Source organism: Triticum aestivum, chromosome 2B (genome assembly GCF_018294505.1).
Source record: "Triticum aestivum cultivar Chinese Spring chromosome 2B, IWGSC CS RefSeq v2.1, whole genome shotgun sequence".
Lineage (NCBI taxonomy): Eukaryota > Viridiplantae > Streptophyta > Magnoliopsida > Poales > Poaceae > Triticum > Triticum aestivum.
The window spans coordinates 648,486,569-648,558,657 of NC_057798.1; the positions used below are offsets into that span (position 1 = coordinate 648,486,569).

The window sequence follows — 72,089 nt, forward strand, 5'->3', positions numbered from 1 at the left end:
AATAAGTAGATGATGGGTTGCTAGAGTGACAGAAGCTTAAACCCTAGTTTATGCGTTGCTTTGTTAGGGGCTGATTTGGATCCACCTGTTTCATGCTATGGTTAGGTTTACCTTAGTAATTTTGTTGTAGTTGTGGATGCTTGCAATAGGGGTTAATCATAAGTGGGATGCTTGTCCAAGTAAGGGCAGTACCCAAGCACCGGTCCACCCACATATCAAATTATCAAAGTACCGAACGCGAATCATATGAACGTGATGAAAACTAGCTTGACGATAATTCCCAATGTGTCCTCGGGAGCTCCTTTCTCATTAATAGAAATTTTCCAGGCTTATCCTTTGCTACATAAAGGATTGGTCCACCTTGCTGCACCTTATTTACTTTATTTACTTGTTACTCGTTACTATTTATCTTATCATAAAACTATCTATCACCTACAATTTCAGTGCTTGCAGAAAACCTTACTGAAAACCGCTTATCATTTTGGGTTCGACACTCTTACTTATCAAAAGGACTACCTAGATCCCCTACACTTGTGGGTCATCAACCGACGCCCAATCAGGTTCGATAGACGCGGATGCGCGCGGCCCGGAACCCATAGCCAGAGACAAGTCCGGGGTTTCGGTGATACAAGCCCAACTCGATGTTGGTTTTGTGTGCGGCTCAAGCGCCACTAAGTCTGTGGCCTCCGTGGCGGGGTTAGGCCTCCCGTCTTTGGAAGGTGTAGTCTGCTCCGGCTCTAGGGCGAGGGCAGTCACAGGTGTTATCTCCTACTTGTGGCCCGATGACAGATCTAGGTCATGTTCATCGTGGTGGCCGGGGATAGCCGTCATGGGTTCGAATCCGTCGGAGATCAAGTCTCCGCGGATATCGGCCACAAAATCCAAGCTTCCAAATTTGACTTGATGGCCAGGGGCGTAGCTATCGATCTGCTCTAGATGGCCAAGCGATTTGGCCCGCAGTGCAAAGCCGCTGAATAGGAAGATCTGTCCGGGAAGGAAGGTCTCCCCTGGACTGCATTGTTGTAGATGATTGAAGGAGCCATCAAGCCTATCTTCGACGGCACAATGAAACTCTCAATGAAAGCACCAATGTCGGTGTCAAAATCGGCGGATCTCAGGTAGGGGGTCCCGAACTGTGCGTCTAAGGCTAATGGTAACAGGAGGCGGGGGACACAATGTTTACCCAGGTTCGGGCCCTCTCTATGGAGGTAATACCCTACTTCCTGCTTGATTGATCTTGATGAATATGAGTATTACAAGAGTTGATCTACCACGAGATCGTAATGGCTAAACCCTAGAAGTATAGACTATGAGGTTACGATGATTGTGGCTTAACCCTACAAGTCTAAACCCTCTGGTTTATATAGACACCGGGGAGCTAGGGTTATACAAAGTCGGTTACAGAGAAAGGAATCTACATATCCGAATCGCCAAGCTTGCCTTCCACGCCAAAGAGAGTCCCATCCGGACATGGGATGAAGTCTTCTATCTTGTATCTGCATAGCCCAACAGTCTCGCCAAAGTATATAGTTCGGCTGTCCGAGGACCCCTTAGTCCAGGACTCCCTCATCAGGGTCCTAGGATTTTCTTCCCCTTCTCGCTCCCTCCATACATCTTTGTTCATCTGTGTTTGTGCTCCCTGTTGCTGCATGCTCACAGTTCTATGGCCATGGTGATCATTTTTTGGTCCTTGTTAGGTCTGTGTGTAAATTAAGATGAATTCTTATGCAGTCCATGGCAATTCCAAAACTTTGAAACCTTAAAGCTTGGTTTGACCATTTTGTGTAATTTAAGATGTGATGTCTTGTTGTCAAATTTTTACATGGCAATTTTTTGGAAATAATCATTGTGGTGGTCAAGTGGCAAAAATTATGCAAAAAAAAATTGTACTATGAGCCATACATGGCGGCCCGTCCCTACAGAAGAAGAAGCATTGTCTAAACAATGAGCTTCATCATTACTAGCTCTACCTTCATGCGCTAAAGAGACACTCTCTAGCTAGTTTTGCTTGATGATGAACTCCTTGACAATGGCACCGTAGGCACATGGATTCTCTTCTCTGACATTCCTCACCACCTCAAAACAATCTGTAGCCACATGGACCTTTGAAAGATTCAAATCAAATGCCAAGGATAAAGCCTCACTTCATGCCAGCACTTCCAGACTTGCTGGGCCCATTAATCCATTGACCTCAATAGTCGAGGCTCCAAAAAAAACTCATGTATCATCACGGCACACGACACTTGCCAATGCTTCCAAACTTGTTGGGCCCGTTAGTCCATTGATCAGTTTTCACCTTTGTTGGATGTCGAATAGTAGCATAAGGAAACATAGAGCTCCACTCATTCGATTCCAGGACCCGATCCAGCTGGAACTTTCAGAATTGTCCCACAACAATCTCCCTCTCAAATGTCCAATTGAGGCCAATAGCAATATCTGCAAGTCCACAAAGATCCACTGTCTCATTGAACTGTAAAATCTGAGCCCAAGGGCGGTCATTGAGGCCCATTTGTTCTTCTCTGCATAGGAACTTATTAAAGTTACCAGTACACATCCAAGGTAAATTATAGTCTCTTTTTAATAACTTCATCATGTCCCATGTCTTGTATTTAAGGCTTACATTAGCTTCACCATACCAACACGTCAATCTCCAATGATCGTGTCCGCTCTCCATCACCTTCATATCCATGTGCTACCGTGAATAATTCCTCAACTCTAGTTGGACTCGATTTTTCCAATAGATACAAAGCACCACTTCTCCCACTACCTCCCACACCAAAAGCACTAGTGTATCCAGAGTAGCAGCCAAACCCTTCCACACAGTTCTTTGCAATTTGTGTCTCCACCACACAAAGAATCGTGGGTGCACATTCCTGCGCAATGCTACACAATTCATGAACCATCGCAGGGTCGCCGGGCCCACGACGGTTCCAAAATAAAGTATACATTAGGCCCGACAGTCCTCCTCGCGGGAGGCTGCCAATTTTGCCAAATGATCAGCTAAAGCACTAGCCTTCCCTAAACTCCCCTAGTTACGCTTCGATGGTGATTTCCCTTTCTTCGACTTTTTCCTGCCACAAGGTTTAACATATGGGGTTGGAAGTGCTGGAGGTTCAACACTTTCCTGTTTGTTGCATTGTTTTTGTACTTCAACCTGCATCCGGGGTAGCTTGCATCCCCGCGGTGGTCACATCCCCATATTCCCCTCTCAAGAGGTCTAACTTCTTATTTGTTGTCGGGGTGCTTTCCTTCTCTCCCTCTTCTTCTTTCTCCTCTACATGGGGTTTCAAAGGGCTTTCTCTTGTGTCATCAAGATCTTCCTCTTCCATCCCTACATCAGCTGAATACCTTTTCCGAGGAACATAGCGCGCCCCCAACTTGCGCCCCTTCCTCTTCCACCCATGCCCCTAGCCGACGTCCTTCTAGATTGGAACTTTGAGCCATGTCCGAAACCCTGGTTGCCAGGCGGAGTCCTTCGCGTGACGATCATCCATGTCCCATACTCGATTTCCTCCGGTGCATGTACGCCATCCCCACTCTTCCTTAACATTGCCCTAGAATGCTACAAACCTCATAAAAGAACCCTATCTTCTCGTACTTGATGGGCAGGAAGATCCTCTCCTTCCCATTAATGTTCAACTGTGCAAATCTCACTAGGGGTTCGGTAACATCAATCTTAGACCAAACACGTACATAGTTTCCTCCATACACCCTACTACAGTTCATCTCAACGCTTTTAACAAGTCCAAATCCGGTGACCTAACCAATCCGCAGTGGGTTGGGAACAGTACAAATCTGGGAGGTCGTGGTTTTGCGCACATACATGTGTTGAAGGAAATATGCCCTAGAGGCAATAATAAAGTTGTTATTTTATATTTCCTTATATCATGATAAATGTTTATTATTCATGCTAGAATTTTATTAACCGGAAACTTGATACATGTGTGGATGCATAGACAAAACACCGTGTCCCTAGTAAGCCTCTATAGACTAGCTCGTTAATCAAAGATGGTTAAGTTTCCTAATCATAGACATGTGTTGTCATTTAATGAACGGGATCACATCATTAGGAGAATGATTTGATGGACAAGACCCATCCATTAGCACAGCATATTGATCGTTCAGTTTTATTGCTATTTGCTTTCTTCATGTCAAATACATATTCCTTCGACTATGAGATTATGCAACTCTCGGATACCGGGGGAATGCCTTGTGTGCTATCAAACGTCACAACGTAACTGGGTGATTATAAAGATGCTCTACAGGTATCTCCGAAGGTGTTTGTTGGGTTGGCATAGATCAAGATTAGGATTTGTCACTCTGAGTATCGGAGAGGTATCTCTAGGCCATCTCGGTAATGCACATCATAAGAAGCCTTGCAAGCAAAGTGACTAATGAGTTCGTTGAAGGATGATGCATTACAGAACGAGGAAAGAGACTTGTCGATAACAAGATTGAACTAGGCATGAAGATACCGACGATCGAATCTCAGGCAAGTAACATACTGATGACAAAGGGAATAACGTATGTTGACATAGCGGTTCGACCGATAAAGATCTTCATAGAATATGTGGTAACCAATATGAGCATCCAGGTTCTGCTATTGGTTATTAACCGGAGAGGTGTCTCGGTCATGTCTACATAGTTCTTGAACCTGTAGGGTCCGCACACTTAACGTCCGATGACGATATGTATTATATGAGTTATGTGTTTTGGTGGCCGAAGGTTGTTCAGAATCCCAGATGAGATCACGGACATGATGAGGAGTCTCTAAATGGTTGAGAGGTAAAGATTGATATATTGGAAGGTAGTGTTCAGACACTGGAAGGGTTCCGGAATGTATCAGGTACATGTCGAAGTACCAGAGGGGTTACGAGAACCCCCGGGGGAAAGATATGGGCCATATGGGCCATAGGAGGGAGGCACACCAGCCCACAAGGGGGTGGCGCCCCCCTCCCCCTCCAGGGAGGAGTCCGAATTGGACAAGGGGAGGGGGCGGCGCCCCCCTTTCCTTCTCCTTCTCCCTTTCCTTCCCCCTTTCCTCCTCTGATACAAGGAAGGGGGGCGAATCCTACTAGGACCCCAAGTAGGACTCCTCCTACTTGGCGGTGCGCCTAGGGCCAGCCTCCTCTCCCTCCCTTCTTCATATGCGGGGGGCGCCCCTAGAAGACACATCAATTGTTCCAAGCTATGTGCGGCGCCCCCTCCACAGTTTACGCCTCCGGTCATATTCTTGCGGTGCTTAGGCGAAGCCATGTGTGGATCACATCACCATCACCGTCACCACGCCATCGTGCTAACTGAAATCATCTACTTCCTCGACACTCTGCTGGATCAAGAGCTCGAGGGACGTCATCGCGCTCAACGTGTGCACAATTCGGAGGTGCCGTACATTTGGTACTTGATCGATCGGAACGAGAATACGTTCGACTAAATCAACCGCATTAAGTAAACGCCTCCGCTTTCGGTCTACGAGGGTACGTGGACACACTCTCCCCCTCTCTTTGCTATGCATCTCCTAGATAGATCTTGCATGAGCGTAGGATTTTTTTTTGAAATTGCATGCTACGTTTCCCAACAGTGGCATCCGAGCCAGGTCTATGCCTATATGATATGCACGAGTAGAACACAAAGAGTTGTGGGCGGTGATAGTCATACTACTTACCACCAACATCTTATTTTGATTCGGCGGTATTGTTGGATGAAGCGGCCTGGATCAACCTTACATGACCACGTTCATGAGACCGGTTCCACCGCTAGACATGCAACTAGTTTTGCATAAAGGTGGCTGGCGGGTGTCTGTTTCTCCAACTTTAGTTGAATCAAATTTGACTGCGGCTGGTCCTTGTTGAAGGTTAAAATAGCAAAATTGATGAAACACCGTAGTGGTTTTGATGCCTAGGTAAGAACGGTTCTTACTAGAAGCCTGTAGCAGCCACGTATAACTTGCAACAGCAAAGTAGAGGACGTCTAACTTGTTTTTGCAGGGCATGTTGTGATGTGATATGGTCAAGACATGATGTGATATACGTTATTGTATGAGATGATCATGTTTTGTAAAAGTTATCAGCAACTGGCAGTAGCCTTATGGTTGTTGCTTTATTGTATGAAATGCAAACGCCATGTAAAGCTTTACTCTGTCACTACGCGTTAGCAATAGTTGTAGAAGCAATAGTTGGTGAGACGACCACGACGCTACGATGGAGATCAAGGTGTCAAGCCGGTGACGATGGAGATCATGACGGTGCTTTGGAGATGGAGATCAAAGGCACAAGATGATGATGGCCATATCATGTCACATATTTTGATTGCATGTGATGTTTATCTTTTATGCATCTTATTTTGCTTAGTACGGCAGTAGCATTATAAGATGATCCCTCACTAAAATTTCAAGATATAAGTGTTCTCCCTGAGTATACACCGTTGCGAAAGTTCTTCGTGCTGAGACACCACGTGATGATTGGGTGTGATAGGCTCTACGTTCACATACAATGGGTGCAAGACAGTTTTGTACATGCGAATACTCGACTTAAACATGATGAGCCTAGCATGTACAGACATGGCCTCGGAACACTGGAGACCAAAAGGTCGAACATGAATCATATAGTACATATTATCAACATAGGGATGTTCACCATTGAAGACTACTCCATCTCACGTGATGATCGGACATGGTTTAGTTGATTTAGATCACGTATCATTTAGATGACTTGAGGGATGTCAATCTAAGTGGGAGTTCTTAAGTAATTTGATTAATTGAACTTTAATTTATCATGAACTTAGTCTTGGTAGTATTTGCTGATTATGTTGTAGATCAATAGCTCGCGTTATAGCTCCCTATGTTTTTTATATGTTCCTAGAGAAAAATAAGATGAAAGATGATAGTAGCAATGATCCGGACTGGGTCCGTGATCTGAGGATTATCCTCATTGCTGCACAGAAGAATTATGTCCTTGATGCATCGCTTGGTGACAGACCTATTGCAGGAGTAGATGCAGACGTTATGAACGTTTGGCAAGCTTGATATGATGACTACTTGATAGTTTAGTCCGCCATGCTTTACGGCTTAGAACCGGGATTTCAAAAACGTTTTCAAAACCACGGAGCATATGAGATGTTCCAAGAGTTGAAATTGGTATTTCAGACTCATGCCCCATGTCAAGAGGTATGAGACCTCTGACAAGTACTTTGCCTAATAGATGGAGGAGAATAGCTCAACCAGTGAGCATGTATTCAGGATATCTGAGTACTACAATCACTTGAATCAAGTGGGAGTTAATCTTCTAGATAAGATAGTGATTGATAGAGTTCTCTAGTCACTATCACCAACCTATTAGAACTACGTGATGAACTATAATATGCAAGGGATAATGAAAACAATTCCCGAGCTCTTCGCGATGCTGAAATCGGCGAAGGTAGAAAACAAGAAAGAGCATCAAGTGTTGATGGTTGACAAGACCACTAGTTTCTAGTAAAAGGGCAATGGAAAGAAAGGGAACTTCAAGAAAAATGGCAAGCAAGTTCCCACTCCCATGTAGAAGCCCAAAGCTAGACCTAAGCCTGAAACTGAGTGCTTCAACTGCAAAGGGAATGGTCACTGGAAGCGGAACTACCCCAAATACTTGGCGGATAAGAAGGTTGGCAAAGTGAACAAAGGTATATTTGATATCCAGATTATTGATGTGTACCTTACTAGTATTCGTAGTAGCCCCTGGGTATTTGATACCGGTTTAGTAGCTAAGATTAGTAACTCGAAACAGGAGTTGCAGAATAAACAGAGACTAGTTAAGGGTGAGGTGACGATGTGTATTGGAAGTAATTCCAAGGTTGATACGATCACCATCGCACACTCCCTCTACCTTCGGGGTTAGTGTTGAACCTAAAATAAATGTTATTTGGTGTTTGTGTTAAGCATGAATATTATTAGACCATGTTTATTGAAATACGGTTATTCATTTAAGTTAGAGAATAATTGTTGTTCTGTTTACATGAATAAAACCTTCTGTGGTCATACACCCAAGGTGAATGGTTTATTGAATCTCGATCATAGTGATACACATATTCATAATATTGATGCCAAAATATGCAAAGTTAATAATGATAGTGCAACATACTTGTGGCACTATTGTTTAGGTCATATTGGTGTAAAACGCATGAAGAAACTCCATGCAGATGGATTTTAGGAATCACTTGATTATGAATCATTTGATACTTGCGAACCATGCCTCATGGGCAATATGACTAAGACTCTATTCTCCGGAACAATGGAGCGAGCCACTAACTTATTAGAAATAATACATATTGATGTATGCGGTCCGATGAGTGTTGAGGCTCGCGGTGGTTATCGTTATTTTCTGACCTTCACAGATGATTTGAGCAGATATGGGTATATCTACTTGATGAAGCACAAGTCTGAAACATTTGAAAAGTTAGAAGAATTTCAGAGTGAAGTGGAGAATCATCGTAACAAGAAAATAAAGTTTCTACGATCTGATCGTGGAGGCGAATATTTGAGTTATGAGTTTGGCCTTCATTTAAAACAATGTGGAATAGTTTCACAACTCACGCCACCTGGAACACCACAGCGCAATGGTGTGTCCGAAAGTCGTAACCGCACTTTATTAGATATGGTGCAATCTATGATGTCTCTTACCGATTTACCACTATCATTTTGGGGTTATGCATTAGAGATAGCTGCATTCACATTAAATAGGGCACCGTCTAAATCTGTTGAGACAACACCGTATGAACTATGGTTTGGCAAGAAACCTAAGCTGTTTTTTCTAAAAGTTTGGGATTGCGACGCTTATGTAAAAAAGCTTCCACCTGATAAGCTTGAACCCAAATCAGAGAAGTGCATCTTCATAGGATACCCAAAAGAGGTTGTTGGGTACACCTTCTATCACAGATCCTAAGGCAAGATCTTTGTTTCTAAGAATGGATCCTTTCTAGAGAAGGAGTTTCTCTCGAAAGAAGTGAGTGGGAGGAAAGTAGAACTTGATGAGGTAATTGTACCTTCTCTCAATTTGGAAAGTAGCTCATCCGAGAAATCTGTTCACGTGATGCCTACACCAACTGGAGAGGAGGCTAATGATAATGATCATGAAACTTCAGATCAAGTTACTACAGAACCTCGTAGGTCAACCATAGTACGATCCGCACCTGAGTGGTGCGGTAATCCTATTCTGGAAGTCATGTTGCTTGAACATGACAAACCTACGAACTATGAAGAAACTATGTTGAGCCCACATTCCAATAAATGACTTGAGGCCATGAAATATGAGATATGATCCATGTATGAGACCAAAGTATGGACTTTAGTGGATTTGCCCAATGATCGGCGACCCATAGAGAATAAATGGATCTTCAAGAAGAAGACTGATGCAGATGGTAATGTTATTATCTACAAAGCTCGACTTGTCACAAAAGGTTTTCGACAAGTTCAAGGAGTTGACTACGAGACTTTCTAACCTGTATTGTAATGGAATTGTCACGTCAGATGTCCTAATGAAAGGACTTAATCGTGGAGCCATCGCAACTAGGAAGCTTGAATGGGTTAGTTTAGGACAAGAGACACGAGGGGTTTATACTAGTTTGGCCCCTTACGATGAAGGTAAGGCATACGTCTAGTTGGGTTGGTATTGCTTGATGTTTCGATGACCAGGGAGCGAGATACGCTATGCCTGGTTCTTGATGAGTTGTTTCTTACCCTTAGCCGCCAGCGGGTCGCCCCATTATATACACAGGTTGGCGCCCTACGGCTTACAGAGTCCCGGCCGGCTCATCAATAGTGTCCGGCTCGGTGACTAGTTAAATCTACCTTACAATACAAGTCGTGCCATTATGGCGGTTTACTACAACGGGCCTCAAGTCGCTGGTGGGCTTTAGACCCTTTATTGAACCGCCATCTTCTTGCTTGGTCTTGGGCTTCTTTTTGATGATTCCTCTTTGCGTAACCCGGCCCCTCCTGGGCGGCTTACACAAATAGTTATATCCCCAACATTAGGCCCCAGATTGAGTTGAACCAGTTCATGTCAATCTTAAAATACCTTAAGAAATAAACCTTCAACCTTCTGCCTGTGCAAAGGTTTTTAACCCGCCATGACGTCATCTTCTGGATCCGCGTTAACCCGTCGTGACGTCATCTTTACTTAAATTCATTTTTTACTCCACCATATCTTCCAATAGATCTTTGCTTTTATTGACCGCTCTGAAAACCGAGGCGTCGGGGCCGCTAGATAATGATGTTTAGTCTCCTCGTTTCTCGCGCCGTCTCGGTCGGCCCTTCCCTATAAATAGGCTCGACCTAGGTCATCTCCATTTTCTTCCTCGGTCGTTCATCTTCTTCCTCTCGCTGTCTCTCTGCCGCTCGAGTGCCGCCGCCGCCGCCATCGCAGATCTCCTCGTCCTCACCAACTCAGGCCGCTGCATCAACCTAACTTGACTAGAAAAACATGACGGATCTCCGCAGCAACTCTGCATCTGTAAGTTTCCTCCTTCTTGTTCCTCAGATCCGCATTAAGGCTTCTTCGAGTTCGTCGGCGTTCGTAATAGCCTGAGTCAAACCCTCGATAGTTTTTACCTCCAATGCCCCCTTTTGATCTTCAGATAGTGTAGAACAGTTGCGGTGGTTATTTCGCACCCGTTTCCAACTGCAAGTAGGTCCCTTTCTGTGTACAGAAGCCTTGTTTAGCACTGATGAACTTATCTGTACTAGTTTTAGGTCTAGAAACTTTTTCTTTCTGTGCATCTGTTTGATCCAAAATAATATCCGCCAACTGCGAAACCTGTTTCTGTTAAGCCCATTTAACTCTAGCGGCCCTCATTGCCAGTTTAAAATAGAAAGCGTTAATTAACAGCCTTGCCAGCTCCTGGCAACTTAAAACCTTTTCTAACTGTCACTGATTCCCATAGCGGCTTAGGCAACCAGATATAGTCAGCCATATGTCATTAGGCCCCTTCTTAAGCCGCTATCTTGATTAAACTTAACATGCTTTCCTCCGGGTTAAATTTGAACCGGAACCTCTTATTTTTTCATAGGCTTCAATTTACGTAATGGCACCCAAGGCTCCTAAAGCTCACGTGACCTGCCCCTGGGTTAAATCCACTGTTACAGAGAGCATCTTGTTTGATTTTGTGAAATCCGGCTATCTGCCCAAGACGAAGGAGGTCATGTATTATCGTGCTCCTAACCCGTCAGAGGAGAAGCCTCAACCCAAAAAAGGGGAGGTAATCGTGTTTACTAACCACATGAACCGGGGCTTCACTCCACCCGGTTCAAAATTCTTCAGGGATGTTTTGCATTTCTTTGACCTCAAACCTCAAGACATCGGGCCCAATTCCATGTCAAACATCTGCAACTTCCAAGTCTTCCGCGAGGTGTACCTTGGAGAAGAGCCCAATATACTTTTATTCAGAGAGCTATTCTATTTAAACCGGCAGAATGAACGTGCCAACGGGCCCAGCCTTGAACTTGGTGGCATCTCGATTCAGCGGCGGAGAGACTGCCTCTTTCCTTATGCTGAATTGCCGAGTCACCAAAGGATTGGAATCAGACGTGGTTCTACTGTCAGGACACTTCTCCGGCTGAGGAAAACCCTCTGCCTGGCTTCCGCGCCCTGCGCCTTGAGTCCAACCACCCGCTGTCGGATAAACTGACTATTGTTGAACGTCTGCCACTTGCTCCCACCATTAGAAAAATCAAAGCTCTTTTGGGAAATGGCTTAGACAGTATTGACCTGGTCCGAGTTTGGATTACTTGGTGAGTGCTTTCGTTAAGCCGCCGCCCCGACTTAATGTGCACTTACTCCGGCGAGAAGGATGACCCACTGCGTCATAGCCCCAATGACTTACCAGAAGATGTGGTGGAGGCCATGATCCAATCGTTGTTGAAAGAAGGCACGGTGATTAGTAATGCCTTTGGCTTACTTCCCTTCTGCAAGAAGAACCCGACCCCTACTGTGAGTCACCAACCTCAATGAATACTCCTTACTATATTACATCTCGCTTTTACTCATATCCCCTTATTATTTTTCATAGGCCGATGACAACTTCTGGAAGGTCAAATATAACCATGAGGCGGCCAAACAAGCCGGAGCGGCAAAAAGAGCTGAAAGGAAAGCTGCCAAAACAGGAACTTCAAGGAAGAAGAAACCAAGCGCTTCGGATTTGCTCAAATTGGATGACACTTCTGATGATGAAGAAGAGGTAATCCTTAACTCTCATGACTCTTTTGTCATTTTTTATTGACATTCTATCCTTTCAGGAGGATACGGGAACAGCCAAGCGATTGATGAAGAGGTAACTATAATCTCCTCTGACTCAGAGCCTTTGCCAAAGCAAAAAATCCGAAGGGTGACCCGGAAAGTAAGATTTTCACATCCTTTAGCTTATCAAGATCCTCAATTTCTTTTGAAGCAACAACAGTTTGAAAGCCGGAGGCAGACCCGGAACAGCAAAGTTGTAGAGCTCTCCTCCGGCTTACCTAACATAACCAGGAAGCGTCGGACTGAGGTTATCTCTGATTTACGAAATGTTTTACCTTTGGCAGGTTTATTTCGCCAACCTCTCAATTCATCTGACTCCAATTATCGGGATACCTCTCCTTCCTCCGGTGAGTCTATGCAATCTAACATGCCGGCTTTCAAAACTGCGCCCGGGTAACTTATTTTTGTTTACCTTATGCTTTACCTTACCCATGCCTTTATACTCATCCTTCTGTCTTTGTCCACAGCGTGCAAGTGAAGCCTAGTAAGAGGGCAAAAAAGAGTAAGCCGTCCCGAGACCCGGTCGTGACTGAACTGGAGCTTGCCACGACTGCTCCTAATAGCTCTACCCCTCAGCCACCGCCTGAACCAGTCTATGACATTCCAGCACCAACCTCTGATCCACCCGCCAAAGATACTCTCAACAGCTTTGATAACCCGGAAGCTCCTAGCCCGGCGAAGACAATTGATTAGGACGTTGAGATTCTGAAAACTCACTTTGTTAAGCCAGGGCAACCCACTGTCCTTGCCAAGTGTTCTGCTAAGGAGGAACTTTTGGAACGCCGAAAGGCTAAGCTAGACATTGCTGACTATACTCATTTAAGTATTGGAGATATAGTCTCTGGCTATCTCAGTCAAGTTCATAGCAGCCGTGACCTGGAAATTGACATGGTGAAGCAAATACAGCAAAAATCTGAGGTATGACTGATGCTACTTTTCCGAGTCATACTTACTGTATCATCCCCCAAGTCTATTGCTTATGAATAAATATGTTGTAGGCTTAGAAAATTGCTTAACACTGATTTATCTGGTTTTTGAAAGAAGATATTTAACCTGGTTATGATATGATACTTTAAACTTGCAATACACATTAGCCCCCAAGTGTCAAGCATCTTTGATTGCAAAGTGCTTGAGACTTAATATTATCTTACCATGATTCTGATTATAACCTGGCATTAATGCAGGCCACCATAAGTCAATTTGAATCGGAGACTGCTGACCTGTAGAGCCGCCTGGCAACTCAAGAACTTGAGATTCAAAAGGCCAACTCCAAATTTGAATTCAGTGTCTCTGAGCAAGAGAAGTTGAAGAAGAATTTTGAGGCGGAGAAGAAAGTCTGGGCTGATGAAAAAGCTTCACTATTAACCCGGGCTGAGATGGCAGAAGCTTTACTTGCAGAAGCAACAACGGAGTTGTCTGGCTTAAAGCGCCAGATATCTCAAATGGTCTCAGCAATCTTTGGTAAGTTACTCATATAAACTTTAAACCTTGCAAACCTCCTTTCAATGATTACTTTAATCGTAAACTCCGGCTCACCTTATGTTTAATAATCCAGGCCCTAGGAGCACAAACCTCAAGCAGAACATGTTGATCAAGCTGAAGGCGGTTTATACTCTTGTGGAGCAGCTCTACACCGGGTCACAACGTGCTCTGGCCGTTGTAGCTTTATCAGATGACGTTCCTCACCTCCTGCAAGATGTGCTGAAAAGGCTTGCTTCACTACCTCAACGGATCCAAGATCTAAGGCGGGCGTCTGCAAGAGCCGAGGCCGTAGCTGCGTTGAGCCGGGCGAAAGCATGGATTCCGGAACTAGACCCGGCCGACCTCGCTCTTGGATACCCCAGTCTTAAAGAAGATGGGACCATATTTGATGGTCATGATTTCACCGCCTGTGTCAAAGATATACGCCCCGTGGCCACTTTGATTGGGAACGATACTGATCTTACCAAGTATCAGCCGGGCTATGATAGCAAGAACCGGAGAATCCCAACACCTTCCTATGATGAAGTCAGCCTGATCCCTCCAACTCGTAAGCATACCTTTGCCCTTGAAGTGGACCCAGCCGGTTTAATAGATGATGAAGCCGAGTTTGAAGCCCTGAGCGGCATTGACTGGGCCTCGTCAACTTTCCAGGACAAAGTAGCCAACGGAGAAGCGGAGAAGGATAACCCGGAGCATTCAAGCCCACCAAAGGAGTGAACCGCCAGGCGTTTATTACTTTGCAAAACAATGCTTCATTATTCAGACTCGGGGAGTCTTGTAATACGGTAGAAAAAACCTCTTCAATTTTGTCATGCCTTTGCGCATGTTTATGGCGCTTACTTCTTTCATAAGCCACCATCACTATATACTTCCAGCTTATATTGATCTTTTATCTCCTTGATGTCAAATTTGCTTGCCTTATCCTGCCTATAAAACAAGCAAAAAAATTCCCTTGGCGGTTTATCGCATCCGGGGTCACGTAAGGTATTGATAACCCAGAGTGCGAACCAAAACATCATATAATGGTCGGGTTAGGATTATATTTGTTAAACATAATCACAGTAATATACCTGCGGTCCTTTTGATGATATCGCCTGTTTATATGACCTACACCATGCTGGTAAATTCAACTCCTGAAGGCTGGAACATATAATGCTCACCTGGCACTTAACCTGGGGTGATCAACATTAAGCCGGAGTAACAAAAAAACCATCTTATAGTGCTTTCAAGAAGATCTCAAGATAGCCAAGTAATTTAAACTTTATGAAGTATAATGGATAATAACAACATTCAAAGGCTTCTGATTCGAATACGGTCAGTAAACCGTTCCAAAGGGGTTAAGCTAAGATTCGGATACGATCATATAGCCCCCAGTGGCTTTGGCGATGCCAATCAAGTGGGTATCGACAGCTATGTTCTCTTTGGTTCGAATACGACCTATGTTTGAACAGGAAGCCCCCAAGTGACCATAAAAGTTGTTTAATGATGCTAATTCGAATACGATCCACGTCAGACCCATAGGGGTTAAGCTATGATTCAAATATGATCAAGATGCCCCCAAGTGGGTTTGGCAGTATGCCAATCAAGTGGGTATCGACAGCTATGTTCTCTTTGGTTCGAATACGACCTATGTTTGAACAGGAAGCCCCCAAGTGATCATGGCTAGATTCAGATATGATCATAAGCCGGACCAAAGGGAAAGCCGGATTCAGATATGATCCGCTCCCTGTTGGTTGTTTCCACCATCTGATAAAAAGGACATATAGACTTTTTAGGGTAAAAAGGATAGAGGTCCTGCTTTATTGCTTTAACTAATATATACATCGTCAAAATATATACATCTTGAGAGCCGGTGGCTCAAGTATAGTAAGGCCGAAGATGGGCTATATTCCACGACCGGCGGGTCTCCTCCTCCGACTTACGTGAGTCTTTGTGCTCTCGAATATCGACGAGGTAGTATGACCCGTTGTTCAGATTCTTGCTGACCACAAAGGGTCCTTCCCAAGGAGGGGACAGCTTGTGCATATCAGACTGATCCTGGATGAGCCGGAGCACTAAGTCGCCTTCCTGAAAGGTTTTGCTCTAACCCTGCGGCTGTGATAGCGACGAAGGTCTTGCTGGTAAATCACCGAGCAGGCTATTGCCAAGTCTCACTCCTCATCCAACAAGTCAAGTGCATCCTGACGAGCTTTTTCGTTATCAGCCTCAACGTAAGCCGCCACGCGGGGTGAGTCGTGCCGGATGTCACTTGGCAGGACTGCCTCTGCTCCATAGACCATGAAAAAAGGTGTGTAACCCGTGGATCTGTTAGGCGTAGTGTTGATGCTCCACAGTACAGAGGGTAACTCCTCCACCCAACAACCCGGAGTCCGTTGTAAGGGGACCAAGAGCCGTGGTTTGATACTCTTCAGGATCTCCTGATTAGCTCTTTCTGCTTGACCAATAGATTGAGGATGAGCAACAGCCGAAACATCAAGCCGGATATGTTCTCGTTGACAGAACTCTTCCATGGCACCCTTGGAGAGATTAGTGCCATTATCAGTTATGATGCTGTGTGGAAAACCAAAACGAAAGATCACCTTTTTAATGAACTGAACCGTTGTGGCTGCATCACACTTACTGACCGGCTCTGCCTCAACCCACTTTGTAAACTTATCCACTGCCACCAGGAGGTGTGTCTTTTTATCCTTAGACCTCTTGAAAGGTCCAACCATGTCAAGCCCCCAGACTGCAAACGGCCAAGTAATTGGAATCATCCTCAACTCTTGAGCCGGCACATGAGCTCGTCGTGAGAATTTTTGACATCCGTCACATTTGCTGACTAGATCCTCTGCATCAGCATGAGTCGTCAGCCAATAGAAACCATGACGGAAAGCCTTGGCCACAAGAGATTTTGAGTCGGCATGATGTCCGCAATCTCCTTCATGGATCTCACAAAGTATTTCTTGACCCTCCGCAGGTGACACACAACATTGAAATGCCCCCGTGGCACTGAGGTGATGTAACTCGCCATTAACAATTGTCATAGACTTGGATTGCCTGATGATTTGTCTCGCCAAGGTCTCATCCTCAGGCAACTCTCCCCGGGTCATGTAGGCCAAATATGGCACTGTCCAATCCGGGATGACGTGAAGGGCAGCCACCAGCTGTGCCTTCGGGTCTGGCACTGCTAGTTCTTCCTCTGTAGGTACCTTGATAGAAGGATTATGCAAAACGTCGAGAAAGGTATTAGGCGGCACCGGCTTACACTGAGATCCCAACCGGCTTAATGCATCAGCCGCCTCATTCTTCCTTTGATCGATGTGCTCTACTTGATAACCTCTAAAGTGCCCGGCTACAGCATCTACTTCACGACGGTAAGCCGCCATAAGGGGATCCTTGGAGTCCCAGTTGCCTGACACCTGTTGAGCCACGAGATCTGAATCGCCCAAGCACCTAACCCGGCTCAAATTCATCTCTTTGGCCATCCGGAGACCATGGAGCAAGGCCTCGTACTCGGCTGCATTATTAGTACATGGAAACATAAGCCGAAGCACATAACGAAATTTGTCACCTCGAGGGGAAGTTAAAACGACTCCAGCCCCTAAGCCTTCTAATTGCCTGGACCCATCAAAGTGAATAGTCCAATATGTGTTATCTGGCTTCTCCTCAGGTGCCTGCAACTCTGTCCAATCATTGATAAAGTCCACCAAGGCTTGAGACTTAATAGCATTACGTGGCATATACTTCAAACCATAGGGCCCAAGCTCAATAGCCCACTTGGTGATTCGTCATGTGGCCTCCCTGTTCTGAATGATGTCTCCCAAAGGGGCGGAACTTACCACCGTTATAGGGTGACCTTGGAAATACTGCTTCAGCTTCCGGTTTGCCATGAACACTCTGTAAACAAGTTTCTGCCAATGTGGATATCTCTGTTTAGACTCAATGAGCACCTCACTGATGTAGTAAACCGGCTGTTGAACCGGATGCTCCTTGCCTGCCTCATTACGCTCCACCGCGATGGCGACACTGACAGCTCGTGAATTAGCAGCCACATATAACAGCAACGGTTCTTTATCAATGGGAGCTGCAAGTACCGGTGGCTCAGACAACTGCCTCTTTAAATCTTCAAAGGCAGTATTAGCAGCATCACTCCAGACAAAGGTGTCTGTTTTCTTCATCATCTGATACAGCGGTAGGGCCTTCTCACCTAACCGGCTTATGAATCGGCATAAAGCAGCAACACGACCTGCCAATCGCTGAACATCATTGATGCACGCCAGTTTAGCCAGAGAGGTAATTGCCTTGATCTTCTCCGGATTAGCTTCAATGCCTCTGTTTGAAACCAAGAAACCCAAGAGCTTGCCTGCAGGTACACCAAATACACACTTTTTCGGGTTAAGCATCATTTTATAAACCCGGAGATTACCAAAGGTCACCTTCGGGTCAGATATCAAGGTTTCCTTCTCTCTGGACTTCACCATGATATCATCCACATAAGCATGAACATTGCGCCCAATTTGATCATGGAGACAGTTTTGTACACATTGCTGATAAGTCGCTTGAGAACTCTTGAGCCCAAATGGCATAGATACATAACAGAAGGCTCCAAACGGAGTGATGAAAGCCGTCTTCTCCTGGTCCTTAACTGCCATCTTGATCTGATGATAACCAGAGTAGGCATCCAAAAAGCTTAAACGCTCACAACCCGCCGTAGCATCAATAATTTGATCAATACGGGGAAGAGCAAAGGGATCAGCCGGACAAGCCTTATTTAAGTCCGTGTAATCCACACACATCCGCCAGGTGTCGTTCTTCTTGAGCACGAGCACCGGGTTAGCCAACCACTCCGGGTGAAAAACTTCAACAATGAACCCAGCTGCTAAGAGCCGGGCGACTTCCTCTCCAATAGCTTTCCGCCTCTCTTCGTTGAACCGTCGAAGAAACTGCCTGGCCGGCTTATACTTCGGATCAATATTGAGAGTGTGCTTAGCGAGTTCTCTCAGTACACCTGGCATGTCAGAAGGTTTCCATGCAAAGATGTCCCGGTTCTCACGGATGAACTCGATGAGCGCGCTTTCCTATTTAGGATCCAAATTGGCACTGTTGCTGAACTGCTTAGATGAATCACCCGGATTGAAATCCACAAGCTTGGTCTCAGCAGCCGACTTAAACTTCATCGCCGGGTCATGCTCGGTGGTTGGCTTCTTTAGAGAGGTCATATCTGCCGGGTCAACGTTGTTTTGATAAAACTTCAGTTCCTCCGCTGCACAAGCAGACTCAGCATAAGCCGCGTCGCCCTCCTCACATTCCAGGGCTACCTTTCGACTTCCATGCATGGTGATGGTACCCTTGTACCGGCATCTTAAGTTGCAGGTAAACATAGCACGGTCATGCCATGAACTTGGCATAAGCCGGCCGTCCAAACAGGACATGATATGGACTCCTGATTTTGACCACCTCAAACGTTAGTTTTTCAGCTCTGGAGTCATACTCATCTCCAAAAGCCACTTCTAGTTCAATCTTGCCAACTGGGTATGCCGACTTACCAGGGACCACTCCATGAAAAACAGTGTTGGACGTCTTCAAATTCTTATCAGTTAACCCCATGCGTTGAAAAGTCTCATAATATAGGATATTGATGCTGCTACCCCCGTCCATGAGTACCTTAGTGAATTTATATCCACCAACCTGAGGGGCAACCATCAAGGCTAACTGACCCGGATTATCAACCCTGATGGGGTGATCTTCCCTGCTCCACACAATGGGCTATTCTGACCACCTCAAATAACGGGGAACCGCCGGCTCAATGGAATTTACAGCCCTCTTATGAACCTTCTGGTCACGTTTGCACAAGCTAGTGGTAAACACGTGATACTGTCCACTATTCAGCTGCTGTTGTTCCCCTTGACCAGATTGCTGCTGATTATAACTGCCCTGATGTCCCTGAAAGCCGGAACTTGAACCGCCACCCGGGCCATGAAAACCGCCAGCTCCTGAGCCGCTGCCCGACCCATGATTGCCATCCAATGCGTTGGAATTCTTAAAAGCCTTCATGATCGCACAATATTTCCATAAGTGGGTGGCGGGTCGTTCCCGGGTGCCGTGTTTTGGGCACGGCTCATTGAGTAGCTGCTCCAGAGATGGGCCTGACCCGCCATATCGGGGCGGTTTGCCCTTACGTCTCTTATTGTTATCCTGCGCATTGGCGTTGGCTACAAACTCCGGGTTACCCTCGGCCTTACGCTTGTTGCCCCCTTGATTCATTGGGTTATGCTGTTGTCCCTTTCCTTTGCCGTTCTTCTTTTCCTCCCCTATCTTTTCCTCATCAGACGCGGGGTCCTTGGTACTATCAGAGTCGGCGTATTTGACTAAAGCGGCCATCAGCGTACCCATATATTTGCAATCACGCTTAAGGCTCCCCAGCTTCTGTCTCAGCGGCTCAAAGCGGCAATTCTTTTCCAACATAAGGACTGCAGAGCCAGCATCCATCTTGTCAGATGAATGTATTATCTCCTTAACCCGGCGTACCCAGTGAGTCGTGGACTCACCCTTCTCCTGCTTACAATTTGTCAAATCCACAATCGACATGGATTGCTTGCAAGTGTCCTTGAAGTTCTGGATGAAACGGGCCTTTAGCTCTGCCCACGAATCAATGGAATTGGGGGGCAAGCCCTTTAACTAGGACCAGGCCGTTCCATCTAACATCATGGTGAAGTACTTAGCCATTGTTGCATCGCTGACCTCCAACAGCTCCATGGCCATCTCATAGCTCTCGATCCACGCTCCAGGCTGTAAGTCGGCCGTGTAATTCGGCACCTTTCGAGGTCCCTTGAAGTCCTTAGGTAGGCGTACATTACGCAGAGCCGGCACCAAACAAGGAACACCGCCGGTTCTAGTAGCCACTCCCGTCTCAACGGAAGCCATCGGATACTCTGGGAAATCTTGATGAGCCGTCTGTTGAGCCGCTAGCTAAGCCGCCCGCTCGTTCTCCTGACGTACCCTATCTTGTACCGGGTTATAGCCACCGGGCTGGTTCCGGCGCTGAGCATTGCTTGACAAAGCTTCTGACTCCATGTGCCTACTGTAGCTTGGACTCCGGTTTTGACGAGGTGGTGCTAACCAAGGCGGAGGAGTCGAGTGAATCATGTCCCGACTATAAGAATAAGTCTCTTGCTGAGCCAGGGCCGTCTGGACAAGTTCTCTGATCCTCCGGGTCTCCACCGCTGTCGGATCATCACCGTCCACTTGGAGAGCGGCCATACGCGCTAATGCTGCGATTAAGTTCTCCATGGGGTTGGAAAAGTGACCCGGCGGTATCAGTACGTAACGAGGCGGTGCCATGTTCCCATGAGGAGGTACCATCTCCCAAGGCTGAGCCGGTCCTCCTGTTCCGGCTGTCATAAACTGATTTGCATCTGGCGGGTTACTTGGGCCGGCTCCGGGTGTAGCAAAAAGAACCCGAGGGTCATAAGTCAGAGGCAAACGGGATTGAGTTTTCTGGTGCCTCCTTCTCATCACCTCAGTAGATGCGTTCAGGCTCATCGTAAGCTGGAAAGCCTCTGACTGGAGCTGCTGCGCCCGTGCATCCAAAGCCGCCCGTTCCGTGGCTAATATGGTATCCTCAGCTACTAAGGTCTCCTTGGCCCGAGCTATTTCCTCGCGCACCCGCGCCACCTCCGCGTCATGCTCATCTTTATTTATGGGAATAACCGTGGCGGTTAACATGGTCGTAAGCTTATCCATGAGATCTATCAGCACTTGAGCCGGCGGGCGCACAGGGCCTCCTGCCCCGGCCGCTCCTATTCCGGACGTTATTGCAGCAGCAGCTGTAGAATTTTGGCCGGGTTGAGTCCCAGCCATGAAAACTCCTGCCCAGTTTGGCGACTCATAGGGGTCCGGAATACTAGAGCCATCGGAGCAGCCCCCGAGCACGCCATCTTGCACTTGATACAGCGAATCTGTTGAACCGGCGGATGAATCACCGTCGGAGAGGACGGCCGTCTCACCACCATCTTCAGATCCTTTAGAACGTTCTTCTCCGTGGGTGCAGCCCACAAAGACACGCTTCATGCCGGGTTGGACTCGGGTGGGTCTTGCACGCTGAGCCGTCTCGACGAGGTCGGTGCAGTTGTCCGGCTCAGGGCCCGGCTCACCAATCCGGCCGATGAAGACGTGGATTCCGCCGAAGGGGACCCGGTACCCGTACTCAATTGAGCCGGCGTCGGGGCCCCAGCCTTCATCGTCGATGTAGATCTTGCCGCGACGACTCTTGGTCATCCGGCCCACTGCGTACCCCTTGAGCCCTTCGAAGTTGCCCTTCAAGAACTCAAATCCATCGTGCGCTGGCCCCATGGTGGACGCCAACTGTCGTGGAATTGTCACGTCAGATGTCCTAATGAAAGGACTTAATCGTGGAGCCATCACAACTAGGAAGCTTGAAGGGGTTAGTTTAGGACAAGAGACACGAGGGGTTTATACTAGTTCGGCCCCTTACGATGAAGGTAAGGCCTACGTCTAGTTGGGTTGGTATTGCTTGATGTTTTGATGACCAGGGAGCGAGATACGCTATGCCTGGTTCTCGATGAGTTGTTTCTTACCCTTAGCCGCCAGCGGGTCGCCCCCTTATATACACGGGTTGGCGCCTTGCGGCTTACAGAGTCCCGGCCGGCTCATTAACAGTGTCCGGCTCGGTGACTAGTTAAATCTACCATACAATACAAGTAATGCCATTATGGCGGTTTACTACAACGGGCCTCAAGTCGCTGGTGGGCTTTAGACCCTTTATTGAACCGCCATCTTCATGCTTGGTCTTGGGCTTCTTTCTGATGATTCCTCTTTGCGTAACCCGGCCCCTCCTGGGCGGCTTACACAAATAGTTATATCCCCAACATGTAAGTTTAAGTCTGTCTGAATCATGTTAGCAATTACCGCATTTTATGATTATGAAATCTGGCAAATGGATGTCAAAATTGCATTCCTTAATGGATTTCTTAAAGAAGAGTTGTATATGATGCAACTAGAAGGTTTTGTCGATCCTAAAGGTGCTAACAAAGTGTGCAAGCTCCAGCGATACATTTATGGACTGGTGCAAGCATCTCGGAGTCGGAATATACGCTTTTGATGAGATGATCAAAGCATATGGTTTCATACAGACTTTTGGAGAAGCATGTATTTACAAAAAAGTGAGTGGGAGCTCTGTAGCATTTCTAATATTATATGAGGATGACATATTGTTGATTGGAAATGATATAGAATTTCTGGATAGCATAAAAGGATACTTGAATAAAAAATTTCTAATAAAAGGCCTCGGTGAAGCTGCTTATATATTGGGCATCAAGATCTATAGAGATAGATCAAGATGCTTAATAGGACTTTCACAAAGCACATACCTTGACAAGATTTTGAAGGAGTTCAAAATGGATTAGTCAGAGAAGGAGTTCTTGCCTGTATTGTAAGGTGTGAAGTTGAGTAAAGACTCAAAACCCGACCATGGCAAAAGATAAAGATAGAATGAAAGTCATTCCCTATGCCTCTACCATAGGTTCTATAAAGTATGACATGCTGTGTACCAAACCTGTTGTGTACCTTGACATGAGTTTGGCAAGGGGGTACAATAGTGATCCAGGAATAGATCACTGGACAGAGGTAAAAATTATCCTTAGTTACCTTAAAGAGGACTAAGGAAATGTTTCTCGGTTATGGAGGTAATAAAGAGTTCATCGTAAAGAGTTACGTCGATGCAAGCTTTGAAACTGATCTAGATGACTCTAAGTCTCAATCTAGATACGTATTGAACATGGGAGCAATTAGCTAGAGTATCTCCATGCAGAGCATTGTAGACATAGAAAATTGCAAAATACATACGGATCTGAATGTGACAGACATGTTGACTAAACTTCTCTCACAAGCAAAACATGATCACACCTTTGTACTCTTTGGGTGTTAATCACATAGCGATGTGAACTAGATTATTGACTCTAGTAAACCCTCTGGGTGTTGGTCACATGGAGATGTGAATTATGGGTGTTAATCACATAAATATGTGAACTAGATTATTGACTCTAGTGCAAGTGGGAGAATGAAGGAAATATGCCCTAGAGGCAATAATAAAATTGTTATTGTATATTTCCTTATATCACAAAAAATGTTTATTATTCATGCTAGAATTGTGTTAACATGAAACTTGATACATGTGTGGACACATAGACAAAACACCATGTCCCTAGTAAGCCTCTACTAGACTAGCTCGTTAATCAAAGATGGTTAAGTTTCCTAACCATAGACATGTGTTGTCATTTGATGAATGGGATCACATCATTAGGAGAATGATGTGATGGACAAGACCCATCCATTAGCACAACATATTGATCGTTCAGTTTTATTGCTATTTGCTTTCTTCATGTCAAATACATATTCCTTCGACTATGAGATTATGCAACTCCCGGATACCAGGGGAATGCCTTGTGTGCTATCAAACGTCACAACGTAATTGGGTGATTATAAAGATGCTCTACAGGTATCTCCGAAGGTGTTTGTTGGGTTGGCATAGATCGAGATTAGGATTTGTCACTCCGAGTATCGGAGAGGTATCTCTGGCCCCTCTTGGTAATGCACATCATAAGAAGTCTTGCAAGCAAAGTAACTAATGAGTTAGTTGCAGGATGATGCATTACGGAATGAGTAAAGAGACTTGCCGGTAACGAGATTGAACTAGGCATGAAGATACCGACGATCGAATCTCGGGCAAGTAACATACTGATGACAAAGGGAATAACGTATGTTGACATAGCGGTTCGACCGATAAAGATCTTCGTAGAATATGTGGGAACCAATATGAGCATCCAGGTTCTGCTATTGGTTATTGACCGGAGAGGTGTCTCGGTCATGTCTACATATTTCTCGAACCTGTATGGTCCGCACGCTTAACGTTCGATGATGATATGTATTATATGAGTTATGTGTTTTGGTGAATGGACGTTGTTCGGAGTCCTGGATGAGATCACGGACATGAAGAGGAGTCTTGAAATGGTCGAAGGTAAAGATTGATATATTGGAAGGTAGTATTCGGACGCCGGAAGGGTTTCGGAATGTATCGGGTACATATCAGAGTACCGAAGGGGTTACCGGAACCCCCCGGGGAAAGATATGGGCCATATGGCCATAGGAGGGAGGCACACCAACCCACAAGGGGTGGCACGCCCCCCACCAGGGAGGAGTCCGAATTGGACAAGGGGAGAGGCGGTGCCCCCCTTTCCTTCTCCTTCTACCTCTCCTTCCCCCTTTTCCCCTCCGGTAAAAGGAAGGGGGGCCGAATCCTACTAGGACCCCAAGTAGGACTCCTCCTACTTGGGGGCGCGCCTAGGGCCGGCCTCCTCTCCCTCCCTCCTTTATATACCGGGGGGCGCCCCTAGAAGACACATCAGTTGTTCCAAGCCGTGTGCGGCGCCCCCCTCCATAGTTTAGACCTCCGGTCATATTCTCGCGGTGCTTAGGCGAAGCCCTGCGCGGATCACATCACCATCACCGTCACCATGCCGTCGTGCTGACAGAACTCGTCTACTTCCTCGACACTCTGCTGGATCAAGAGCTCGAGGGACGTCATCGCGCTGAACGTGTGTAGAACTCGGAGGTGTCGTACGTTCGGTACTTGATCGGTCGGAATGAGAAGACGTTCGACTACATCAACTGCGTTAAGTAAACGCTTCCGCTTCCGGTCTACAAGGGTACGTGGACACACTCTCCCCCCTCTCATTGCTATGCATCTCCTAGGTAGATATTGTATGAGCGTAGGAAATTTTTTGAAATTGCATGCTACGTTTCCCAACATGTGTGTGGTTCAGTTTTACCATGTCTGGTTTCTTCTTCCCATCATGCTCCTCAATCACCACAATGAGATCTCTAAAGATCCACGGGCCCTCATGCATGACGTGGTTCCAATCGCCTAGACAAAGAAACTGGATTACGAACAAGTTGCCATCTACCTCACGGAACTCTGGATCATACGCGAGCCGCCACACGAACTTCATGGTGTCCTTAAAAGCATGGCACCGGAAGGATTTTGTGGTATTAACACGAGCCCGTGCCAACCACCTTGTTGCCTTTGACAGTTGAAAAATTTCCTCCCCCGCTTCCCCGCGAATACATCATCAAGTTCAACATCCTTTAATTTCATGTTTCTCATCGTTGCTTCAAGATCAATCCCTCCTTTGCCCATCTTCGTGCCTCCTGCGAGGTACCTGATCCCATTAACGACGTCGCCATTGATCTGATCTAACGCCGTCCGTCGTCACTAGCGGTGTTGCCTAGGCCAGGTGGATGGACCAGCCATCCCCTTTGATCAGCCCAAGTGCATGCTAGGTCGGGGAGAGGCTTGCGTTTCAGCAAGCCAGACCAAAGATCTCGAGATCACTCGACGACGAGAGAATCCCCATAGCAGAGAAAGAAAACCCTGGGTTTTTTTTCGGAAATGTTAACGCCCACACGTGTGGGCGTTTGCACATCGCCCACACGCCTCCATCACCACTCATTTTGCCACGTATGAATAGATGACATCAGCAGAGTTTTTTTTGGTTTTCGGCTTAAAAATGTTGTATCTCCTAAATAAAAAAGCGAACTAAAAATCCTTTTCACCATTAAATCCGTCTCGACGAGATCTTCAAAACTAGACCCCATGTTGATATGTTTCGACGAATTTTTTTTTGCTAGAAGTTGCCACGATGTTTACACTGCAGTTGCCATAGGGCTTAAACTAAAGTTGCCATGTGGCAATTTTAGTTTGTAGATCATGGCAATTTTAGTATTTTGATGATGGCAACTCTAGTACTTTGACCATGAAAATTATTTTTTGTATGAACCATGGCAATTTTACGTGCATGTATCATGGCAATTTTAGTTTATGGTTCATGGCAAGTCTAGTTTCTTAATTCCCCGTTTTATAAATGTCAAAATTTACTTTTAAATGTAAAAAAAATAGCTGAAACATATCATGGCAACTTCAGTGTAAACATCATGGCAATTCATATGCAATAGACATGGCAACTTTTAACCCAAAAAAAAATTTCATCAAAACATATCAACATGGGATCTAGTTTCGAAGATCTCATCGCGAGGGATTTAATGGTGAAAACGGATTTTCAATCGGATTTTTTGTTTAAGAGATAAAACATTTTAAAAAGTGAAAATCCAAAAAGATTCCTGCATGCATGCGATGACATGGCAATCTGTTTACATTAGAGACGTGTGGTACGTCTCCCTTCCTGTCACACGTGTGGCAGTTAGCGCGACCCTTTTTTTTAAACAAAGAAAACCCTAGGGTAAAGATCTTCCAATCACAACTTGCATACTTCAAAAAACTCCTACAGCTACAAACAGGCCTTAATTTTTAAAAAAAAAAAAAACAAGGCCTAGTGGCCCAGCCCATCTCCGAGGAGGAAAATAGGAAAAAGAACAAAACAAAATCCGTTGCGTCCGTAGTATTATCCTTTTGCAGTGTCTGGCCGTCGCGCTCTCGCCGTCTCGCTGCCGGCTGCCGGCTGCCCCTCCCCCTCGCCGCGCCCGATTTCTCCGCCAACTCCCATACCCAAGTTCTAGGGAAAGATACACTGCTCCGATGGCGGTCAGAGTTCCGTCCATGGAGCTGAACCGCTCCCCGCCGCTCCTCTCCGGCGGCAGAGGTACTCCCGCATCGTCGCATTTTGTTGGAAAATGACCAGATTCTAGGATTCTTGAAGTCTGTAGAAATTTACCCCCTTCGCCCGCTTCTGGTTTGTGGCCTCTGATGTTCCATTCCAGCGTTCTCACCGCGGCGCCGTGTTTACTGTCCTGCTAATTAGTTAACCAGCGTGCAGCTTACAAGTAGCATAACCGTAACTGACCATGTAAAATTCGTATGTATGGTATGTACGTACAAAACTAGCTTCACTCTCACTGTTCTGCGATTTATTTGACGATTGAAAGTTGAAACTTTATCAGTATGTGGTTATGAACTTATGATGCTAGGGGGATACTGAAGATTTTAGCTCTTTTTTTTTTTTGACGAAAGGGCCTTCCGCCCCAGTTTCATACAAACTGAATGGTAGATTTTCAATTCTTTATCTATTATACTATTGTGTACTGACCATTTGTATGTTTCATCTACTACCTTTGAAGGCAAAACATGCCTTCAGAAGCCTTTCATTGTCCAAGCAAAGAGATCAGGTGGATTGGAGAAAGCAAATACTAGGTACAAAATACATCTTTACAGTTCAGACTCTTATCTGATTGGTTTCCCTAAGAAATTTAATGTGGCCACTGGTTGGTAGCTTACGACATATAAGTGCCACTGAACTCAACGCTCGTCTTTAATAATTTGTATAATATTCTAACGCTTACACAAAAACAAGCAGGTCACGAGGACCGCAAGCTTCTGAAAAACTCAAGAAAAGAGAACCCCTGACTCGTGGGACTGTTAGTGCGCCTCTTCCGGTACCAGGACACATACCTCGACCTCCTTACGTTGGATCAAACAAAATGCCCGAGATATCGAGTGAGAGACAAATGCAGGACAAAGACACCATCGTGCACATGAAAGCTGCATGTGAGCTTGCTGCTCGTGTTCTTCAAAATGCAGGGAAATTAGTCAAAGTAAGCATGCACTTCAGCATTTCTGTAGTCTGTTTCTCTTAAATCTAATTATGTCACTGCATCACCAGTTATAGTGCTGAATTTGCTCACTGTTTGTATGCTCCTTTTGTTTACACAATACAACATGCCTTGGTTTATTTTTTATGTATACTCCACAATTAATTTCAGCTTCAGTGAGAAATCTATTGCATCTTTCTATCAGCCCTCTGTAACAACAGACGAAATTGATAAAGCAGTGCACAAGATGATCATTGATGCTGGAGCCTATCCATCCCCGCTTGGATACGGTGGGTTTCCAAAAAGTGTATGCACATCAGTGAACGAATGCATGTGCCATGGTATTCCTGATTCACGAGAACTAAAGGTTCAGAAAGAAGGCCTTTCTTGACATGCTTTGCGCTTACTTCAGAGCTTTTTCGCAGCTCCATTTCTGACCTAAATATTTGTTTTCGTTGGGGTTTTACAGGATGGAGACATAATTAACATCGATGTCACTGTCTACTTGAACGTACGTGTTTATGCTCTTGCTGTATAATTATCTCTTGCCATCACTTGGTAACATTGATGGGTTGTGCACTTCAGCATGTTATATCCTTCTCCATTTCAGGGTTTTCATGGGGATACCTCTAAAACGTTTTTCTGTGGAGAAGTTGACGAAGCTGCTAAAAGACTTGTGAAGGTACACTACCTTTTCTTTAGAACACATGTACTGCATGTTCTTGGAACTATGGTTTTTATTCATCAATGGTGGCAGGGTTCTGTGTGGCTAAAATGATCCATGAGGCACTGACATAAACCCTTGCTAGTTTCTAAACTTGAAAGTGTATTTTTCCTATGTGTTAATTCCGTCACTGCTTCCGCCTTTGCAAATTTGCTATGTATCTGTTTACACTTGGTCAATCCAACTCATCACTGCTAGTGTAACTATGAAATGGCAGAAGGGTATATCGAATTCTCCTCAAATATAAACCTTGATAACCATAATGGCTTATTGGTGCTAAAATCAGGTTACTGAAGAGTGCATGCTTAGGGGCATATCATCCTGCAAACACGGTGTGAGCTTTAAGAAAATCGGCAGAAGAATAAGGTATAGGTCTCTCAAACCATATTTAAGTGAAGGAGTTACATTTATCGAGGATGCAAAGTATTATTCGAGTGTTTGACCATACCTCTCACTGTATATACTGGGTAAGGTGCACCCAGACTGTATCCTCTCAGATTTTCAAACCCAAACATTGGAGAAGCCTGATGTGCCAAATACAGACAGTCACCTTGTCGTCTTTAGAAATGTCTCGTCCTATTTCCTAAATGGGTTAATATGTGCTTGCAGAGACATTAGAACACTTTTGACTATCAAACACTGTCATTTCCATCATTTACAATCAATTCAACATTTATCTCACTTGACTTAATACAGCTATATATTTTTTTGCTTTTTTCATAAAAAAATGCACATTTAATAGTTTCACTCTTTGGTTTTGTTGGCCATTTCAGCGAGCATGCTGAGAGGAATGGATTTGGTGTCGTGGAGCAATTTGTTGGGCATGGAGTTGGCAGAGTTTTTCATTCACAACCAATTATATATCACCAGCGTAAGTGATTGCTAATAAACTATAACCATATTGTATCAAAAACTGAAGAAATTACATGTGCCAATGTTGCTATGCTTATGGTAGTGTCCCCTACGATAATAGAATGAGAAATTAGCACCTATTTTCAAATGTAGAGTGAACTCTAGTGAAGATTAGAGGATCTACTGCAGGCCAATGTGCATCAAACTTTTGCCCTGGCAGTAGACATTATGTTTGGGTTCTCATGCCACGTCCGTCCAATTTCTTCAATTGGTCATAATCACAATCAAGAAACTGACAAAAACATGTGCTGAGCCACAAACATGTTGATGGAATTTGATGGCAGTCGGTGCCACCAACTAGCTGAGCATAAAATTCAGATGATTATTGCGATATTGAAGCAGGCATTATGTCGGTGATAGTTTCTGAAGTCAGATGTTGGCTTTGTTGCGCTGTTTCGGCACTAGATAGCTTGATCCGGTCTGCCACATCTGTCAATGCTTCGGCAATTATAGCTGACAGACACATTATTTGTGCACTTGAACAGGCAACAACATGCCAGGGCAGATGGTTGAAGGCCAGACGTTCACAATAGGTACGCACCGTTCACCCTGCCGATACATTCTTGAGTAGTAGTACTAACTGAAGGCTGAGGCAGCCAGGTTTTGAGTATTTGACTTAACGCACGCTGTGGCAAACTCTGGGCAGAGCCGATCCTGACCATGGGAAGCAACAGCAACAGCATCGAGTGCGACATGTGGGAGGACGGCTGGACGGCGGTGACGACGGACGGCAGCCTGGCGGCGCAGTTCGAGCACACCATCCTCATCACCAGGACCGGCGCAGAGATCCTAACCAAATGCTAGCAAAGCCAGCGCTGAAGGCGTACGGATCCTGACCGCGTAGATCACGTGATTTCTTCTTATGTTGTATGCCAAAGCATCACTGGAACAGCTGCTTACGTATAACCGATGATTTTTGGCAGCGGCAAAGAGCTCCAGGCTTCCTCTGGCACACTATGCCCGGTGTTTTGCTGAACGGGGCCGAGGATCTGCATGGCCTACATCGCTGACTTGCCGTTGCGTGCGCTAGTATTTCGTCGGCCTGGGTGGGGGCACGAGAACGACCACCGCCAGTGCACCACGCGACGCACCCCCTTTTTTTGGAAAAGTACTCACAGTATTATAAAAGGTTCATTGGAAGTATAAAACACTTTTTTTTTGCGAGTGAAAAATTTGTATTACTCAACCATCAAAGTTACAATCAGCAAGAGCCAGCTCAACCGCAAAAGAGGGTTCCGATCCTAACCAAGTCATGGTCCTACCCTCTGAGCGAGCAAAATTTGCTAAACTATCGCTAACTTTGTTTTGCAGACGGCTCACATGAGTAATACAAACCTCACGAAGGGAACTGAGATATCTAATCTCATTAACTAAAGAAGCATAAATGGATCTATCTCGATCTTTGCCTTGGATCATCCTTACTGCTAGTAGTGAATCCATCTCCACCACCACCGGAAGCTCACTTCTCTGCATTGCCAGTGATAATCCCTCCATACAAGCACCCAGCTTCGCCTCCAAAGCTTCACGGCATGAGAAAAAATTCCTGCAAGCTGAAAATATGATCGCTCCCTGAGAATCTCTCAGTACCATGCCTGCTCCTGCACCATCCGGAGCAAACGATCCATCCGAGTTTAATTTCACCCAACCAGCTGGCGGTGGCGCCCATGGGGGCGTGAACTTCCCTCCCTGAGCTGGATGATTTAGAAGACTATGATCATAAGAAACAGCCGTTTTTCCTTTCAACAGATCCATGTTCGAGTTCATCTTAATGGCAATCAAGGACTCGAGGTAGCTGACGAGAAACTTCCTGGACACCTCAAGAGGAGGTGGGTTCTTTTGATGCAGTATCTCATTGCGGATGTACCAGCAGCGCCATAATGTCATAAGTAGCATACTCCTTTCAATATCCATTAACGGCTCCAAAACTTGGAATAACCATTCCTTCCCAATATTTCTGACCTGATCAACATCTGGTAGACTCCAAACCTCCGCCATATACTTCCATAGCTCACACGCTTTAGGGCACCGGCATAGTGGATGGAAATTGTCCTCTGGTTCCATACCGCAGATTGGGCACAGACTTGTTGTCTCAAGTGTTCTCTTGTTCTTATTCCTCCAGGTGGGAAGTGAATCTGTAACTACCCGCCAAGCAAAGTTACGGACAGTAGGTGGTACTTCAACAGACCAAATGAGTTTCCATACAGATCTTCGGCCATCTGGCATCAAACTTGAGGCAATAGCATTGGCCCTGTATGCTTCCTCAAAAGCAAAATCATAAGTACTTTTTACTGTAAAAACACCAAGTCGCCCAGGTCCCCAAGCTAGTGTGTCCTCGTCTAGCTTCGGAGATGCTCTGATTTTCAGAATTTCCTCAACATCACACGGCAAAAAATAATTCCTCAACAAGTCCACATTCCATGATCCATTACCATTCAGCAGTTCAGAGACATATCGAATGCGGCAGCGTCCTTGTGAAGTCACTGGTTTGAACGAATACGGTCTTGGTATCCAGTTATCTCTCCACACTCTAATGCTTGCCCCATTGCCAACTCTCCACACGAGCCCTTTCTTCAGAAGATCTAGTCCGTGTATTATTGCTTGCCAGGTAGGCGAAGCATTGCTTGGGAAGACAGTATCCTCAAGCTTGCCCTCCGGATAATACTTTGCTTTCAGTAATCAAGCACGCAAGCTGTTCAGCCTATCAATGAGACGCCAAGCTTGACGGGCCAAAAGCGCTTGGTTAAAGAGTCTGAAGTCACGGAAACCCAAACCCCCTTTGCATTTAGGTTGGAGTAGAAACTCCCATGCCTTCCAGTGCACTTTCCTCCGTCCTCTTTTCGAACCCCAATAAAAAAGTTTCTGACCATCCTCGTCAAGTCATCACAAACTGAGTATGGAAGTTTGAATACACTCATGATGTATGTAGGAAGTGCTTGGGCAACAGACTTGATCAGTACCTCTCTGCCAGGCTGCGCAAGGAACCCATCTCCCCACTGTAATAACCTCTTTGTGAGGCTTACTTGCACATTCTGGAACCGCCCTTTAGACATGCGTCCATCTGGTGTGGGAAGGCCCAAATATTTCTCTTCAAAAACTTGCATAGTGACATTTAGAACAGCTCTAACTTCCACTTGGTTTGCGTTGGGGCATGCATTACCGAACATGATTGAGCACTTGTTAGAATTCAGGCTTTGACCCGTAGCATCACCATAGAGGTCCAAAACCCCCTTCACTCTCACAGCTTGTTCATGATTAGCTTCAAAGAACAATAAGGTATCGTCAGCAAATAACAGGTGCGAAATCCCTGGCGCCCTTCGGCAGATTTTGACAGGAGTGATATTTCCATTTTCAACCTCATGCTTCAAGATAGCAGAGAGACCATCAGCTATTAAAAGGAAAAGAAACGGTGATAGGGGGTCACCTTGCCGAAGCCCTCGCGACGGTGCAAATGAATCCAAGAGGGTGTCGTTTAATTTGACAGAAAACCTCACCGATGTGACACATGTCATAATCCAGTCCACCCATCGACGAGAGAAACCCAGCTTTTGCATCACTTGCCTCAAGAAACCCCAATCAACTCTATCATAAGCCTTCGATAAATCCAACTTATATGCACAAAAGCTCTTTGTGGGATCCTTTTCTTGTTTAATGTAGTGAATGCATTCGAAGGCCACAAGAGCATTATCCGTTATCATTCTCACCGGGATAAAAGCGCTCTGCTCCGGTGAGACAATACCATCAAGCATAGGACGCAACTGATTAACCAAACATTTCGATATAACTTTATAGATAATGTTGCATAAGCTTATAGGCCTAAAGTCAGTCAGTCGAGCAAGATTTGGGATTTTGGGAATAAGAACGATAGCAGTTGCATTCACCCCCTCTAGCATTACACCCGTCTCAAAGAACACCATAACTGACTTAATAACACTGTCCCTGAGCGTGCTCCAATTCTGCTGAAAAAACCTGGCCGGAAACCCGTCCAGGCCCGGTGCCTTCAAGGGGCCTATCTGGAATAAGGCATCAACGATCTCCTTTTCAGTAAAAGGTTCACAAAGTTTGACATTATCATCATCTATGACCCGAGTCTCAAGAAGGTTCAGTACAGGAGCATAATTCAGATTCGGGTCCGCTGTGTATATCGACTGGAAGTAGCTATTTGCCATAGCACTCATTGTATCCATATCAGAATGCCTATCCCACTTTCGTCCATGAGTTCACGGATTCTATTTTTACGTGCTCTCCAAACAGCCTTACTCTGAAAATATTTTGTGTTACGACCCCCCTCCTTAAGCCAACTTATTCTTGATCTTTGTAACCATAACATTTCTTCCTGGTATAATAATTCGTTCATTTTATCCGTCACCCTTCGAATGTCCTGCCTATCTGCATTCATATTCATCAATTCCTCCAACTGAGATCTTGATTTTGCTAGCTCACGGGTAATGTTGCCAAATTTCTTCTTACTCCATAACCCGAGTGTGGACATTGTTTTTTTGAGAGCCGCCTGTAATTGATCTAAACTCTATACAGCACCAACAGACTCCCATGCATCCTTGATCAGCTCTGGTAGTTCATCACTTCGTTCCCAAAATATTTCATACTGACGCACCCTTCCTCTCGTCGGCCCTGGGTCCGGAGAGCCCTTAAGCACCAACGCTACATGGTCAGAGCACGGCGAAACTACATGAGTCACAGAAGCAAAAGCAAACATATTACGCCATGCACTTGAAGCAACAGCCCGGTCCAAGCGAACTTTAACATTTGCAGCACCACTTCTCTTGTTATCATAAGTAAAGGGAATCCCCGAGAACCCCAAATCAATTAGTTGACAAGTTTCCAACACATCACGAAAAGCCAACATCTGTGGTTCTTGTCTTGGTGTCATGGACATGTGCTCAAAGTTCCATAGGCATTCATTAAAATATCCTATAACTAGCCAGGGGAGATCCGATGACGAGTACAAGTACTGCATCTTTTCCCACATGAAGTGCCTATTCTCCACCCGAGGTTCCCCATACACAAAAGTCACTCTCCACTGTTCAGCATCAGCATGCAAGCGCACTGTTATATCAATATCTCTCTCGTCCTTATCAAGGATATCAACCAGGCAATTTTCATGCCAAAATAATGCAAGACCACCACTTAGTCCATTACAGTCCACGCACTCAAAACCTTTCAGGCCAAGACGACCTCTTAGTCTCTTCAACCTCTCTTCCTTTTGCCTGGTTTCACACAAGAACACCAAACTTGGGGAATGCGACTGTACAAGCGTCGCTATTTCACGAACTGTCAGGGTATTCCCCCCTCCCCGGCAGTTCCAGTTTAACACGTTCATTGTCCCCGGCGGCCCTCCATGTCGGAGGCCGCCTCGGACGCCACATCCATATCCACATTCTCGCCGTTATCTCCCTGCTTTCTCCTTTTCACGATCTGAACTTTTCCTGGAGTATTAGATGGACCAGTTTCCGCTCCCTCCGATGAGCTACCACCTTCCAACATAAGAACGGTGCTCGAAACCTTGCCAGCTAGGTTCGGCACCGGCTGTCCACGAACACAAACTGTACCATCGCTATTTATTAGGCGTTTATGAACCAGGCGAGTATCATCATCACCCAGGCTATGCTGCTGCATCGCCCTACCTCCGACAAACGTGTTCGAGGGTGCATCATCAACTCCCTGTCCCTTCATATGCACTGCAGTTCTACCTCGACCCCGTGTTTCTCCTCTACCTCCAGCTCCTTCCCTATTAGCAAAACCAGCTCCACCTCTACCCCTCCCTCCCGCTGCGCTCCTTCCTCCTCGACCACTTCCCGCTCCACCTACAGGCTGCTCATTACTCCAATGCAATCAGTCACCCCATTCACACTCCGATAGTGCGTGCACTCCATCTCCACACTCCTCAACCACATGACCCATGCATCCACAGAAATAGCAAAAGTCTGGCAATTTCTCATAACTAACAGGGTACCTCTTGAATTCTTTCAAAGTGATCGGTACAAATCTTACCTGAGGTTTATGAACATTAACAAAAACCCTAACCCTTAAGAAACTGGATGGATTAATCCTCCCCTTGTTGACCGCAACAGTGAAGGGCGGCTTACCCACCTTCTTAGCTACCTTCTCGGCTAGCTCTTTCTTCCTCGTAAGGCCATCTCGCAAGCCTTTTATTCTAGCCCATAAGGGATACATATCCAAAGCATACTCCGCAACATTTGTAAAGCCATCATATTCCACAATGACGACCGGATCTCTCCGAAATTGCCATGGCCTTCCTTCCATCACCCGCTTCCAATCCCCCAAGCAATGGCACTGAGCTAGGAAGAGATTAGGACCTTTGATGTTAAACGTTACTCCTTGCGCACACGACCACGCGTTCCTCAATGAGTTTAGCAGCGCCGCATGACTAAACGGCCTCATCGTATGAACCCTAAATAGGCATAACCATCGAACCTCCTTGATCAGTTCTTCCACTTCCCCAGACAGATCCATATCTTCCTCCTCCTCTCCATGAAGTTTTAAACCTTCGAACGCATCCTCAAGGGCCGGATCATGAGCCATGTTATCCCAATCTTCATCATCCTCCTGGCTGAGATCTGCCACAACCTCCTCCCTCGCTTCCTCAGCCGGTTTGTCCATGATCAGACCCCCGGTCGATAGGCCTCCATCACGTAACCCATCCCCATCTGTCCTCCCGTCTATATGCCCTAATCCCGCCAGGCCTCCCTTCGTTCCCTCTTCCTCCTTCTCAAGCATCGGATCCTCCATGGTGTCGGCTCTCGATCTCGCTCTAGGCCTATCAATCCCGGGGGGAACCCAGCGATCGGCGGTAGGGTTTATTGGTGGACTCCGGCGCCGCCGCCAGAGGAAGAGGTGGACTCTAGGAAAACCCTAGAGGAAAAAACTATTGCATCTCGTAAGTATAAAACACTTCAAACATAATAAAAAATTGCATCGACGCCTTTGAACCACCGAACGACTAATGTTGTTGTTAGAATGAGCAGTTGTCCCAGCCTGACTTTGTTGATGATAACTGAAAAGTCTTCATGCATGTGCCACTAAGGACCAGTGCCCGGAGTTGTAGTCATCACCGTTGAATCCCTGAATTGATCTTGTGGAACCCAAACCTCGCCGCATCGAGAAGCTGACAGGAATCTACGTCGGACCTCCGACTAATCTATCCCACCAGACGAACTTAAGGAAGAAGCGTCGCCGTCCGTCCGAGCCTGTCCTTACGAGGACTAAAAAAACCCTAACCTATCTTCTAGTTGGAGCCGAGGCATCAGGATTCTCCTTTCCTACCAGTGATGGGCAGAGAAAAGTTGAATCCACGGACTTGTCGTCGAAGATCGAGGGGAGGAAGACTGTATCCTAGTCATCTTGTGAGATTCAGACAACTAGCAGGTTCGGCGGCGCCCCTCATTTATCTCCTCCGGTTTTCTTTCCTCCCGTAACGCATGTGTTTCTCTGTCGGTTTTCTGCTTGATTTTTTTTGCTGGTTTACCTTTTATTTGGTTGTTTTTTTCGTTTTTTTCATTTTATGGTTTTTTAATAATGAGAATTTATTAATTTCGTGAAGAGTCTTTAATTTCCTCTAATAATTTTTAAAAACTTAAAATTCATAAAACATTTTTTATGAAACTCATGAACAAAATTTTAAATTCATGAAGACTCTTTAAGAAATGGTATTTTTTTAGAATAGACAACTTTTTAAATAATCTTATCTGCAAAAAAAGAAGTAGTGGTTTTTCGCGAGCGCGGCGCCGCAACCTGGAGAAGCGAGATCGCCGGGCGACGCCCCGTCGCCCCGATGGCTGGCACCAGCACGGCCGCACGGGTGTCGGGTGGTCGCGCCTCTCCGCCGTGCGCGCGAGGAAATCGCAGCGCCTTCGACGTGTCGTTCATCCCCGATGGAAGAAGGGAAAACCTGTCGGCTAACCACGCGGACATATTCTTCCCGCAAAAAACACACGCACGCACGCACAAGCACACATATTCGCCCGAATCTGCATGGCGTGCACTGCTGCCCCGCCGTCGCGTGCACCACTGTCTCGTCGGCTTGGGTGGGGGGCACGAGCACGACCACGGACCACCACCACCACGCGACGCACCTTGTTTCCAGAGACGTGGGGGCAAGCGAGGAGCAGGTTCGGCGCCGCCGCGCGCCGCTGCTCGATCCGATCCACCGGGCCTACGTGCTTTTGCCAGCAAGCTCGTGGTCCGGCGGTTAATTTATTCCGCCGGGCGCCGCCTGATCCAAAGCCGCCGGTGCCTGCCCTCTGCGGGCCCGCGACGACGCGTGCCCGTCCCTGTATGGCTGGCTCACGTTCAGAGCCGGAAAAAAAGGCAGCGTTCTTCGCCCAAGCACTTGAGTTGATGCCTACCGACGCGCGGCAAGGCGAGAGCCGCCGTTTCCATTTCGCCACTGCCTTTCCGCTCAAAAGTCACCGTGCTCTTGCGGGGTGCAAGCAATATCGGCATTCGGCAAACTGAATGCGAAACGTCGCCTATTTTGTGGAATATTCAGCGCCCACAGGATTGGTTTCCAAAAGAGAGACAACCATATAAACAATACTAGCCATAATGGAGAGTAACATACACATATCCCTAGACTATGTTACTACCTCAATAGTGGATAGTAACATAAGTGTGGTAACATGCAAAACTTCATTTATTAGGTTATAGACTCATATTGCATTGGGACATGTGATGTTACAGTAACTAGCTAAGTTACTAGTACTACATCTCTCCTCATTAACTCACTGCCACATAAGCAAATTTGCTGAGTTGGACTCGATGTTACTACCGAAGTTACTCCCACTGTGGCTAGTCATAGTGGGGAGTAACTTAGAGTAGTAACATGCATACGTTACTACTCTATGTTACTACCCTTATAGTGAGAAGTGTCATATGTCTAGTAACATATACATGTTTATTTATTGTTTTATAGACTCATTTTACATTGAAAAGCGCTATGTGATGGTAACATATTAGGTTACTCTATTTGCCTCTCTCCTCATTAACTACTTGCCACATTAATATTTTTGCTTATGTGGCATCTATGTTACTATCCATGTTACTCCCACTATGAGCAGCCTAACTATTACTGCTCGGCTAAAAGAAAACTACTTCTAGCTTTATGCATGTATGCATCTTGACTTGGTTAGCATCGACCGAACTAACGTTACAGCAAGCAAGGCTCCTCCGGAAAGAAGAGGAAACCACTAGCTTGCCACTTGATTCCTGGGCAAAACCGATCGAAGCTGCAATTCCGTCAACAACTACTGCTGCCGTCTTCTCATCGGATCAACTCAAGTAATAGGAGTAGTAAAGCTGATACGATATGCTCGCTTGCTTGCTTGCTTGCTAGAGAATCCATCCAGCCGCAGCAAAACAGTCATCGATGGAGCAGGCTTTGCAAAAATCCAACCGTGAACTGCTCCTCGCGGCCGGGCAATGGCACCGGCAGACCGCGACCGCGAGTATATACAGAAGCACACAGGGACGCACGCGTCGATCATGTGTAGAACTCGGCGGAGTGGGGAGGTCAGCTTTGCCGCGTTCCGAAGGAAGCTCGTAGGGCGACAGACGGGAAGGCGCGCTAGGATGTGCGTGCGTGGTCGGCTGTTGCGGTTGCGTTGCAGCGTGGGAGAGCACGAGCGCGCGACCGCTGACCCTGTGCCCACTGCACTGCCTGCCTGGCGAGTGGCGACGCGACGCGATTGCTCTCCGCTCCGTCCGCGCGCCGTGTGTATGTACGTGCGGACTCGTTCCTACCTCTACCGGCCCTGTTTTGACGGAGACAGACCCTCCTTCACGCGCGTCGTCGCGGCCTTTCAAGGGCGCGTTTGGTTGCCCGTATTTGGGCCAGCCATACCCACGCGAGATTAAATCGGTGTGTTTGGTTCACCTGCATACACTGTTCGCCCTGCATTGCACAAACTATAAAGCACCCCGAGCTAGGCCGTGAGCTCATCAAATAGACAATTTCTCGCAAGCCAAACCGAGCGAAGCCACAACAAGCGCAGTGGATGAGCCCCTTGCACCAGAGGAGGCTCGAGGGATGCGAGCTCTGTAGGAGCTTCTTCTTCCACCTCCACTAACATCCTCCCTAATCTCCTTTCTTCCTTCTTACTTCTAATCTACACAACGATGCTTCAATTTGAAATAAGCTCTACACGAAAAAGATGCACAACAATGTGACGGGTTCCATTTTTGCGATCCATTTCTAGTTTCGTCGCCCGTAAATGCTCAATTTTGTGTTCATGTTAGGAACTATTTTGGACGAATCTGGTCAGATTCGTCGTGCACGATCAATCATTTCAAATTTCCTTTAACCAGTAGCCTAATTTCGCAATTCCTCACGACATTGGTGTTGCAAATTTTTTGTTTCGTCGATCCTACTGCATCAACGCCGCAATTACGCACTGTCTTCGTGCGGGCTTTTTCTGCTTCGACGAGGCTATCAGCTAGTTCGCCGCGCCGCCGACGGGGTCGCTAGCGCATGGCTCAATGCTCGTCGTGTCGGACACGGAGCTACAACCACCGTCCACCGCAGTTGCCATGGTCCGACACGCACTGCATTTCTCCTCACTGTTCCTCTGCCTCAGCGCTCCTCCGCACGAACTTCATTTGCGGCGGCGACGCTAGTAACTAGTTCGCCGTGGAGCCGGCAAGAACGCTCGCCCAAGACTCCATGCTCGTCGTGTCGGACGCGGCGCCGCGGTCACCGTCCACTTCAATTGTGAGTCACAGTGTGCGCGTTAGTGTAAGTGTTAGCTCTTAATCATATCTCGCATATACAACCAAACACCGTGTAGTTGCGTGAGACGAGCCAATACAGACAATCAAACACCGTGCGCTAAGTCATCCCCTAATGCGAGAGGCCTAAATGCGGGCAATCAAACAATGCGCAAACGTTAGTTGCTCTCTTGAGCCAGCCCGAGCTGCTATGGCTGCCAAACGGGCCACAAGTCGTTGCCGCGGCCGTGGCCCCTCCCATTCCTCCCGCCCCCTGGCCCTACTCCTCGAAGGATCTCCCGCGCGTGGAAGTCAGTCGCTGGAGAGGAGCATCCGTGCTACGCGTTGCGAGCCAGACGCTGGCGTCTGCCGCCTGGCGGTGGCTCCGCCTTCCGCGGATGCCGAAACATGAAACGGAAGCGAGACCATGCTGCGCCGCGCCTCGATGGCAGCACCAGTTCACGTCGTTAGGGGCACCCAAATTCTGCCATGCGGTAGATGCGGACAGCAGGAGGATGAATTTCACCTCTTTTTTCTCTGCGGCTTTGCAAGAGCAGCATGGTTTTCTTCGCCTTGGTTTATTCGAGCGGATGTTCTTACTCAAGGGCACTCTTCTATGCATTCCATTCTCATCTTTCTTATTAATATGAGTTACCCTCATGCCTCTATTCAGAATGTTTTTAATTTTTTATGGTGCCTGTGGAAAGCTCGAAATGATTTTCTTTTTGATAGGAAAAATCATCTTCCTCATCAGGTTAATATTGCTGCTACAACTTCGGACTTTGGGCATTTGCATAATCTTCACAATCCTTCTTCTGAGCAGCCTCTGTCTACTAATCATCATTCTACTGATATTTTACCTAAGCAGGGAAAAACGCTTAAATCGGATTTGTTAATTTTTGGGACTAAATTTTTTTCTAATGCAGCATTTAGATCGTCCAAAATCCCAGGACTCGCTCGAGGACATGTGGGCACAGGTATAGGTGTTTATATTTCCATGCCTTCGGATCAAGGTGAGATTAGTATTCAGGTTCAAGCTTCGGCCTCTTCAACTTCAACTCCCCTTCAAGCTGAGGCAGTTGCCCTTTCTTGTGCAGCTCACCTTGCCGCTCAGCTTAATATTACTAATCCCACATTTCTGACGGACTGTCTTTCTCTTGCTTCTGCTGCTGCCTCAAGAAATATTTCAGATTCTCCTGCTCATTGGAACATTAGAAAACAGTTGGCTACTTTTCTCAAAGTTACGTCTAATTTAGCTGCTCAAGTGTTTCATGTTTCCAGGGAAATCAATGGTGTCGCTCATAATCTGGCTCAGCAGGTTTTCCAATCTGTCCGAGAGACGCAAGTTGCTTGTTTTGCTCATGCTCACTCAAATTCTCCGTGTCCAGTGGTGGCCCTTCTTTCAAACTTTCAACTTGCAGATATTCAACTGCACACGGTGCGTTGCTTTTAAGGCAGGTCAAGCGTCTCGGGCACATAATGTTGTTGGCAGTTTTTTTGCCCAACGATTCATTCTGTGGGCTGCTTGTTCGGAGGAGATCAGAGTCTACTTTGTTTTCTTTTTCCTAGATATTTTCTCCTCTAGTTCTGATCATGTTGCTCACGGCATAGTGCTTCTGGCCACTTTGCCCTACTAGGATCCTTTCTTCAGCTCCTACTCATAGTTTCTGCTTCTTTTCTTTCCATCTTTCGCAGGTCTATGTAATACACTTTGTTCAATCTCTTTGAGCTGTATGAAATATGTGGCACCTTTTGGTGCCTTTGCTTGTTCAAAAAAAAAAAAATTCTGCCATGCGTGCGGGTTCGACGTGTCCTTCTTGGGCAGCGCCCTGCGCCCCTGCCCCGGCCCGGACGGGCGGAAGAAAGAGAGAAACCATGCGCTGCACGGCGGGTTAACCGCGCGGGTGGCGCTGGGTTAGCTGGCCATCGAATTTAGCGAATCCATCGTGCAGGTAGTAGACGGCGGCGCACATTGTTGACTTGCCGTTGCGTGTACAATTTCTTCGACGGCGGGGGGTGGCTGGCTGGGCGGGGGGCACGACCACGGGACGCGCGCGTGGGCCACCGGGCTGGTACATTCGGCGCCGCCTAAGCTGGAGGAGCGCTCACCGCTCGCGACACGGCGCTACTCGATCGGTTCTAGTACGCACCTGCCTGCCATGCCAGCAGCCAGCGCGCAGCTCGTGATCCGCTGGTTACTACTGTATTTTATTCTGCCCACAGCCGTGGCCGTCGCATCCAACCCAAAGCCGCCGACCCCGCCAGCTGTGGGCCCGTGCTGACGCGTGCTTATTCCTCATTGGCCGGCCGGCTCGCTCGGGTTCAGGGCCGAAAAGGCCAGCGTTATTCCTGAACGAAGTACTCCGTGCCGGAGCCGGTACCTTGACGGTGAAGAGAGAGAAGACCGACTCCAGTCGAGGGGAGACCAGTGGTTCCATCGTCTCATTCGCTCCTGCTTTTCTGCAGAAAAGGGAAGCTGTTCTCTCCGCCGGGGTGTGATATTAGCAATTTGACTGCGAGGTAAACGTTATTTTCACAGAATATTCGGGGCTATTTGCTGGTAAGAACCACCTGGTTTCCCAGAGAAGGGCAAAACCCTTCCCTCTCAAAAAAAGAAGAAGGGCAAAGCCCTGAACAAGAAACAAAGCTCCTCATTGAAAGGGAAATCAAATTGAGAAGTAAGGCTGACCAACCACTAGCATGCCGCTTGATTATATGGGCGCACAGCCAATCACGACAACTACAGACATCAGTTATTTGTTGAGGCGCCACTATAAATAAAAAAATAAAAATGTTGAAACGATCTTATGTACTAGTACTTCCTTCGTTTTTATTTACTCGGCGTGTTAGATTTAACTAAAGTCAAACTTCGTAAAATTTAATGAAGTTATTTTAAAAAATATGAACATTTACCATAGCAAATCTATATGATGTGAAATTGTATTCAATAATGAATCTAATGACCTTTATTTGTTATTGTATATGTCAACAGTTGTGCTAAAAATCAATCGACTGATTTTTTACAAAGTCTCAGTCAACCCTCCCCTATCGTTCGATCAACCAGGTGCTTCAAGAACGTTGCATGATGTTTGTTTCTTGTCAAATAGGCCATGTAGGAATACAGCCGGCCTCTTTATTGTTTCTTCTTTCTTTCTTTTTTCTTGTGGAGGGTGCAGGTATGCGTGGTGGGCTTGGCATGTGGCCACATCCCTAACCCAGTGTGTCTCCTTCACATGGCTACATCTCCATATGTTTCGAAAACAAGCAATCCAATTTATTTATTTTATTATTTGTACTTGCCTCCATTTTTTGTTAGTTTTTTTTGCCTAGTTATTTTGCATTTTTATGTTGCATTTTCCCCAATTCATATGTTTGTCCCTCTTTCTTTTATAGTTTTTTTCTTCATCTTTCCTCTTCATCTTCTCTCGTAATATTTTTTCCTTGTTTCTTTATTTTTGTTTCTTTATTTTATTTTTTGTTTTTCTGTTGCATACTATTCTAGTTTTCTGAAAATAATTATGTCCCATTCACGTCCTTCATCGTCTGACAAAAACACGTTGCGGTTCATGGATTTGTTCACGTGACACTTAGTTGCGTCGCGTGAGCGGTGCACATCACAAGTTGTCTTCTCTCTTTTTTAACACGGGTGGGATAGGGTTGTAGGTTTCTTATGTTGCATCCCGGTTATTTTTGCGGTGCAGCCTTTTGGTCCGTTCTATCCTGCTTTTTATGGGGGATTTTGAGTCATCAGGTGTTTGTTTTCCCTTATTTTTATTTTATTTTCTTTCTTTTTTATTCCATTTAGTTTATTGTTTTTCTTTTTTCTTTTCTTCAAATTTCATTTTTTTGTTTCCTTCTTCGGATAGTTTTTTTTCTTGGGTTATTTTTATTTGTCAATAGAGAATTAGTTAGATCTCATTCGTTTTGGTAGCTATGGACTTTGGACACCAAGTTTTGTGTGTGGTTGACCTGTGTGTTCTGTTGATGGCCTAGTACGTTGTTGCCTGTTTTTTTTCTGAACTGGATGGTCCCCAATGTGATTGCAACTGGGCTTGTAGGGGACTATCGCCTAGTTTGATGTCCATCACTCGACATGCAACTGCAAGTGTTAAAACCCGACTGCAACTGTATGGCCACCAACGTAAATGCAACTGGATTTGTAGGGGGTTATTGGCTAGTTTGTTGTCAACCACTAGGCATACAACTGCAAGTGTTACAATCCACTAGTAGAAAAATGCCCATTTGTCCCGGTTGTGGAACCGGGACTAAAGGGTCGGTACTAAAGCCCCCCCTCTTTAGTCCCGGTTCTTATACGAACCGGGACTAAAGGCCCTCCACGTGGCCGCTGTCTGGAGCTCCACCTTTAGTCCCGGTAGGGAATTTTTTATTTTTACAAAAAAAATTACGATTTTTTTGAATTGTTTATTTTATTTTTTATTTTGATTTTCAAATTTCAGAATTATTTTACAACTTAATCTCTAATCATAAACTCATCACTGCTAAATTTAACCTCTAATCTCTAATCACCCCCTCATCATTCCAAATCACAAAAAAAATTACAATTTTTTTTGAATTTTTTATTTTAATTTTTTTTCCGGTTTTCAAATTTCAGAATTATTTTACAATTTAATCTCTAATCATAAACTCATCACTGCTAAATTTAACCTCTAATCTCTAATCACCCCCTCATCATTCCAAATCATCTAACTTCCCGGTTGGTCACCCATCCTCTCACTACTCCAGCCTGAGCACGCTTAACTTTCGGGTTCTATTCTCCCTCGTTTCCAAGTCTGCACTTGTTGTTTTCCTGACAATAGTAAGATGCCAATCCTATTAACCCTTCAGGAGTTTAGCTTGAGCATGAAGTGACACGTTTCACTGTTTGAGTTTGAAACTATTATTTAAAAAAAATTAGTAACATTAATATTGCTTGAATAAGTAGTTTGACCATAGTTTGACCACATTTTGACCAAAATTCAAAATAATGTAATAATTATTTAGTAACACTAATATTCTTGAATAATTATTTAGTACCACTAATACTTCTTGAATAATTAGTTTGACCATAGCATCACACCCTTTAGTCCCGGTTCGTGTCTCAAACCGGGACTAAAGGGCTTATTTGAACCAGGACTAATGTCTTTAGCCGCACGAACCGGGACCAATGCCCCCATGGGTCCCGGTTCATGACTGAACTAGGACTAATGGTCTAGTCTGGCCCGAACGAAAGCCCTGTTTTCTACTAGTGACCCGTCTGCAACTGCATGGCCCCCAACGCGGCTGCAATTGGGCTTGTAGGGGCTTGTTGGATAGTTGCATGTCCACTGGTAGACATGCAACTGCAAGTGTTGCAATCCGGCTGCAACTGCATGCCCCCCAACGCAGATGCAACTGTGCTTTATGGTGTTGTCGGCTAGTTGTATGTCCTTTGTTAGACATGCAACTGCATGTGTTGCAACCCGGCTGCAACTGCATCGCAGCCAATGCAGATGCAACTGTGCTTTTATGGGGTTATCGGCTAGTTGCATGTCCTTCACTAGACATGCAACTGCAAGTGTTGCAACCTGACTGTAACTACAAAGCCCCCAACGTGGCTGCAACTGTGCTGGTATGGGGCTTCGTCAGCTAGTTGCATGTCTACTGGTAGACATGCAACTGCAAGGGTTACAACCTGACTTCAAGTGGGTTGATAGGGTTGTCGGTCAGTTGCATGTCCATCAATAGAGTTGCAATTGCAAGTGTTGAAAGTCGATTGCAACTGCATGATGTACAACGCGGCTGCAACTGGGTTGGTAGGGGGTGTCAGCCAGTTGCATGCCCACTGGTAGACGTGCAACTACAACTGTTGCAATCCGACTACAATTGCATGGCGCCTAATGCAACAACAACTGGGTAACTTATCTTTTCGCTTCCAAAATAATATTGATATCGATTTGCATGCTAATTGACGACACATAGTTGTATATCCTTTGGTTGCACCCAACTAAATTAATTGTCTTCTTCTTTATTTTTATTTTTTATTTCTTTGTTACATTAAAAAAATCCTTTTAAAATATAAAATGATTTTTTAATAATAAAAAGGTGTAACAAGATGACACGAAGGCAAGGAACAGAACATGAGCGAAGCTACCGACAAAATCGGAGCTCCATTACACTGTGTAGCAATACATGTATTAGGTGGCTAAATAAAAAAGGAAAAAACACACAAAGATGGATGAGTACAACACAACCAAACAAAAGCCCATGTAGTCTCCAGCTAAACAAAAGCCCATGTGGTCTGTAGCGAACACAGAACAACGAATGGAGTCACATGCAATCAATTTTTATACGATGATGTCATGCGACTTAGACTTCGCGAAGTCTAAGTCGACTGAGTTCTAGACAGACCCATGTGTCAAAGTTTATCTTTGACCAATGCTAATATGTGGAGTAAATAAAAACAAAGGGATTGTTGGATTATAGATGGGTTTTGGTCCATATAAGACAATAATCTCCGGTTAATCTCTAAGGGCCATATAGGTGCATAGCATGGGAAGTTTACTACCATACTGCTACAGTAAGAAGACCGAGACCACTTTATATGGGTTGCTCTACCACATGTCATTGGGAGCTTGGGAACTCCACATACATCATCGGTTGTCTAAACATAGAGCAACTAGGATTGCTTGCAAACCTCGTGTATGACCCCCACGAGTTTTCACCTGTGACCGGCTGAGGACCCCAACGGGCAACTGTACCATCATTACCTCCGACAATGACAAAGGCCTTCGTGGTCATTTTCTTTCCGCGCATCTCAGGGCAAAACGCCGCTAGGATACATCTTCTAACTGCCGCATAACCAAATTTGACAATGTATCTCACTACCATTGTCGTCGACTCACACTTGGACACATTGATCCTGGAAGGACCGTCGTGTACGACGTCTCCATAGAACACTAACACATTTTCCAATACCTAACGAACATCCATATTTACATTTCAAATAATTAGCAATTGAATATTTTAGTATTAGTCGACTAAAACTTTAAATATAATAATAAGGGTAAAAATATTTTAATATTCATATTTATGTTTGAAATACTAAGCGTTTTTTAGTATCATTCAGTTTGACTCTAAACATAATAATACAATCATAACATTTTAATAAAATACGGTTAAAACTCTTAATACATTTCAATTTTAATAACTTTTCATTATGAAACGAACTAATACATTTTAATATCTGTATTTTCTTTAGAAAATAATCAATTCTTTTTAGTATCATTTGGTTGGACCTTAAACATAATAGTACGATGATAACGTCATTCACAGCAGTATATTAACATAAAAAATATTCGCAAGAGCGGTAACATCAATCACAAGAGTACATCAATATAAAAATATTCACAAAATTACACATTGTCATTTATACAACAACTTCAATATGGATGTAGTTCTGAATAAAATTAAGCCTCACAATAGTTCAAAAAAATGTCCGTCAGCATGAACATATCACCAGTACTATATCAATGTAGTCAAACTATTATCACATGCACATAAATATTAGACACGGAACAAAATAACACTTGCATGTTGTAAGTGCATCTAGTGCCCCTTAGTGATTTTGGTGTATTGAAGACTTATAGGTTAAGAGACCGGTGCGTTTGTGAGTGTACACATGTCTATAAATCTATCAGGAGTTTGATATTTACATAAAAAGTCGACCCCTAAAAATGAAGTTCTTCAACTGAAGACTTTGGATATTTGAAGACTTTCTGATAACTTTGAAAGTGAAGAAATTGGTGTGACCTTTTAGACTTGGCAATCATTCGAGGAACATGAAGCGTGAAGACTCTGTATTTCATAGTTTCATTTTCTCTTTCTTGAGTCATAGGAAACACCGTACTGTTAAAGGGGCTCGAGGAAATACTAAGGAAAATTTTCCAAATGATGCTCAACTCAAAATCCTACACCTACCAATCCATTCGAGTGAAGCCATTAGAAATCTCACACAGTTCAATCATATTCTTCAGTGACAGTGTCGGAGTAATGGGCCACGGGTAGGCTAACTCGAGCCCCAGAACCTTTCAAAACATCGGGGCAGACTGCGCCCCTCAAGACTCCACGACAAGGAGCCGCCTCCTGGGAGTCGGCGACAAGGCCGCCGACTGTCCCTCGCGGCCAAGCCCCAGGGACGACTTCGAGATAAGCCGACTCCTATAGGTGGCTTCCAGAGAATCCGACTATGGGGATTCGGCTCGCGACTCTGACTGTCCCTCATGGCCCAGTCCCAGGGACGACTTCGAGATAAGCCGACTCCCATTGACGGCTTCCAGAGAAGCCGGCTATGGGGAGTCGGCCCGCGACTCCGACCTCCTCCTGTCTTCGCCACGATGGACGGGACGGGGTACGGCCACCGCGTGGCCCATCCCCCTCTCGCTTACGAAGGGCCGACATGGCTACAGTGCGCCGTATCGATGGAGATCTCCATCCGGCGCGGCACTGTTGCCATACCTGCCCTGACCTCAGCCCCCGTGGGCGGCGCACTGTGCCCACGACGGCCTGCATGTACGACCCAGAGACGGCAGGTCCCACCCGTAAGTGGGGGTACAGAAGACGGTAAGAGCGCCACAAGACGGACCCGTTGGGAGTCGGCCCCCGGGAGTCGGCCGACCCCTCTCACGGGCCCCACACGCCATTAACCAGACAAGACAGGGAATGGCAACAGTGATCGCCCGTCAGGCGGCGGCACTGTTGCCACGACCCCATGACCAAGCCAGCGTCATTAGAAGCACGGCTACAGTACTAGGCCTGTCGACGGGGCCCGCCAGTCGGCGGGCCCCAGCAGTCGGCAGAGAAGACGGCGGCCTGAGAGACAGACGGCTGGGACCCATGCCCAGCCGGATTACCATTGTATCCCTGGCGGGTGGGCCTATATAAGCCCCCCTGGGCACCCATGCATGGGGGATCGCTCCTTTAGACTAGACCAGATCATATAGGAAGGGGGGGAGCTAGCCTCACCTTCTCCTACCTCCAGAAAACAGCTCAAGGAGCAACCTTGTACTCACTTTGCCATAGTGATCATGTGGAGACCCCGCAGAGCAGCAGTAGGGGTGTTATCTCCACAGAGAGCCCTGAAGCTGGGTAAGATTCGCTGGCGTGCATGCCTTCGCCTCATCCCGTTTCCAGGCACCGGCGACGTTCTACTCGCCCCCACCATGACAAGCCATCCTTTGGCATATGTCGCATCCAACCCCCGACATTTGGCACCCACCGTGGGGCCTGGTGCACCGCCGTCCGGAGACCTGCTCCGGACGGGAACCCTCTTCCTCCCCAGCGAGCGTAGCCAGCCCGGCACGCCTGATGGCGCTTGCCCCGACGCGCTGCAAAGCGTCGACGATGCCTGCGCAGCGAGCGGCCTTGCCGATCTTCTCGACGAGGCTCACATCTCCGACAAGCCTGCATCCGATGCGGGCACAGGCTGCCCCGAGAGCCGCCTCGTCAGCCTCCTCGACCAACTCCACGTCTCCGGCGAGCCTACCGCGGACTTGGAGTCGGTCGGCTCCACCGACCCGATGCTTGTCGATTCCGACACCGCGTCGCTCGACGCCTTCCCCTCTGACGTGATCGTCTTCGACGATCCTCTCCCACGAGCCGGCAGTGGCGGTAGCACCGTCACCGAAGTGCTCGTCATCAGCCACGGCGCCGCCTCTGACGAGAACGCACGCGATGCCCTGCAGACCACTTTGCACGATTTGTCCGCCCCCATCCCGGCGGACGCCGACGCCGAAGTGCTGGAGGCACGCCGCCTTGCCCTCCTTGCGGAGGGCCAGAAGATCGCCACCATGAGACGCCTCACGGAGGCCCACCAGTGCGAAGTCCACCGCGCCGCCTTCGGCACGCCGCCTCCAGAAGGGCCAAGCCGAGTCGGCATCGTCAAGAAACGCGGCGCGGCCATCGCCAACATGCTGGGAGCAGACCGCCCGGTCTACGCCACGCCCCTCGAGAACCTACGCGCTGCCCAGTCGATCGTTGATGAGCTAAACGGACTAGGGGCCGACGAGCTCCCCTACATATCCAGACGCATCCAGCAGCTGATCGATGCGGCCGCAACCCGGCATGAAGCCGACGTCCGAGCTGGAAGCCCCCCTCGCCGAGAGCATGGCGCGACGTCGCGTACGCCGACTGCGGGTGGCGCCCGTGCCAGACAAGAGAAGGAGCCGGCTGCTAGCCGCAGCTGGACTCGTATTACCATCGAGCGCGACGCAGAAGGCCGCCCCTGAGGGGTGGAGCGACGAGGCGACCTGCCGCCTCCTCCGCCTCGCGGGGAAAGATATCCTACCCCGCCGCCTGTCGAGCATCCGACTCTCAGCGGTCGACTTGGTCGTCGCGAAGGAGTCGGCGAGAATGAAGCCCGCCATCGGATCGACCGCCTAGCGCGATCCCTAGCCCTGGAAGAAGAAGATGATGTCGGCCCACTGTGTTTCGGCCCCCGCATCCACGACGAGCCCTTTCCCAAAGGGTTCTCGCTCCCAAGAGACACGCCCAAGTACAACGGCTCCATGAAGCCGGAAGATTGGTTGATCGACTACTCCATCGCCGTTCGCATAGCGAATGGCAATCAACGTGTTGCCGTGAAATATGTCCCCCTGATGCTCCAAGGCACGGCGCGCACCTGGCTCAATAGCCTCAAGCCATACAGCATCAATAGCTGGCTAGACTTCACTGAAGCCTTCATACGGAACTTCACCAGCACATATAAGCGGGCTCCCAAGCCCCGCCAGCTCTCCTTGTGCGTACAAGGGCCCAGCGAGTCGACCCGCGACTACCTCACGCGTTGGGCCGAGCTCCACAACTCCTGCGAAGGAGTGCACGAGGTCCAGACCATAGAGTACTTCACCGCAGGGTGCCGCGAAGGCACTCTCCTCAAGCACCGACTCCTCTGCGACGAGCCGGTAACCCTTGACGAGCTACTGGTCATCGTGGACAAGTATGCCACGGCCGACTCCTCAATGAAGACCGAGCTCCAGGTAGACGCCTCCGGAAAAGTGCTGACGCTGGCTCCCAAGACGCTGACTGGAGAATCAAGCCGTCGCCCGTATCAAAACGATCACAAGCGCAAAGCCCCTCAGCCGGCTTCCAGCAGTCGGCAGGTGGCCATGATCGAAGAAGAGCGGCCTGAGGGACAGCCGGCTCCGAAGAAACAGAAGGGCGGTAGGCCGGCTTGGAAGTCGGCTTTCTCCTACGAGCAGACTCTAGATGCCCCCTGCAAGTTCCATAGCGGCGTGAAGCCGTCGAACCACACCACCCGGAAATTCCACTGGCTCACCAGAATCGCCAAGGGAGACGGCCTCCTGCCTCCTCCACCTGCTGGGCCGCCGCCTCCACCGCCGCCCCAGCAGCCGGCAGCGAGGCCAGTCGGCACAATACAAGACGAATACCCAGAAGGGCACAAAGCCTATGTGGTGTTCACCAGTGTGGCTGACGATCGACGCAGCAGGCGGCAGCAGCAACACGAGGTGAATGCAGTCGCATCAAGTACTCCAGAGTTCATGCACTGGTCCGAGAAGCCTATCAGTTGGAGCAGAGCTGATCACCCAGAGGTGATGCCGAGTTCGGACTCCTACGCCCTGGTCTTAGGTGCCACCTTTGCCACAGATAGGCGGGCCGCTTGCTTCTCGCGAGTGCTGATAGACGGAGGCAGTAGCATCAACATTCTGTACAAGGATACCATGGAGAAGTTAGGAATCAAGCAAAGACAGCTTCAGAGCAGCCGGACTGTGTTCCACGGCATCGTTCCTGGCCTTTCCTGCTCACCAATCGGCAAGATCCTGATAGACGTCCTCTTTGGGGACAAAGATCATTTCCGCCGAGAGCCAATTTGGTTTGAAGTGGTGGACCTCGAAAGCCCATACCATGCGTTGCTTGGCCGACCTGCTTTGACCAAGTTCATGGCGGTCCCCCACTACACCTACCTCAAGATGAAGATGCCGAGTTCCAAGGGGATTCTGACCATAGCCGGCGACTACAGGAAGTCGTCCGCTTGCGCGGCCGAAAGCAGTCGGCTGGCCGAGTCTTTGGTGATCGCGGCTGAGAAGCGGCTTCTGGATCGGGTTGTCGCGATGGCCGGCAAGCAGCCCGAGATGTCGCCCGACCCCAAGGAGTTCGAAGCTGAAGGTTCGTTCAAGCTGGCCAAAGAGACAAAGAAGATACCCTTGGACCCGGAGCACCCAGAGAGGTACGCTGTCATAGGTGCAAACCTTGACAGCAAATAGGAAGGCGAGCTCGTCGATTTCCTCCGTGAGAATCGATACATCTTCGCATGGTCCCCTAAAGACATGCCGGGTGTACCGACGGAATTCGCCGAGCACAAGTTACATGTCCGATCTGATGTGAAACCCGTCAGGCAGCCCTTGCGCCGCCTATCAGAAGAGAAGAGAAGAGTTGTTGGAGAAGAGATAGCCCGGCTCCTAGCAGCCGGCTTCATCATGGAAGTGTTTTTCCCAGAGTGGTTAGCAAACCCGGTGCTGGTGCTGAAGAAGAACAAGCAGTGGCGGATGTGTATTGACTACACAAGCCTCAACAAAGCTTGCCCCAAGGACCCATTCGCTCTACCGATAATTGATCAGGTGATAGACTCCACAGCCGGATGCGAGCTGTTGAGCTTCTTAGATGCATATTCAGGATATCACCAGATCAAGCTGAACCCGGCTGACAGACTGAAAACCGCCTTCATCACGCCGTTTGGAGCCTTCTGCTACCTGACCATGACGTTCGGCTTGAGGAATGCTGGCGCCACCTTTCAGCGTTGCATGCAGAAGTGCCTCCTCAAGCAACTCGGCAGAAACGCCCACATCTACGTAGACCATGTGGTGGTAAAGACGGAAAAGCATGGAACACTGCTGGAAGACCTCAAGGAGACCTTTAAGAACCTGCGCCGATTCCAGATCAAGCTCAACCCTGAGAAGTGCGTCTTTGGAGTACCAGCCGGCCAACTCCTTGGTTTCTTGGTCTCTGAGCTCGGCATAGAGTGCAACCCTGTCAAGATCAAGGCCATCGAGAGGATGGAGGTACCCAGCCGACTGCCAGATGTGCGAAAGTTCATCGGCTGCTTGGCATCCATCAGCCGATTCATCAGTCGGCTGGGCAAAAAGGCTCTCCCTTTATACCAGCTCATGAAGAAGACAACCTTTTTCGAGTGGAACCCCAAGGCGGACGAAGCTTTTCTCCAATTGAAGAAGATGTTGACTACTCTCCCTGTGCTGGTGGCACCGACTCCCAAAGAGCCCATGCTCTTGTACATTGCCGCCACCAGCCGGGTAGTCAGCACAGTCATCGTAGTCGAGCGCAAGGAGGAAGGCAAGGCGCTACCTGTCCAGAGACCGGTATCTTACCCGAGCGAAGTACTGTCGGCCTCCAAGCAGAACTACCCCCACAACCAGAAGATGTGCTACGGTGTGCACTTTGCCACCAAGAAGCTGAAGCCTTACTTTCAGGAGCATCCAATCACTGTGGTTTGCACTGCCCCACTAGCCGAGATCATCGGAAACCGAGATGCTTCTGGCCGAGTGGCCAAATGGGCCATTGAGCTGGCTCCCTACACCATCTACTACCAGCCCCGCACCGCCATCAAGTCGCAAGCACTGGCCGACTTCCTCGTCGACTGGACCAAGACCCAGTACCTGCCGCCCGCGCCCGACTCCACCCATTGGCGGATGCATTTCGACGGCTCCAAGATGCGCACCGGCTTGGGAGCCGGCATTGTCCTCACTTCCCCCAAAGGTGACAAGCTCAGATATGCGTTGCAAATCCATTTCGCCGCCTCCAACAATGTCGCTGAGTATGGGGCGCTCATTCACGAGCTCTGGCTTGCCAAAGAACTCGGCATTCGTTGGATCCTGTGTTATGGCGACTCCGACTTGGTGGTCCAGCAGTCATCTGACGACTGGGACGCCAAGGATGCAAACATGGCGAGCTACCATTTCCTTGTGCAGCAACTCAGCGGATATTTTGAGGGGTGCGAGTTCCTTCACGTGCCAAAAAATGACAACGACCAAGCAGACGCCCTGGCACGAATCGGCTCCACCCGCCAGGCAATACCATCTGGCGTCGCCCTTCGGCGCCTCCTCAAGCCGTCTGTCAAGCCGTCACCAGAATCAGACTCCATCTTTGTGCCGGCTCCCTCCGAAGAAGTCGGATCCGACTCAAGAGCCTCAGCAGGCGGCACGAGAATCCTTGCAAATGACTCCAAGAGCGCCGTAGTCGAAGCCGGCCCGGGGACTTCAAAACCCGGCCTCGGGACTGCGGCGACCAGTCCGAAGACTCCAGAACTCGGCCCGAGGACTGCGCCAGTCGGCCCGGGGACTTCATCAATCCACCAAGCGGCCGCGGACTCCAGCCCGCTGCCTCCTAGCCCAGCTGCCCTCGTCCAAGTCGCAGTACTGACAGTTGAAGAAGTAGCAGCATCGTCATGGGCCCAGCCCATCCTCAAGTTCCTAGTGAGCAAAGAGCTGCCAACTAATGAAATCCTGGCTCGGCAAGTACAACGCCGAGCGGCATCTTACACCATAGTCAACAGAGAGTGGTCAGGCACAGCGTCACTGGTGTCTACCAGCGTTGCGTCGAGCCAGAGCAAGGCCAAGCAATTCTCAAAGACATCCATCAAGGCGAGTGCGGCCATCATGCGGCTTCAAGAGCACTCGTCGCCAAAGCCTTTCGGCACGGTTTCTTCTGGCCAACCGCCTTGGAAGAGGCCAAAGAATTGGTCCAAAAGTGCAAAGGGTGCCAGAAGTTCCGCTCCAAGCCACATCAGCCGGCTTCCGCACTCAAGACTATCCCCATTGCCTGGCCCTTTGCGGTTTGGGGCCTGGACATGGTGGGACCATTCAAAACAGCACGAGGCGGCCTAACTCACTTACTTGTCGCGGTGGACAAGTTCACCAAGTGGATAGAAGTAAAGCCCATCAAGAAGTTGAATGGTCCGACTGCAGTGACTTTCATCGCCGACATCACGACTCGGTACGGCATACCACACAGCATCATCACCGACAATGGCATGAATTTCGCCAAAGGCGCCTTGGCCCGTTTCTGCGCGATACAGGGCATCCGACTGGACTTAGCGTTCGTAGCCCATCCGCAGTCAAACGGCCAGGTAGAGCAAGCAAACGGCCTCATCCTGTCCGGCATCAAGCCTCGGCTGGTCGAACCACTGGAGCGTTCGGCCGGCTGCTGGCTTAACGAGTTGCCAGCCGTCCTTTGGAGTCTGCGCACAACTCCAAACAAGTCAATCGGCTTCACACCTTTCTTCCTCGTCTACGGTGCTGAAGCCGTCATCCCGACAGACATAGAGTTCGACTCCCCGCGAGTCACCATGTACACTAAGGAGGAAGCAGAAGAAGCACGTTAAGACGGTGTCGATCTGCTGGAAGAGGGCCAGCTGTTGGCACTCAGCCGGTCCAACATCTACCAGCAGAGCCTGCGCCAATACTACAACAGGAAGGTCAGGCCGAGATCTTTCCAAGAGGGCGACCTTGTGCTCCGACTAATCCAGCGAATAGCCGGCCAGCACAAGCTGTCGGTACCTTGGGAAGGCCCCTTCATTATCAGCAAAGTGCTAGGCAACGACTCGTACTACCTGATCGACGCTCAGAAGCCCCGAGCACGCAAGAGGGACGACTCCGGCAAAGAGACGGAACGCCCATGGAATGCAAATCTTCTCCGAAGATTTTACAGTTGATGCAGTATGTATCACGCTACCCTTTGTATTAAAGTACCAAGACTTCGGGCCCCCCGAGATGAGCTCGGGGACTGCCCTTTTTGTTATCTGTATGATAAAAATTATGCCTTCGAGTATGTTACCCTTTGTTATGCCGCTTGGCACCGGGCTCGACTAGTCGGCCCGGGGACTCACCGCCTTGCGCTATGAAATGCTTCCCGCAGTCGGACAAGTAGTGTGCGGTGCCTAAGCCGTCTCCTGTCAGAAGCCGCAGATCGCAGAGCAACTGTTTGGTGGGCAGGAGTAAGGAAGAATGGGCGCCCACATGAAAAATGGCTAAGGACTCAAAGCATAAGCATAGCCTAAGCCGGCTTCCAGCCTCTCTTAGCAAAGCCGACTCTTGAGCAGTCGGCTTGCCGCTTTCTATCCGACTTGTTAAAAGACTCTAAAAAATGGCCAAGTACTTGCCTTCCCAAAATAGCCAAGCATTTGATCCAGAGGCGGTCCGCAGAGCGGCTGTCCGACTGGCAAGGCGGCGACTAAGGGAAGGCGGCAAAGGAAAAAGCCAAAAGAGCAATGAACAAGGAAAGATAGAACTCGGATAAATATTTACATAGGCCCTTGGCCAAATCTTCAAACAGAAGTTCAAAATACACCCCGTGGGTGGAATTGTTCGAATTAACAAGTTCTTCAAAGACTACTAGAACAGATAAAATGAAGGCAAGACGGCAGCCTAGGAAGCGGCAGACGGGTTCGGAGGGTCGGAAGAGACGGCGGTGTCAGGCGCCGGGGCGGCCGGCTGGACGGTCTCGGCTTGGTCGTCTCCAGCGGCGGCCGGCTCGGTCGGGCGCGGCTCGTTGCTGGAGGCGCGGTCGAGCTGGGGCTGGACGCCCACTCCGCCTTCTGGCGCCTCCGTCTTACCTCCGTCCTCCGCCTCGCCTTCCTCCTTGGCGCTGGAAGCGATCACCTCTGCCGAGTCCTCGTCATAATCCGGGTTCATCCCGAACCACTCCGGCGGCGCCTCCCTGCCGTCTTCAGCCCGATCAGGGACGAAGATGCTGGTGTCGGCATAATCAGCGATCGCCGCAGCACGAGCGACCAGCCTCCGCCTGGGCCTTTGACCGGAACGCGGCCAGTCGGTCCAGGTCCAGCCCCGGATACCACACCTTGACGAATTCCAAGGCCCGACGCGCTCCAGCCCGGGCCGAGGAACCCTTCCAAGCCTCAAGACGACTAGCTGCGACCTCCAGCCAGTCGGCAGTCCGACTGGCAGTGTGCAGAACCGGCATGTCTGGCCACAGGGCGGCAATGGCCTGGGCGCCGGCACGTTGAAGCCGGCGCAGCATCCGATGGGCCGGCCGCAGACGAGCCTCGATGCTCAGAAGCTGCTCATCGAGGGTCCGGGGGGCGTTGGCGGCAATCTCCGCACCATCTGCCCTCCACGCCTCGCGGTCAGCCTCGATGGCTTGGGTGGCCGCCTGCGAGTGGCCAGGGAAGAAGTCTGCCAAGGCAAAAAAGAAGCAAGTCAAAATCAGGAGCCAGCCCGACCCGCAGCCGGCGTCCCAAAGGAAACAAAGAAACTCACTGTCGATGATGTCCTCGATCTCATGGAAGTCGGAGGTCAGCTGCGCCTCCTTGTCGGTCCAGGAGGAGCGCTCGCTTTCGAACTCGGCCAGGCTCTCCTCTCTGCCTCGTCCTACGCCTTCTTGAGCAGCTCCTTCTGCTCCGCTAGTTGCGCGGCCAGCAGGTCGTGCTCCGCGGTGAGTTTGCTGCACTCCTCCCCTTTGACACGCAAGGAGGTGTTGGCCTCGCCCAGCTGCTGCTGGAGAGCGACGTTGGCCTCTGAAGAATAAAAAGGGAAAAGACGTTAAGTCGTCAGCAAAGAAGGTCGCCGGGAAGATCCGGCCCGACTGCTCAGCAGTCGGCCCGAATCTCGGGGACTACAACCCGCGAGTGTGCCAGCGCGCCCCCACGAAGAAGAAGGAGGACTCACCCCGGCTCGCCGACAAGTCAGCAGTCCACCTACCTAGCTCCGCAACGTTGCGGTTGAAGGCAGTGACACGGAGGTTGTGATACTCCTGCGATAAGAATTTTCAGACAAAGATAAGCATTGGAACTTGCCAGAAGGAGTTCCGGGCCGCCTGCTCAGCAGCCGGCCCGAAACTCGGGGACTACATCCAGTGGGTGCGCTGGCGCGCCCCCACAGGGAAGAACGAGGAAAAACAAAGTCAAAAAAGAAAGCATACCCGGACGGCTACTCACGACGCCAGATGCGCCTTGCTGCAGGCCTGGATGGCGTCGCCCTTGGCTCGCAGCTTCGCCTGAACATCCAGAAGCGCCTGGTTCAGCGGGCCCGTGCCGCCTCCTCGCACCCACCCAACGGGTGCAGCACTCGTCGCCTCGGCGTCTGGGAGGGCCGAGCTGGCGGCGCCGGTCTCCAGGGGGCGTGGCGCCGAAGTCGCCCTCTCAAGGCGGCGGCGCGCTGGCGAGGCGACTTGGAGGAGCAGCCTCGCCACGGACTCGTCCTTAGTCGGCGGCACCGGCGGGCCTGCCGGCTGTCTACCCTGCACGCTCCCGAACAGCGGCGGAGGCGGCGGTGGCGGCGCGGCCGTGTCTGACATGGAGGCCTCGCCGCTCTCCCTCTCCATGACGGGGTTCTCGCCGCCGGCTTCCCCAGTCTGCCCCGTGAACTCCGGGGGCGGCGGCGCGGAGTTCAGCGGAACGACAAGCAGCGCCGATTGGCGGTGCGCGGCCTCCTCTACTTGCCGCCTTGCCGCAACGGCGGCTTCGGCCTCATCCAGCTTCCTCTGGGCAGAGGCCGCCGCCTTCTCGGCCTCCGCCTTCTCCAGACGGGCGGCCTCATCCTCATCGCGCTTCTCCCGCGCGTTTCGCTCCGTCGCCTCCTAGAGGTCAGCAGCGGGGTCAATCCGCCGAGTAGTGGCGGAAGTCTCTGCCGACCCCTTGACGGAGGCGGCGGCGACCCTCTCAAAAGTAAGGGGAGCCCTGAAGCGAGGAAGGCATGTAAATGATTTGGGCAAAATTCACTAGTAAAAGACAAGACAAAGGCGGAGGCACTTACGCAGAAACCACTGGAGGCTTCTTCACTTCCTTACGGAAGCGGTTGGCCTTCGCGATCGCCTCTTCCCGCTTGGTCGCGGCGGCCGCCCCCTTGAACTTCTTCGACCGGCCGCCAAGCAAGCTCAGCCCGGCCCGGCGCCTCTTCGCGCCGCCTTGACCATCCAAGCCGGCGGAGGAACTCGCACCCGGATGGCCAACCCTTGGTTGGCGGCGCGGGACGACTTCCCCCTCGGCGTCGTCATCAGCCCAGTCGGCAAACGTGGCCGACGTCCTGAAGCCTCCTCCTCCTCCAGCTCCGCCTCCTTCAGCGTTGGCCTCCATCGCCGCTGCCCCCAAGTCAGGGTTGTCGACATCGCTCTTTGCCCGGTCGGAGACGAACTGACGGGCCGGGCCCGTGGTGCCGGCCGAGGGCTGGATGAGGGGGTTCTGACTCAAGAAAAACCAAAAAAATCAGAAGTCGGATTCAGCTGCAAAAGAAGACATAAGAAAAAGAAAGACGACTTACAGCAGGCGGGGGGTTGGTGCGCGAGTACGGCTCCTTGCCGAACCGCCAATCCGCCATGAGACTGCAGTTCACGATGTAGTTCACCATGTCCGCCACCTCCGCGTGGGGCATGTCCTTGGAGCACATCCGACTCGGGTCCCGGTGGCTGCTCATCTGACAGATTAGATGAGGTCGGCCTTGGAGCGGGAGGACTCGGTGTGCCATAAAGGCGGCCAGCAGGTCGGCCCTAGTTAGACCCTCCGACTGTGTCAGCACTCGAAGTCGCGCAACGGCGGCGGCTCCAGTGGGAGTCAGCGTCTTGACTCGGTGGGACCAGCTGGGGAGCCTCCCAGCCGGAGCGCCAGCTTCGTAAGGCGGCAGATTGACCCAGTCGCCGTCTGGGGCGACGTTCTTCATGTAAAAATATGACGCTGCCACATCTTCACCGACCTGATTAGCGGAATGGTGGGGAATGGGTTGTTGGCCGTCGATCTCCGCATCGCGATGAAGGCACCACACTGGGCCGGCACGCCGGTGACGTGCATGCCGAGCTTGGACTGGAAGAATTCCCCCCACAGCTCGATGGTGGGGAGAACGCCGAGGAAGCCTTCGCACAGAGTGGCGAAGGCAGCCAGCAACACCACCGTTTTCGGGGTGAGGTGGTGTGGCTGGAGCCCGTGGAACTCTAAGAAGGAGCGGAAGAAGCCGCTCGCCGGCAGCCCCAGGCCGCACATGAGGTGCGAGCGGAATACGACCCGCTTGCCCTCCTCTGGCGCCGGCGATATTTCCCTCTCCGGCGCGGTGCGGGCTCGCACTAGGTCCACGCCGGTGAGGCGGCGCGTCTTGCGGAGAAACTCGATGTGGTCGTCGTCCACCTCGGAGCCGTCCCATACGCCGGAGCGCACGGCGGGAGGCGCGGCAGCGAAGGAAGAACTCATCGTCGCGAGCGTGGCGTGGCTCGGTGCGGCGGCAGCAAGAGGAAGAGGAAGCAAGAAGAAAGCAAGGGGAGTAGGGGAGATGGGCGCGCGTATTTCGCCGCCCCCTTCCTCCCGCCTACTTATAGGCTCATGGGCTGAGAAGCCGATGGGGCGGGCATGGGATTAACTACGCCCAGGCCCCCACGCCCCCACGATTTACCACACACAGTAACTGCGTGCAGTTACGACATGGGAAACACAACCGTCTGCACGGCCGCAACAAATCCGTTCGCGTGCCGAGGCACGGTAGTGGCGGGCCCCGCCTAAGGTCCTGTCTCGTCGCGCGCATGGGTGGGCAGACTGACCCTGCCACACGGCGCCATGTGACGGATCCGCAACGGGCGGCTGCCTGGAAGCTTATCAGCCACGTTGCCTGGATTCTGCTGCGACCTTCAAAATTTTTAAGGAGGCAAGATGGCCTTCTGCAAGTCCGGCTCCCGCTAGTCGGCCTAGAGGAAGACGGCGGGCGAGGCCGAGATTCCACCCTCGGAGAGATGAAACTGCTGAGGCTCCCCGACGTGTCTCCCGCGACGCCTCACCAGCTTCCGGGACTACTGTCGGAGTAATGGGGCACGGGTAGGCTAACCCGAGCCCCAGAACCTTTCAAAACATCAGGGCAGACTGCGCCCCTCAAGACTCCGCGACAAGGAGCCGCCTCCTGGGAGTCGGCGGCAAGGCCGCCGACCGTCCCTCGCGGCCAAGCCCCAGGGACGACTTCGAGATAAGCCGACTCCTATAGGCGGCTTCCAGAGAAGCCGGCTATGGGGAGTCGGCCCGCGACTCCGACTGTCCCTCATGACCGAGTCCCAGGGGCGACTTCGAGATAAGCCGACTCCCATTGACGGCTCCCAGAGAAGCCGGCTATGGGGAGTCGGCCCACGACTCCGACCTCCTCCTGTCTTCGCCATGATGGATGGGACGGGGTACGGCCATCGAGTGGCCCATCCCCCTCTCGCTTATGAAGGGCCGGCGTGGCTACAGTGTGCCATATCGATGGAGATTTCCATCCGGCGCGGCACTGTTGCCATACCTGCCCTGACCTCAGCCCCCATGGGCGGCGCACTGTGCCCACGACGGCCTGCCTGTACGACCCAGAGATGGTGGGTCCCACCCGTCAGTGTGGGTACAGAAGACGGCAAGAGCGCCACAAGACGGACCCGTTGGGAGTCGGCCCCCGGGAGTCGGCCGGCCCCTCCCACGGGCCCCACACGCCATTAACCAGACAAGACGGGGAATGGCAACAGTGATCGCCCGTCAGGCGGCAGCACTGTTGCCATGACCCCATGACCAAGCCAGCGTCATTAGAAGCACGGCTACAGTACCAGACCTGTCGGACTGGCGGGCCCCAGCAGTCGGCAGAGAAGACGGCGGCCTGAGAGACAAACGGCTGGGACCCCCGCCCAGCCGGATTACCATTGTATCCCTGGGGGGCGGGCCTATATAAGCCCCCCGGGGCACCCATGCATGGGGGATCGCTCCTTCAGACTAGACCAGATCATATAGGAAGGGGGGAGCTAGCCTCACCTTCTCCTACCTCCAGAAAACAGCTCAAGGAGCAACCTTGTACTCACTTTGCCATAGTGATCATGCGGAGACCCCGCAGAGCAGTAGTAGAGGTGTTATCTCCACGGAGAGCCCTGAAGCTGGGTAAGATTCGCCAGCATGCATGCCTTCGCCTCATCCCGTTTCCAGGCACCGGCAACGTTCTACTCGCCCCCACCATGATAAGCCATCCTTTGGCATATGTCGCATCCAACCCTGACAGACAGAGATGAAGTTCTTCTGGTCTCTGAGGAATTTGTTCTGACTGAGGAGTTAGAAATTCGTAAGTGCGGATTGCCTACACAGTGAGGATCATGATAGCCCTAAGGAATTTGAGAGTCAAATATTCCAACCGTTGCTGTGCCATGCGCCAGCCGTCCCAAAATATCTACTCACCTAACGGTCATATCAGACAAGGGCATTTATGTCTTATCATGTCGGGCTGCTCCCTAGGCTATAAATAGCCGCCCCCTACAACCTCTAGTTGGTTGGCTGCTCCGAGAGAAACTGACACTTGTCATTTGAGAGCATCCCATCCTCCGAGGACTTTGAGTGAAAATCATCAAGTGAGGAAAACCCAAACCCAAACCTTCAAAACCCCAAAGTGATTGAGCATCACTGAAGAGATTGATCCTCCGTGGATCCGACGCTTGTTACCTTTGAAGACTGTGCTTCTTCCAGACGGTTAGGCGTCAAGGTCTAGAGCATCCAAGAGGAATTGTGGATCGCCGAGTGACCAAGTTTGTGAAGGTCCGGAAGTCACCTGAAGACTTACCACGAGTGACTGGGCGAGGTCTGTGTTACTTTAGCTCAAGGAGAATACGGTGAGGACTGTGTGTCCGGGACTGTGTGTCCTAGAGTTTAAATACTCAGCCGCTCCAACCAGATGTACAACTGAGACAGCAGTTGGAACTGGTCTACCAAATCATTGTCTTCACCAAGCTTACTAGTTCTATTTCTTCAACTCTTTCATTTCCTCATTTCTGTTGTTGTGTGCTTGTTCATATCTGTTTGAAGACTTTGAATGAAGACTTTCTCAATTTCCTCAGTTCAATTTCTTTAGTCTGTCCGTCTTCATCTTGGGTTATCCTATGATTACGCTTTCTGTACTCCATGCTTGTCTTCATTTCATCATGATTACTATGTGTGTGTTCTACTATGTTTACTTTTGAGTACTTATTCCGCTGCAAGTAGTTCTTCATTTAGGAATTTCCTCACCAGCAAATTCCTCAGTGAAGAATTCATAAAAATCGCCTATTCACCCCCCTCTAGTCGATATAACACACTTTCAATTGGTATCAGAGCAAGGTACTCCCTTGTTCTGTGTGACTTTTGGTTTAACTGCCTGGAGTTTTAGTTATGTCGACCGCAGGTATGATCAAGGCCTTTGCTGTGTGTCCTACCTTCGATGGAACGGACTACCCCTACTGGAAGAATAAGATGCGAATGCATCTTGAGGCAATTGATAACAATCTCTGGTATGTTGTGGAAAATGGTGTTCCCTCAGTCACACCTTCCCTAAATGCTGCTGATGTGAAGAGATTCAAGCAACTCGACTCTCAAGCAGAGAACATCATATGTGGCCATCTGAGCAAAGGGCAATATGGTACAGTGTGTGCTTTGGAAACTGCTAAGCTTATCTGGGATAGGCTCCCCAAAGTAAATGAAGGAGTCTCAACTCAACGTGACTCTCGTGTTGACTTTCTTCGCAATCTCTTCAATCGGTTCAAAAGACTCGACAATGAAAATGTTCAGCAAACCTTCGATCGCCTTACTGATATCTCAAATGAGCTTCAAGCGCTTGGCGCCACTGACATCACCGACCATGAGGTGGTGAAGAAATTGCTGAGATCACTCGATTCCTTATTTGACACTTTGGCACCGATGATTCAAGAGCATGCTGATTACAAGTCACTTGATCCCAATGATATCCTCAAGAGGCTAAACACTCATGAGTTCCAGCTTGCTGAGAAGAGAGATCTCTATAGCTCGATCTATGGCAAACCACGTGCTCTGAAGGCCAAGGCAGTCTCTGAGTCTGAAGAAGAGGACTCTACTAGCAGCCTTGGTGATCCTGAAGAACTGAGCCAGGAACTAGCACTGCTCATGAAGAAACTTCAGAAGTTCTCAAGACGTGGTCGCTTTGGAAAATCCTCAAGGAGTAATGATTCCTCATCCAGTGACTACAAGAAGAGGCTATGCCACAAATGCAAGAAACCTGGTCACTACATTCAAGATTGTCCTCAGTGGGACAAGGAATTAAAGAATAAGAAATACATGGATTACAGTTCTGATGATGCCAAGAAGAAGATGAAATCTTCAAAGTCTTCATCATCAAAATCCTCTAAATCTTCATCTCACAAGAAGTGCAGCTCTAAGAAGGCTCGAACATTCATTGGAAAGGAAATGGACTCTGAGGCTGAATCTGAAGAACATGAGGAAGAGGAGGCATCCGAGGAGTCTGAGTCTGGTGTGGCAAGTCTAGCTCTCGCCACGGCATTCGTCATCAAATCTATCTTCAACTCTGAAGAAAATAACTTCACCAACAAGGCTGATGAAGGCAATGATGACTACGCTCCCACCTATTGCTTCATGGCAAAGGTTGCCAAGGTAACTAAATACCCCTCCTATGAATCTAGTGAGGATGAATCTGATGAAAACCTCAAGCCCGGCTACTCTAAACTTGCTAAGATTGCTGTGAAACAACAAAAGGCTATTGAAAAAATTCAAAACATGCTAGACAAAAGTGATGATATGTTGGGTGAAGAAATGGATCGCACTAAAGACTTGACTGAAAATCTTTAGAGACTTCAGTCAAAGTTTGACAACCTTCAGGGTCATCATAACACTCTCTTATCTGATCACGGAAAGCTTTCTTATGAATTTCTTCAAAGAAAGCAAGATCTTGAGAAGCTAAGAGTGAGTTATGAAGATCTTCAGAAGGAGCGCGATTCATTACTTGCTCAACATATCAGCGCTACTCAGGAAGAATTTGTTCCTCCATGTCTGAAGTGCATTGAACGTGAATCTGCTAATTCTTCACCTGAATGTTCAAATGCTTCTAATGTTACAAATTCTTCACCTGTCTCTGCTATCACCAATTCCTCATGTGAGGACGTTGCTAGTATCACTGTTGATTGAGGGCTGAAGGAATTGTACATGACAGGCATGTACAAAAGCCTCAAAGGGCATCAGATTCTTTGTGATGTGCTTAAAAAGCAGATCCTCAACAGGAACCCTAGGAAAGAGGGTATTGCCTTTGAGAGGAAACTCAATGCTGATGGAACATATTGGAAGCCTGAGCAGTACACCAAAACCTCAAGGGTTGCTACAAAGGGACCTCCAGTTGATCCATCCAATTTATCTGTCTTTACATGTGAATCTCCTCATTCTTCTGATGAGTCATTTGACTCCAACTATAAACTGTTCAAAAATCAGAATGGTGAAGTATTTGCTAGATATGTTGGCACTAACTGCAGGAACGGTTCCCCTATGAAGAAAATCTGGGTTCCCAAAAGTTGTCTTGAAAGTCTTCAGGTGAATGTCCTCATGACACCACCTGTGAAGAATAGGAACCCCAGATCAAATCTTCATATGGACCTAATTCTTCATATGGATCCAAGTCCTCATATGGACCAAATTCCTCACGTGGATCAAATTCCTCAACAGGATCAAAATCCTCACATGATCATCATCTTGCTAACCCCTCTGTTTCACAGGGTAGAGCTAAGGGCTATGAATATGATTATTATTCTTCAAATCATTATGTTCATAAGTCCTCGAAGAATTTCTCTGCTTATTCATATGCTTACCCTAACCCCTCTCATGTGAAACAAAGCGGACTGGCTTCTATGCCACCTTTCTCATATGGTGCTCGCAGAGTGATGAGATGTGGGTGGTGAAGAAAAAGAACTAATCTCTTAAGCAGGGTTAGGTCTCCAGACGTGCTCAAAACGTCTGAAGAATTTGCTGGAGACCTGAACATTGCCTGAAAGGACGCAGGCTAATCATGAAGAAATGAACTCTCATTTCTCACGTCCTCATACTGTGTTATCTATTCTTCTTCTTGATGAAATTGATCTGATGATATTGATGTCATATTCTTCACTGATGAAGTATATGAGTTCGTAAGTTGCACTAATTCATCTGCAGGATGATCAACCCAAACCTAATGAGTGCGTCCTCGATAGTGGATGTACGAATCACATGACTGGTGACAAGAATCTATTGATGGATGCTCCTTTATCACCGTTGCATCTGAAGCATATCATGTTCGCAGACAAAGGCAAAAGTCAGGTATTGGGTCTAGGTAAGGTTGCGATCTCAAAGGATCGACATATGGACCAAGTCATGCTTGTCGAGTCCTTAGGATACAACCTCATGTCTGTCTCAATGCTTTGTGATCTCGATATGGTTCTTGTCTTTGGAAAATATCGCTGTGTTGTGATCATGGAAGCTGACCATCCCAAAGTCTTTGAAGGCTTTAGGAGAGGAGACTTGTATATCGTTGATTTCTCTACAGGACCACAACCAGCTGTATGCTTACTTGCAAAAGCCTTAGAAGGCTGGCTATGGCATCGACGACTTGGTCATGCTGGCATGAGGAATTTGCACATGCTTGCGATGAAGAAGCATGTCATTGGCATTGAGAATGTCAAATTCCTCAAGGATCACTTATGCGGAGCCTGTGACGCAGGAAAGATGACCAAGACCAAGCATTCAGCGAAGACTATCATGACTACCACTCGACCATTTGAATTGCTTCACATGGATATCTTTGGTCCTAATCATTATTCTGCAATTCTAAATGATGCAACTCAATATGGCTTTGTTATTGTTGATGATTATTCTCATTATACATGGGTGCACATTGTCACTTACAAACATGAAGTGCAGGAAGTCTTCAAACGATTTTCCTCGAGGGCTTCAGCCAACTTTGGTGTGAAGATCAAGCACATCAGAACTGACAATGGGACCGAGTTCAAGAATTCTAGTCTGGATGGCTATCTTGATGAACTTGGTATTACTCATGAGTTATCTGCTCCTTATACTCCTCAGCAAAATGGCGTCGTGGAGTGCAAGAATAGGACCCTTGCTGAAATGGCTCGCACTATGCTTGATGAATACAAGACGCCTCGTCACTTCTGGATTGAGGCAATTGATACTGCGTGCCACGTCATCAACAGGGTATACCTTCACAAATTCTTCAAGAAAACTGCTTATGAACTCCTCACTGACAAAAAGCCAAATGTGAGTTATTTCAAAGTTTTTGGTGCTAAATGTTGGATTAGAGATCCTCATCACACTTCCAAATTCTCACCGAAAGTACATGAAGGTTTTATGCTTGGTTACGGAAAGGACTCGCACACCTACAGAGTCTTCAACAGCGTTCCTCACAAAGTTGTTGAAACTGTAGATGTGCGGTTCGATGAAACTAATGGATCGCAAAGAGAGCACCTACCTTCTGTGATAGATGAACCAACACCTGAGGATTATATCAAGTTCAAAGCTACTGAGGATGTCATTCCTACCAAAGAATCTGCTGAAGAATTCATTCCAGAACATGATGAACGCCGAGTTGGCGCACCTGAAGAAAATGGTGCTGAGGAAAATGCTCCTGAAGAGAATGCGGATCAAATTCCTCGAAGACAACCCGCTCATCCTCCATTGCAAACGAAGTGCAAATCGAGAAGATCATTGATGACATTGAAGCATCAGGTCCTCTCACACGCTCAAAGTCTTCACATTTATCTAACTTTTGTGGGCACTTTGCTTTTGTCTCTATCACAGAGCCCACTAAGGTAGATGAAGCATTTTTGGAGTCTGAGTGGATTCAATCTATGCAAGAAGAATTACATCAATTCGAGCTCAACAACGTTTGGGAACTGGTCAAACGTCCAGATCCTTGCAAGCACAACATTATTGGCACAAAATGGATCTACCGCAACAAGCAAGATGAAAATGGCCTTGTGATGAGGAATAAGGCACGACTTGTAGCTTAAGGCTACACACAGGTTGAAGGAATTGATTTCGATGAAACTTTTGCACTTGTTACTAGCCTTGAGGCTATTTGCATATTACTTGCTTATGTTAACCATCATAATATCACCTTATATCAAATGGATGTGAAAAGTGCATTCCTCAATGGTAAGCTTGAGGAAGAAGTATATGTTGCTCAACCCCCAGGTTTTGAAGATCCAAAGCATCCTGACAAAGTCTTCAGACTCAATAAGGCCCTGTATGGCCTCAAGCAAGCCCCTCGGGCGTGGTATGATACTTTGAAGGAATTCCTCATGAAGAAAGGTTTCAAACCCGGTTCACTCGACCCAACTCTTTTCACTAAGTCTTATGATGATGAATTATTTGTGTGCCAAATATATGTTGATGATATTATCTTTTGCTGTATTGATCAACGTTATAGTGATGAATTTGCCTATATGATGAGTGAAGAATATAAAATTTCTATGATGAGAGAGTTGAAATTCTTTTTAGGTCTTCAAATTCGTTAATAGCGCAATGGCATATTCATTTCTCAGCAGAAATACCTCAAGGACGTATTGAGGAAAGTCAGCATGCAAGATTGCAAAGGGGTCAAAATTCCAATGCCCACAAATGGTCATCTATGCACTGATGAAAATGGTAAAGACTTCGATCAAAAGGTATACCGCTCCTTGATTGGCTCTTTATTGTACCTATGTGCATCTAGGCCAGATATTATGCTTTGTGTTTGCATGTGTGCCCGGTTTCAAGCTACACCGAAGGAATCACACCATAAGGCCGTGAAGCATATTCTTCAATATCTAGCTCACACATCAACACTTGGATTATGGTATCCCAAGGGCTCTTCATTTGATCTCATTAGATATTCAGACTCTGACTACCCTAGCGATCGTGTGGACCGCAAGTCAACGTCAAGCACATGCCATTTCCTCGGACGATCTTTGGTCTGTTGGTCCTCGAATAAACAGAACTGCGTATCACTCTTCACTGCAGAAGCTGAGTACATTGCTGCTGGATCGTGTTGTGCTCAATTACTATGGATGAAGCAAACACTCAAGGACTATGGCATCAACGTGAAGAATGTGACTCTCTACTGCAACAATGAGAGTGCTATCAAGATTGCTCATAACCCAGTTCAGCACTCGAAGACCAAGCACATCCAGATTCGTCATCATTTTCTTCGTGGTCATGTGTTGAAGGGTGATATCTCCATCGACCACGCAAGCACTGAAGATCAGTTGGCCGATATCTTCACTAAGCCCTTGGATGAGAAGAGATTTAGCAAGTTGCGGTGTGAGCTAAATATCCTAGAATCTTCGACTGTTCTCTGAAATGGACACTCATCCTAACACTTATGCTGACTTGATGACTTAGATGCGCAACACATGAAGTAACGTTTTTCTTCAAATAAATGAAGACTAACCCTCTAAGTGTGAAGAAATTAATGAAGAATTTGATTCTCGGAGCCATACGACAATTGTACGCGGTGTCTGAAATCAGCTTTCTTATACGGTGGATAAGCCACCAACCAAAGTTGAAATTCTTCAATTTGAGTTTTTCCTCGGTTTTTTTTTGAAATTCCTCAGTTTTTCAAATTCTTCAACATTGCAATGTCTTCAAAGTTTCCGTCGATCTTCTTCACTGAATATATATATATATATATATATATATATATATAATTTTATGTCCTCTACAACATTTACTTATTGCTAATTCTTCAAGTTGATTTTTCTGCTAAGTGAATGTGATCGGACCCTTCCCCCTCTATGCTAAACTCAACCTAGTCTGTTCATAAATTCTTCATGTGCGTTCTAATTTAAACTCATTCAAAATCTTCACTGTGTCCTTGACAAATGAAGAAATTGCGAACGGAAGTTTAACTAATCCTATATGAATTTCCGGCTTTGCCGCTCAAACCGTTCCGCATCCCACGACAATACTTATCTATTCACCCACGATCCTACACGATCGCCACCTCTCAGTACGTGGGTGACACATGTCAAGCGAATGAGAAGGGCCAGGGGCACTTTCGTCTGAATTCTTCGGGCGTTCAATTTTTCACTTCCACTATAAATACCCCTGCTTCTTCTTCACTTCATTTTTACTCCGCTCGCTCTCACTCCCATTCGAGCTTCTCAAACCCTAGCATCGCCGCTACTTCATCGTCGCCGGTGAGGAAGAGCTTCACTGCCCCGACCTCGTCGCCGTCGTACTCACGCCGGTTGCAGATTTCTTCACTCCGCCGCCGCCGTAGCCGTCTTCCTCTACCGAGTTAGGGCGTGGAAGATCTGAACTGAGGAACTTCACATCTACACTTCCCAGTTCGTCGAGTTCTTCATTTTGGGTAATTAAAAGTCTCTTTTACTGCCCCCTTTGATTCATGTGTTTTCTTGAAAATCTTCAAAGGTGTTTATTCTTAAAAATCTTCACACACTTGAACACCTCACATGTTATCTGCTCTTGATTCGTTTCTCTAAGCGACGATTTTCTTCAAGATTCCTCAATTGTGTGGATTTTCAATATGTATAACTCTGGAACCTAAGATTAAGAACGCTTAGTGAAATTCTTCAAGACTCATCTGGTCAAATTCCTCAAACCTATTCTTTTTGTAAACCTTCTAAGAACGCATATGACCTCTCCAAATTCCTCGCAACTATATTCTATTCATAGGTACTCATGTCTGCTGCTGAATCTCTAGGTTCTCATCAAGTTAACTCATTTGCAGCGTTCCTCGAAGAAAAGTTGACACCTCTTCAGAAACTTCAGTTGTTCATATTCCTCAGCTGAAGAAAATGGCTGATAAGAAGCCACAGAAGGGAGGAAAGAGGCCTGAGGTCAATACTACTTTCGAAATCCCTGAGGACATATACAAGGATTACTGCACTCTTGATGAGGCCAAATTTCGCAAGGAGGACAAAAATCAGCGCAAGGTGCACATACAAAGGATAGAGAGGAGATGGGCACGGGAATGGAGGGAGTACAGGTATGTTACTCCCAAGTACATGAAGAAATTCACACTCAACCCTCCATGCCCAAGACCTCCACTGGCACCTGGCCAATTGGCAGACCCCACCAGCCTCAAGCGCGGTGAGGATTATCCTGATGAATGGGCAAGGCGCCAGGCCAAACTGGCCAAACAAGCAAAGGAAGCAGTGAGGAAATTTAATGAAGACTCTGCTGCTGCTACCACTGCTGAGGCCTATGCTAGTAAGCCTAGGAAGGCGATGCCTAAGAAGCCTCTGCATAAGTCAAGTGCTTCTTCTTCAATGCCCTCACGGCCAAGCTCCCCAGCAATATCCTCAAGGCCAGATTCTTCAAAGCCCTCACGGCCAACTCCTCAGTCTGCTCCTCCTCCTCCAAAGTCCTAAGCTCCTCCGACAAAGTCTTCAGCTGCTCCGACCAAATCCTCTGCACCTGTGCATCTCGCTACATGCCAAAGGACAACTGGCATCTCAATTGCCTCAGGAGCATCTGCAAGTTCCACTGTTGCACCAAATTCTTCTGCTGGCCCCTCTCTGCTGAAGAAAAAGGCCACTTCTGGACGAGGCCTTCGACCAAGTCCTCATAAGAAGCAGGTCGCTTTCCAAGT

At 48.1% G+C, this 72,089-nt stretch overlaps 1 protein-coding gene across 2 annotated transcripts; it reads left to right on the forward strand.

Annotated features, from left to right (window-relative positions):
- The first annotated feature begins 27,139 nt into the window (after window positions 1–27,139).
- LOC123046488 (methionine aminopeptidase 1B, chloroplastic) lies at window positions 27,140–31,157 on the forward strand. Of its 2 annotated transcripts, XM_044469873.1 has the most exons (11): window positions 27,140–27,403; window positions 27,879–27,951; window positions 28,115–28,352; window positions 28,555–28,716; window positions 28,819–28,860; window positions 28,960–29,031; window positions 29,360–29,439; window positions 29,847–29,944; window positions 30,471–30,518; window positions 30,632–30,808; window positions 30,909–31,157. In XM_044469873.1, exons 1-10 carry the CDS (start codon window positions 27,340–27,342, stop codon window positions 30,787–30,789), a joined length of 1,035 nt encoding a protein of 344 aa, XP_044325808.1. In that variant the 5' UTR covers window positions 27,140–27,339; the 3' UTR covers window positions 30,790–30,808; window positions 30,909–31,157. The 2 variants fall into 2 exon arrangements, with proteins under 2 accessions (XP_044325808.1, XP_044325807.1); XM_044469872.1 differs by lacking the exon at window positions 30,909–31,157 and having other exon boundaries at window positions 30,632–30,907.
- Window positions 31,158–72,089: the final 40,932 nt, after the last annotated feature.

Bases quoted from the DNA above. Each gene is read 5' to 3' on its own strand.
- LOC123046488 (XM_044469873.1), top strand. From the start codon at position 27,340: ATGGCGGTCAGAGTTCCGTCCATGGAGCTGAACCGCTCCCCGCCGCTC. The intron at 29,440-29,846 runs GTATAGGTCTCT...TGGCCATTTCAG, and splicing joins AAAATCGGCAGAAGAATAAG to CGAGCATGCTGAGAGGAATG. The intron at 30,519-30,631 runs GTACGCACCGTT...AACTCTGGGCAG, and splicing joins AGGCCAGACGTTCACAATAG to AGCCGATCCTGACCATGGGA.